Source organism: Physcomitrium patens, chromosome 25, assembly GCF_059467195.1.
Source record: "Physcomitrium patens ecotype Gransden chromosome 25, ASM5946719v1, whole genome shotgun sequence".
Lineage (NCBI taxonomy): Eukaryota > Viridiplantae > Streptophyta > Bryopsida > Funariales > Funariaceae > Physcomitrium > Physcomitrium patens.
Window position 1 is genome coordinate 9486717 of NC_143434.1, and position 72089 is coordinate 9558805.

At 33.8% G+C, this 72089-nt stretch overlaps 2 protein-coding genes across 8 annotated transcripts; one reads left to right on the plus strand and one right to left on the minus strand.

The window, feature by feature from the left end:
* Positions 1–1365: 1365 nt before the first annotated feature.
* LOC112277472 (BEACH domain-containing protein C2) lies at positions 1366–20089 on the minus strand. Of its 4 annotated transcripts, none has more exons than XM_024509851.2 (32): positions 19948–20089; positions 16016–18282; positions 15050–15852; positions 14026–14823; positions 13673–13807; positions 13380–13484; positions 13093–13209; positions 12825–12901; positions 12625–12706; positions 11986–12354; positions 11057–11709; positions 10730–10814; positions 10209–10403; positions 9439–9951; positions 9065–9208; positions 8304–8756; positions 7899–8107; positions 7695–7764; positions 7457–7540; positions 7210–7266; positions 6800–6868; positions 6485–6571; positions 6138–6254; positions 5824–5973; positions 5533–5617; positions 4979–5099; positions 4730–4826; positions 4355–4468; positions 3810–4173; positions 2302–3395; positions 2055–2177; positions 1366–1783 (listed from the first exon to the last, which is right to left on the minus strand). In XM_024509851.2, the coding sequence occupies exons 2-32, from the start codon at positions 18246–18248 to the stop codon at positions 1712–1714; spliced, it is 9675 nt and encodes a 3224-aa protein (XP_024365619.1). In that variant the 5' UTR covers positions 18249–18282; positions 19948–20089; the 3' UTR covers positions 1366–1711. The 4 variants fall into 4 exon arrangements, with proteins under 4 accessions (XP_024365619.1, XP_024365616.1, XP_073387349.1 ...); XM_024509848.2 differs by lacking the exon at positions 19948–20089 and adding an exon at positions 18982–19122; XM_073531248.1 differs by lacking the exon at positions 19948–20089 and adding an exon at positions 18920–18938.
* Positions 20090–63250: 43161 nt separating this feature from the next.
* On the plus strand, positions 63251–69614 carry LOC112277597 (P-loop NTPase domain-containing protein LPA1 homolog 2). 4 transcript variants are annotated; one of them, XM_024510128.3, is made up of 9 exons: positions 63251–63991; positions 65375–65462; positions 65746–65979; positions 66260–66534; positions 66795–66876; positions 67058–67603; positions 67786–68517; positions 68680–68793; positions 69097–69614. In XM_024510128.3, the coding sequence occupies exons 2-9, from the start codon at positions 65460–65462 to the stop codon at positions 69418–69420; spliced, it is 2310 nt and encodes a 769-aa protein (XP_024365896.1). In that variant the 5' UTR covers positions 63251–63991; positions 65375–65459; the 3' UTR covers positions 69421–69614. The 4 variants fall into 4 exon arrangements, with proteins under 4 accessions (XP_024365896.1, XP_024365895.1, XP_024365897.1 ...); XM_024510127.3 differs by having other exon boundaries at positions 63251–63686; XM_024510129.3 differs by having other exon boundaries at positions 63251–63408.
* Positions 69615–72089: the final 2475 nt, after the last annotated feature.

The following is a 72089-nucleotide window of genomic DNA, read 5'->3' on the forward strand; positions in this document are numbered from 1 at the left end:
ATTGTGGATTGGAAAGATCCATATCATGTGTAGTCTCTACTCACCCAAATCAATTGAAGACTGTAATCTCTGTTTTGCAGAATTACGCGATTGTCACATGCTGTTGCAGGTCAGACAGGTCAGCATTGTTTTTTTTACTGGTGCATAAGACAATGGATCTCCTCGTTGCGGATTTCGGCCTGGCCTACGCATTAAACTTCTAGAACAAGATTCGGACTGCTCTGATTTAAGGAGACAACTGCTACAGGTTGGAGAAGATGAAACGTCTCATCTTTTGTTGAACAAAATTCAGTTTCGATTTGACTCATGCTGTACTACTGAGCAGGAAAGTGTGAATTTGCTGATTTCCTTAAGAAGGTAAACTTGAGCGATTTCATTCTTTGGTTACACTTCTACACATCACTCTCTTGATCTATACAAAATGTCTATCACCTTGGCTTGTTTCATGCCTTATTAGCTTAGCGTAAAAAGGAAAATGCGTGTTCAGCGAAGAACGTTCACATCAATACCGCAGTCGGCATAGTCTTTAATTACAGCTTAAAGCTCTATTGTATCTCTACCACTGCCAAATTGGACTTCGGTCTTATCCTTCATGCCGATGCCAGGTGTGACGCAGACTACCTATCATATCATGCTGCTATTTGCTCTCCATATCTTGCATTGCTATTGTTTGTAAGATTCACAAGATGTAGAGTTCTGCTGAGTTGGGTTATCCTGAAAAGCAACCACCAAACGAGGTTTTTGTGTTAAGTTCTACGAGTAGTATCCACAGGACACCGTCTTCAACTCGACACTTGACGAGCATGACATGACTTGGCAAAACTTTCGAATCACATTTCAACCTCACCATCATACAAAGCAATTGATTTCTTCAGGATATTCATGTTGATGTACGAACAGGTAGAGAATCTCGAAGCAGTCTACAAATGCAATTTGGGAGCAGGCAGGCTGCCGCCGCCACACTAGCACCTGCTAAACTAGAGTATAAAGCGGTAGACGTTCTAATCTGCAATCTTGCAATCACAAATTTTACACTGCCACTATGTCTAGAAACCGGAAGTTACTCAGGCCGTTGGTACATCTGAGATTACCTTGATGTGACGTCCGTAGTTTTAGTACAGAACCAAATATATTATCATTATCCCAACATTCGGAAACGAAAGACTTATTGCTGCACTTTGTTGACACAATTCAGAATAAAATCTAAAGGAGAACGTAAGCTTGAAAGTTAACTAAGAAATCAATTCAGAAAAGTGGAAAATATAGGTCATCAAGGAAGAGACGTGTACAATGATCAGAGTGGAAATAAAAAAAAGAAGCTACGCAGTAACATTGAATTCATCTCTTCAGTCAACAAGGAACAGATACAAATAATGCCCAGTGGCTTTAGTGGCAATTGGGAGTACAATAGGAGCGGATCTATAAACAAATCCATTGCAACTCGACTAGCGATAGAAACCAGGCCACACAACTCAAACGGTAGTCGTTTGAGTCCTTTATGTGGGACGGAAGAGAAAAAAATTAAAATACTCAGTAACAATCAACTCTTTACTAATCTGCCGTACTGCAAAACTGAGATAAGTTCCAACGAGAAAACAGTGCTCAATCCATAATTGGGACTGGAAAAAATCTATGAACCATTTTGGATGTGATTAAAGTTTCATTAACACAAAGCACTAAACAGCAAAAGGGAGGAATGACTTCATAAATTTCAAATGTATCCTGCAAGTCCTCCACCCTCCCAGCCTAGGCGCAGCATCTGGTCCACAACCTTAATGCTCAACTGCAACAATCAAGCAGTGCCCAAAGAATTTTAGTGCGAGAGTTGCAAATGAAGAGAACCGCATGAGTTAAACCACCAAGCGAAAATACGAGGGAACTGCCATCAAAATACATGCAAATTGACACTTAAGCATTGCAGAAGAATATTGGTCATCCTTTCAAAACGCACACTAAAAACATAGCAGAAGATTTCAATTTCTACAATAACCAGACGAAAGTGAATTCATTAAACAGGAAAAATGAAGAACTTAAGACAGTGAAGCGGAATTAACTGAAGGGTCTGTGAAAACAAGAAGCTGTTTGTCAGCAGTAGACACTAAAAGGTTGGTATTGTCGCTGTTCAGAGCCATGGCTGTAATATCTTGTCCTCTCCTGAGCATAAACTTTTGAATGACCTGCCAAACCAGAGATCAACAAGCACTCTGTTAACCATCTAAAAAAATTCTTATTCTTTCCCAAGCGGACAATAAATCAGAGAGGAAATGAGGCCGAGAACATAGAATGTGCAGGTAGCTTCACCTCTAGCGTGTGAAGTTCCAGAAGAATGACAGCTGGTTGAGGTTCAACATGCAGTTTCTGTTGAAATTCTGTTGAGCCCCCTGCATCTCCACTTCCCAACCCACCTGACTCCTTGAACCGGCGCATGTTGCTTGAAGTGTATCTTATCAAACCTGATTCAGATCTTCGCATAACAATGGATGCATCAGATCGCGGATATCCCGAGGGACTCCGAGGGAGAACATCAGAGCCTGGATGCTGGGTACCCTGGGGAAGCGGGGGTTGATTCCCTCTTGAAATCTTACAATTAGCGGAGTGCATTTTGGACTTCCCCCCACAAGAAGGACATGAACCAACTATGGACCACTGAGGGGAGTGCTGACCGCCGTAGCGTTCCGCGTCAGAGTCTACGGTGGTTTTGCGAGGAGGCGGCCTGCTGCCATCGGGTAGTAAGCAGCTTGTGCCTACTACAGCATGTAGCCCGTCTTTCGAGATAACAATAGAAGAAATGTTACCTTCCCAAGAAGGCAACAGCTTGGCTGTCACTAATACACCATTAATTGTGAAGCTCTGAAGTACTCTAGTAGCTTTATCAAAAACAACTATAATACCTTCTGGTGACAATGCAACAAGATCGGCTCTATCAACACCAAGACGTCGCAAAAACCTTCCCCTGGTAATTGAATGCAGAAGTACTCCTTTCGTTAAAGAAGATGTAACTACCAAATCAAGGTCTGCATTCACGCAGCATGAGACTAGTTCATCTACATGTCCTCTCAACACATGCAGTGGTCCTTCCAAACGCCGTCTCCTCAAGTCAGCAATTGTATTTCCTTCTCCTTCATGATTTGATGTACCTCCAGCAGCAGATACAGATGCAGCTGCAGCTACAAGTGAAGGATCTGACATACCCATGGGCCCGGCACCAGTGGATGTTGCAGAGCTTCCATGAAATCGCCAAAGTAAAGCTGTGGAATCTCGTGACCCTGTCACTAGAACACTTCCATCAGGAGAAAGTGCTAAGCATGTAACAGGAGCACAATGGCTTAACGCACTCTCAACTGCGTAAGCAGTGTCTGTCGCCACCAACTTAACAGAATGGTCTGCGTGTCCACCTGCACAGTATGTGAATACAAGGTTAGGGTGATCAAAACAGAGGCAATATGCCCTGGAAATCCTTACTGCCGATATCGATGCGAGTAAGGATCTTCTTCGACAGACTCAACTGGAAGCAGATTGCAATCAGCCGATTTTTGTTTCGGGAAGTAGCAGGATTCTATGCAACAATTTCACATTGAAGCAGAGTTCATTGCAAAATAAAAATAGCTAGGACGCGCTCACTCCACGCTGATAGAAGGCAAATCCTACATAGTACTTCATAAATATGGAAACTTGTCGGAACATCAATATTTTGAAAATTGAGGTCTGCAAACTATTTGATTTGCAACATCCAGATATGAGTGGTTCGAAACAGTTCAATTCAATTTTCAGAACCCAGTCACATTAACAGATCAGAAAATGGTGCAGACCTGTTAGTAAGAAACGGCCGTCTGGAGTAATTGCAACAATAGAACCCAGTTTTACACCCGCAGGAGAAAGAGCCACTGCCCTTGGGAAACGATTCTCCTCATCATCAGTTGGCCGTGAAAACATTCGCATCAAACCACTACTTGATCCAATATTTGAACGACCATGCTGAAACAAAAATGGCATGCCTCTACCATCTGGTGTATTAGGTTGCCACTTCTGCACGGCTATATGGCAGGCAGGAGCTTTCATGTCAACAGTCACGACTGAGTCGTGTGTGGTCCGTAGCTCTTTAGCAGGTAGATTTAGTCGGTCAGGACTAGGAACTGCATAAGCTTTGGTAGTGTTGGGGTTCCGGAAAATAGTCTGCACAAGTAACTCGTGTCAATGCGCATTTTTTATTAACCCTCTGAAGACATTGGTGTGATACTCACTTCAGCAAATGGAGCCCATTCAGGTTCCAATGTCCTCGTAGGTTGTCCTCGTAGGGTTAAATGAACATCAAAATAAGAGAGATATGTTCATATAAAATAAAACCTAATGTTACCTGCAAATGTAGGACTTCAGCAAGAGGCAGTCGCTTAATATGAGGCACAGTCAGCAGTTGGGACGGTGTTTGCCCAAAGTATGTAATCTGATCCTGGGTTGCCTTCCGTAGCACCTATGCAATATTCGAACCAATTTTGAAATCAAGAAACAGTTGAAGCCAATGTAGATTTATTCTCAAAACCCGGAAGAAACCATTAGAGAAAGGAGATTAGACAGAGTAGGAAATTGGAAAGATTGTAGGATTAGAAGAACAGTAAAAGACAGCCAACTACTCAACAACTAACTAGAAAGTAGATGAAGGGTAGAAAGTTATAACAGTTCTAGGCTATTGGAAAAATACAAACTCTATCATAACTGGATAGCTAAACCTTACCGGATCTGTAATTTTATCAATATCCACTGAACCTTCGTAGGTCATGTAGAAGAACACGTTCTTTGCAGATATAGCAGCTGGACCCCTCTGCTTATACCTGCATAGGGAAATTGAGCGTAATAAATGAGGCATAACTAGAAAGATTACAAACTTCATACTGGGGTAGCAACCGGATTTACAACAAATTTCAGGGTCCTTAAACTAGTTCTACGGTTGACACAGCAAATAAGGTACTTAAAAGGTCAGTACCCAAAAATAAGGTCGATCCACTCATTCAGATGTTCTGATACATATTCACTCTCTAGTGCAGAGCGATGCTTATATATAAAGTCCTCTGGGCTTGAGGCCCACGGTGGAAGCTTTACGTCCTCTGCAGATCAACAAAAAAGTGATCAATAATGTTTTACTCAGGCGAGGACGTGGAAGCAATTGTTTTAGCAGAACATCCTAGCAGCACCTTGGGTCAAAAATCCCATCCTCACCATGCTCTTTGAACTTTTCGCATTCATAATACGCACACCAGTGCACCATACTGTCTACGACAAACAATAGATCGCTAGTGAATACCACGTGTGAACCTGTCTTTTGAATCTATTTGAAAATTAAAAAGACACAATTAAAAAAAAGTGCTTATGCGAGGTTCTGTAACGAGTTAAGTGAAAAATATACTATCACTTCTGTTGGACGATCATAATTCCTCAAGTATATCACAGAGAATAGGTATAAAGAACGAGGTTATATACCCAGTGCACTTAAACCACAATCTTTCAAATGTCAAAGAATCATAGACAATGTAGACATACCGAGCTTGTCACCCTTCTGAGTTCGTCCCAAATCTATGCGGTTCCCATTTTTTAGAGCTTCTGGCAAGTAGAATAGCTCAGGAACCTACAACACGTGAACGAATATAGAATACACAAGTTTAGTCCTTCCGTGTTCGTGCAACTGTCAGAATATCCTGCAATATGAACTCCTAATTCAATAAAATATCAAACGGCCCACCTCACTCTAAACCAGAAAAAGAAATGGTGTCACAATTCCAAATGGCAGCTCCATAATATCGCGAAGTACTCCTTTCGAGTAAAATTACTTACCAGTTCTTTGACATCACTCATATCCTCCAAGACACCATTCCAAGTCGAGCCAATATCAGAAAACATACGATCTGCATGATCAAATTTCCCTCCTTGCAATTGAATAGCTAATGATGAATAAGGCTCAACGCGTACAAGATAATAGAGTACCTGCTCCACAACCAGGCCATGATAATCAGAATGGTTGGTAATAGGTATTCACGATAGAACAGCACAACACATCCAAAATGAAGTGAAGTAAGCACAGAAAACGATGTCAGCCACCGGAACTGGGCACATCACAAATTTGAAAAGAAAGGATAAAGGTTGCCTACCGTGCCAGCACTTGAGTAATGAGAGCCATAGTGAAACTTAGGAATGACAGGGTCGTCAAAGTTGTCATATCGTTCCAGAAACTTTTCTAATCGAGTGGGATTCAAGGCACCAATAGGCTACATGCATGACAGCCATTGAGGTCAGGGTAGAACACCATATCATAATCAGACTACACTTCATATTGAAGGGATCTTCGCCACTCGCATTCAATGTTGATTGTTACAATTGAAGAAGACAAATTACCACAAGCTGAAACTAGTCCAAGCGACGAAGCAGACAGCTCCAGCAATTAAGATACAAATTGAATTTGCAAGTTCTTTAGGAACATAGTCAGAACAAGAAATACCTTTGATAGGTCTCTATATACATTTGGGTCGTTCAATTTCAGTTCCTCTGAAGTGTAATCGGCAAGAACCCACGGAAACACTGGATACTGCACATCAGCAATTCACGAGATGAAGTCAATCAGAGCAAGCGTTCACAAAAAAAAAAAAAAAAAAAAAAAAAAAAAAAAAAGCCTACGATTTTACATCAAACAATAATTTTGTCCATTCATGAATTGATAAACATTCTTTAGTGGCGCTTAAAAGCCGAGCAACATCTCTACTGACCGTAGGTATGGTGGAATCAAACATCAGGAAGTACATGTGGTCAAAAATACCTGTGTCATGTCATTATAAGTTCTGCCCGCTAGCGTATTGAGCTGCATCAAGTACGAGAAATTCGTGATCTGCGCAGGCAATGTAGCAAATCAATGTCCATAACATGTAGCATATGACTAAATTGGTCGATCACTAATGAATGAAGTAAGCAGGCATCTGATGCCATATTTTGAAAAAACTTGATCACAAACTCGAAAAAGCACTAATTATTCATTGCATTTCTCTGTTGTATGATCCACCAGTAAACCACATTTCATCAAACTGATATATGATGGCTCTAATAATTTCAGGGTATATATTTCTCAAAAAACTTTCGAACTAATCGTTGAGACAAGGTTTCCAGTTTGATAAAAACAGCAGCAAATGGGAAGACGAACTCATTGTTTGATACGGTAATTAATCAGTCTACCTCCCGACGAGCCCAACGCTCTGTCAGTCGAGTCCTCTTCAAGAGCTGCTCTGGTCTCTGTAGATGAAAGAAAAATAAAGAGCACAGGTTAATTGCTGGTAAAATAATACTGAAAACAGCAAAATCCCTGTATTATCATTTCATACTAATCAGAAAGATAGTAGAATCTAGTGAGCTTATGGATCTGGATTCGACGACATGGACAATTCATGTTGTGCGGCAGCTCATTTTGCAAAAAGTTGTCAACCTGTGTCCCTGCATATACTGTGTTGAAATAAGGGGGCTTTGCTTGCACAATTGCCTTGTAGACTCTTTGTCTAGCATCCACAGTCTGCAGATACATAATTCAGTTAGAATCAAGGAAAACATGACCTCCCGCACATATATTACCCAGGTAAGCTCTTTTTCCAATTTCAAAACAAAGAAAAATACTCCAAGTACTACATGAGACATAGCATATTCAATATCTTGAGTGTACAAATTACCCCAAAATTGAAGAAGAAGTTTGATCTGTCCACCATGAAGAGCTCTAACGCACTTCTTCTTAATGAGAACCTGAAGTACACCACAATAAAAATCAATGGAAATTAACAATGCAGACCTCAAAGTTAATTGGCAAAAATAAGGTAGTGAACACTGATCAACAAACATGAACTCATCGATAGCACTAGAGACTAAAATGTACAAACCTGCGGCTATGCACTTCTCGTAAACTCGAAAGTGGCCACAACCTATCTTTAGCACCAGCTTTACGCTGTTGACCCCTGTCATTGAAGTTTTCATTTTCTACCCCATCTACCATTTCCCAATCATCCTCCTTCTCAAGCATGCTCGCAATTCCAGATTCGTTGATGTAGACTCGATCATCGATCATGAAGCAGACCCTCTTAGTTGTCACCTATATAAGGTAAAAAATTGCTTTAAGGATCATCACCTCCTTGATTAATTTGTGAATTCAAAATAGACACTTCTTTTGAATGAAGCAAACATTGACCGAATGAATAGCAATATGGTTTCGCAATAATGATAAACCAAGCGATGAGAATCAGACCCCATGCAGATTTAAGAAGGCAACACTCAAACAGCTCACTGACCTGAAATCTTCCTCTCCAGACGTTCAAAGGAAGAATCATCGCAGCAGGAATCTCGAGAATCAACTTTTCCTTGAGTTCTGTGGACATGGCTGCTGCAACTGCTGCAACAGTAGTAGCATTAGAGGCTTGTGAAGGGACTGACACGCTCGACCTTGATTCTTCAACCACAGTCTCAGGGGAAGCGTCCTTGTCCATCTCCTCGGTTCCCTCTTCCCGCTCTTGAGTCTTCTCTTTCAAGTCATCTTCATTAGATTCTTCAAGCGCATCCTCTTCCGGTGCAAGTTTGGGAGCTCCTTCAGGTAATGGAGTGCTTCCTAAAGATTGAGAGATGGTTGACTTCTCAGGTTCCTTGTAATCAGCTGCTGCTCCATGATGATCTGTGCCTTTGTAGCTTTGTTTCAAGCGCCGCCGCATGCGAAGAGAGTTTTCCATAGAGTCTAATTTCCAAAAGATCTGCAATAAAGCGGCATATGATCCAGATTTAAAGTAAATAAATTATCTAGTCTTAACACTGCCACTTGACTAGACCAGGTCCCTATCAAAAAAAAATACGGCACGTAGATGCACGTTTTTACCATACTATTTTTAAAGAAGCTGGACAAAAAAAACTCACAGCAGGCGTGGACATCAAAGGGAAGTCATCAGCACAATGACTTCTGAAGTATGGTTTTCTTTAGTTACATTTAGCCATAAAGAAAGCCGATGGACGTAACGGATGTTAATCAAGCAAAACTGTAGTAGAGAGAGCATAGCAAACTTACACGTGGAACCGGTCCCATCGGATAAGAAAATGTTCCAAAGTGAGATTCCATCTCCTGCAGCCGGCGTAAAAGAGATCTCCAGGCACGAACGCCCATTGTTGATCCAAATTCCTCTGTAGCAGCTATCATTCCACGTCTATCCACCTGGAATGATGATCAAAAACGAAAAAATGAAATAGGCAGAAATGCTGAAGGATCAACACAATTTATTAGAAAGACAATCACAAACCCAAGGAGTAGGACTTTTAGCATCCTTAACTAAAAGTTATGATCTTGCAAAACTTCAGGCGCTGCTCTCTCATTCGGAAATCTCAAACAAGAAGAAAATGAACAATCTGAAAATGTAAGATCTCAAAACGTGCTCAAACTAGTACCTCCGCTGATTGCATTTTTTGAGCCTTTTCCAACATATTTGAAATCATTCCAAACATCCGATGGGGATGACTGGTTGCACCCTTTGCAGTCGAATCACCCAAGCCGCCGCAGTCCAACCACATGTTGCCCATTGTCTCCCATATGTTCCAGCGTTTAGCTCTCTCTTTATCAGTAAGGCTTCTACGTTGCCCAGCTGTTGCCATGGCGACAGCACCTAAACCACGACCTGAGCCAACTCTAGCAGCACGTTCCTGATCCCTTGCAGCCGCAAGGGCAGCAGCTTTACTTGCTGCTTTATCCGCTGGAGTCTGGGGCGCTTCAACATGTTCTGGAGCTTTATTAAATGTTGGAAAGCTCAATAACCTTGGAGATCGACGATCTGACTCTGAGTCACGTTTTCTGTGGGACCCTTCACTACCACCCACCCCAGCAGCTGCCATTGCCAGCGCCATTGACGCAGGTGGAGAAGCAAATGCAGCAGCCCAAGCTGGTGAGATCATGGCCAGAGCTGCCTGAAGAGAGATATTCTTCATTAGTATAAGGTCTTGCGGTGAATCACAAAAGAGCTTGCACCACTACTGTCTTCAAATGAGACGGGTACATGATGAACAGGTGCACTCTAATTTCAGATCTCGGATTTGCAATGAAGCCCTAACTTTAGAAATAGAACCAAAACATTCAGGACATATACATATCAACTACTCTACTCCCAGCAGAGAGGTTCAGAATTGGTCTAGCGTGAAATCGTGAAACTTAATGGGTAAATTACCTCCAGTGGATGCACATCAGTGGCAAGAGGACGATCTTCCACAGCAAGTGGACTTTGACCCTGTGAATCCGTCAGTTCATGAATGCCTGATAACAAAGGTCGCCAGCGTCTCAACAAAGCAGCAAAAGGAGGTATAACAGTCTCCATGTATCGCTGGCGTAGCACATCTCTGTCCTCACTCACTGAATGCCACACCTATACAAATGAACAAATCATATGAAAGTATCCTCGCATAAACAAGACAAAGAATATACTCCGCTGTCCATGCAATTTGTAAAGATTCAGCGAGACCCCTGAAATGTAAGGATCACGGAAAAGCCAAAGCACAAATCCTCTCATATTCGCAAAAGAGCAGATACATGCAATATTGATGTCCAAAACGAGTAATGTTATTAATTTCTCTTGACTTCAGGCGAAATTAGAACATAGGTATTCAAAATATTTTTTAAGCTTGAAAATTCATCGCTCACGCTATTATTGACTGAAAGATAATATGTTGTATCTCGAGTAAAAGGGCTTACCTCAGAGTACAAGATGCAGCAAGCAACCAAAACTCGTTGCCTCCTTGACTCGGAAAGTTGCATTGTTAGTAGTGGTGCGAGCACACTGCAAAATCCAGCGATCAGATAATTTCATACAAACTTAATTCAAAGATCTAATCATTATCAGGAAAAGTCCCCCGGAGTCAAAACCCCAGTAGTTCATCCGTGCGAACGCTGTTGTGACAAACTAATTCTATTAGGCATGCGGATTCATTTCTTAACATCAAAAGCAGTGCGACAATGAAAATACTACTGCAAAAATAATTTGATGAATCATTTCAATTAAATGGTTGTACGAACAATTACCACCACAGTAGTGAACCTTTCGCCTTTGACGCGGATAACTCCTGGAAATAGTCGGATCCGAAACTCCACTGTCCACTTGAAGTTGTAGACCTCCGATGCGCACTAGGAGGCACAGTTTCAATTCTGTTATCGTTTTCCGCTGAAACACCTTCAAAGATAGGTTCCCCTAGGTCCTCCTCTCTCAATGCCAGTAGCGTGATCCGAAGCATGGCGAAAAAAGGCTGGTCGCTGTCCAATAGTTGCTGAAGCTGCAAACACCCAGAGCCAGAACCTGCAGTACCAGATATGAAAACACCTCCACCGCCAGCTCCAGGACCGTATTGATCAAGCAACAGAGCTTTCAACATAGTAACGGCTTTCTTCACCAGTGGAAGTTCAATCCATTGCCCATCGGCATCTTTATGAAATGCAGAAGACCAAGCCTTAAAGCCACCTCCACCTCCACCCAGAAGACTTTCTTTTGGAGGAAGACCAACACCGTACCACATGCGGCTTCGGCACTTCCAACTCTGGGCTAATTCAAGGCCATAACTACCATAACATGCAAATGCACACCGAACGGATTCATAGGGCTCAGCTGCTGCAGATGCAGTCAGGCGTTCCATAGCTGTGGCAGAAATCTGCCCGTTTTCATCAGCCAATGTGGCCAAAATCTGTCACAGAAATGAAACAATGTTACGGTTCTTAGTCATAACAAGAGCAATGTTTCAATGAGATGCATACTTAGTTGCAACGCTAAACCATCCATTCAAGTCTTGAAACTATTATCGGCATTGAAAGTTCAAATGCGTCCACCCAAATAAGAGCAGCTAACCCTAAACCTGCAGGTGTACATCAACATAGATACAAGGAGGGTGGAACTTGAGAATTGACTATACAATCAACAACATTCAAATGTCAAGGGAGAGCAACGGGAGTCAGAAAGATGCCTCAAGGGACAAGCTGCCTGTTTCAGAGTCGGATGGTTTTTGAGATAGAGACTTCTCTAGAGAAGGTCCAAGTGCATCAAAACCACTGAGAGCAAATCTCCGTGATCCAAGACACTCCAAACTACCATCGAGACCCTGGGAAAATGTAGAAGAAGTAGACCACCCAGGAGCTCCAGACTTGGTCAAAAGAGTCATTTGATAGGCCTGTGTTTCCAGGCGCAAGTGATCCTCGACCAACATCAAAAGGACAAGTGCATTCTCAGACAGAGACATAGATAGAGAAGCAACAGCCTCAGCTTCAGCCTTAGCTGTCCGAGGAGACAAACCTTCTGCCGCCACACCGGCAGCGGCGGCCGCCACAACTTGGGTCTGACATAAAATATAAACAGCAGTAATGTTACTCAAATATACACCACTGTAAACTTCATCTATGGTTATGCAAGTCAACTCCCATATATGCATGCAAAAATTCAATCATATGGAGCCACCAGATTCTGAATTCTCAATGCCAGAAATAAGGGAAAGTTAGGCTGGAAGAGAATCAAACGATTCAGTGACAGTTGTGAGGGCACAAAAAAAGTGCAGTAAACCAGTCCTGGTATATTCCAATAGAGGCATAAAGGCCACACTCTTACATACCTGCAGTTGTAACTCGCTAGAAGCAAAAGACAGCAAGCTGCAGAAGATTTTGCGCTTTATAACTGGAATACACACTTCCCTTCTGCATCAATACCAACACCGCATGATAAATGAATTAGAATTAGTATTGTCAATTAAAAGTTATTAGATTACCCTCAAGAAGGCTAAGTACTGCAGTAAGAAGAGTCAAAAGTGCATACTTTAGGCGCTTTTCCCCTGTACTTAATCCTCCACTCAATGCCAGCCACTCTGCACAGTGGATAGTTGCTTCCACATCCTAATGGGAAAAGTTTTTCTGGTTAGCGAAATCGACTTTTGTTATCAATATCACAGCAGCAAGAATATAATAATATCCTCGGCATCAGATCACCTAACACACTAGGAAAAAACCCAACGATTAAAAAAATATAATGGAGAAAAAAAAGGGTCGTCAAAGCGAAATTAGAAAATTTCGAAGTTAAGGCTTACCTTCCAACCATCCTTCAGACGCATGGAGTGCTCCAACATGATAGTCAAGAAACTATAAACAAGATCCTCAATCTCCTCGGATTTGTCGTTTCCTTCGCTGGAATCGTTATTTCTCGCCTGAGGATACACATGGCCGCATTATAACTACCGAATGGGATAATCCAATAGTTACATCCCCGTAGCACATGTACCACACTAGTGCTTCATCACACCCTTCTTCTAATCAACATAAAACATAATATCTTCGGCCAAGTTGCAAATCAAACCTAAGATCCCAAATAGCTCACCTCATAATTTGATATCAGAATCTCAAGAAGCCACTCTGGCCATTCAGGCATTGCTGTCAGCAATGTTCTGTTTTCAGGATGAGTACATGCTAACAACAGCACGTCCTGCAATAAGGATCCTCGAAATTTTAGTGATGACAAAGAGTATGTCAGTACCGACGAAACATACATCAGATGATTGAACTAACAGTGGAAATCTGCACGTGGCTTCATCAATGCGGATTCACTTCAAATTGCCACGGAAGATTTTGTAGGTCACAAAGCTATTTGTACTGAAGAGTATATTCTCTCACCTGAAGAACTCGAAGCTGCAGTTGAATAGGAGCATAAGGAAGTGTACGCAAAAGTACAACAAGTAAGGGGATATTCTCAAATCGATGTCCAACGTCATAAAGGGCAAGTCGGTCGTCTGCTAGCAATGGTCCATTCTGCAAATTCGAAGACAGCACGTGCATTAGCAGCCTCGCACCATCATCTGAAGATCCTTTACTGAACAGGATGAAGTGCAGTTCCTGTAACCTAACTTAAAGATAAGACTACGTCTTATGTGAATAAAAAACTAATGTAGAAACTAGTGCCCAGCAATCGCTGAGAGACACTTTTAAAATTGGTCTTAAAATTCAATTCAAGTTGGACAAAACCTCACCTCAGACCTCACAAAGGCAGGCAATAGTGCAGTATAAACATTGACAGTCATAAGCTTTCTTGGAGCAGATTGAAAAGCCTTTTCCAAGGCAAACAGAAGCCATACGACAGCAGTTGCTGCTACTCCAGTTGTACTTTCTCCGGAGGAGCTTACCCCAGAACCAGCGGACGAAGTGGGTGGCTGAGAAACTGCCATTCCAAAGCTCATAACTTTTAAGTGACCTCCAGAAACCAGAGCACCAAGCAAGGTTACAATACCAACGATGATTCCATCAGAGTGATCTACATTTCGAAATTTATTGCGTACACTGTCAGCACTTATTGATGAGCTAATGCCACCCAATGTTCCGGCAGCGGGTGCCTTATGCGCGGCTGAGCGTGATCGTGCAACAGACACAACCGTCTTCGTCGGAAGAGGCAACTGAAGATCATCCTCGTTAACACCCCTGGATCCGTCGGAGACTCCAGAAAACCCTGAGCTAACAAGTTTCCCAGTTTCCTCTGTCTCTTCGGTCAATCTACTTCCCTCACTGTCCACCTTAACATCACTTGAAACTTCACCATCGTCCTGCTCACTTGTGATTTGATCACCGACATTATTGATGAGATCCTCTAGTCCTAGGTCCGTAGCTTTGGTGGACGTGTTACTTAGACCATCGTCCGACTCTGCTTCTCTTCGTAATAGACTAACAAGCATTTCAACACCCCCATTCGCAAGGAAACTCTCAGCAAAAGTAGCTGCTTTCGTGGTGTTGGGTTGAACCACCAGTCTATAAATAAGATGCAAAACTCGCGAAACCTGCCATAAATAAATTACTAGTTAGCAACCACCACCAAAAATGGAGGTTGAACCCCATCAATTCATGATAAGAAAATTACTTGGGCCACATCTAAAAGCTTCAGACCAAAAAAATGAAAAGGCTATTCTGGAATTTCTGCAGCGCGCACACAGTGCAAAACCAAGCACAGTATTCCAACAACCAATGTCATCGCATCAGGTGGGACGCAAATAAGGATAAACCAACCTGATTAGGTTGAGGGCAGTCAAGTACAAACTGAACCAGGGAGCACACATCACCACTTAATGCCGGGCCGTGGGTGGATCCAACTAACAGCTCCACTACCACCAGCAGCTCATCCACCAAGGCATTCAGCTCTCCGCCGTGCCGAGATGATTTATCATCAGCAAATGTAAATATAGAGTTAGGTTCTGGATTCAACCAGTAGCAACGGCGGCAACAGTCCAATAGCACCTGAACAGCATTTGCACCCCTCATCGTGGCGGCTTCGGTGTAGACCATGTCAGCAAGTGTAGATAGAAGTTTCTTCTGTAATCCATAAGAACATGAACTCCATAATTTGAGGTCAAGTAGCAGACTACTGAACAACTGGACCTTGAGAGTGACGTGACTTTGAGGCGCTTGGGCAAGAGAAACAACAGCTGCCACGAGTTCTTCATCTCTTTCCTCTGTCTTTGCTTGCTCATTAATTTTCTTCTCCAGGCCTACAACAACAGGTACACGGACAAGGTAACCCAATAGGTTCGCCAACAACCGAGGTGCATGGTTCCTTACAAATTCTTCTGCATTTCCAGGGTGCTTAAGTGCCAAAGATAACATCCTGAAAATTGGGGCTGCCAGCAATGCAGTTGAAGATGACACTTCTCCCTTAATAACAGGTTGAATAGAATCCTTGTCGACTGCTCCTACAGCCAACGGTAGTAAGGCCAATGGCCCTCCCTCTCCCACAGCCCAGATAGCCTCTGAGGGCCTAATCCTTGCAGCAACATGGACATGTCCCAAGACTTCTGCAGGTTTCCTATGGGCACCTGAAAAACAATCAAACATATCATAATTGGAACGATCTGTAAAAACTGCCTACAATACAGTGACTTGTATGTGACACAAATTACGCATTTCAACAGAATGATATGCTTTGGTACTGGTACGTGTAGAAGACAACACTACGAGTCTCCATTAGGAAAAGCAAACCTGATGCTCCCGTGGGAGATGCATCCGGGCAAGATCGGCCGTTCAATAACTTTGGATGATAAAGAAGGTGAAGCCTTGGACCCAGCTCCAAATCTAGAGCTGCACTCTCCTCAGCAGCGGTAGCTGCTTGTTCGTTGTTTGCAAGCCAAGGAGATCCAGACCCTGCTCCGAATGAAGACAGGGCGTCACCTCCTCTTGAAGCCAACTGTAACATCCTCTCCTGCCCAAGTGGCTCTTTAAAGATATAGATTGGTCCCATCTCTGCAAACAATGGACACTGTCGACGACGTCTCTGCAATCCAGCCATGACAGGGGGTGGATTGGTGCCAATGCAGCAGAAACTAAGACCCCTAGAGAGGCGCGGGAACACCAGAGGGCGAGATTCATACAGACGCCCATCAATATATAATCTCATCTCATCCTCTGCTTTACCAAGTAGACTATGCTTGTGTGTATGCTCTAAACCCACAAAATACCAACGTTTACGCTTGAAGGCATGTGTAAAATGTAGCGAAGCTTTCCTACCTTTTCCATTGACACTCTCTACTACTAAAAACTGACCATGAAAATATGCTTCAACTCCCAGATTGTCTACAGAAAGGAAACTGAAGAGCCTGGGCATGTGAGCTGTTCCTTCCCCAGCAAGAGCGCTGGCCGCGGCAGCAGCTGACATAGCAGAAGATTTACCAGTCTTCGCAGCTGCGGCTGATGCAATAGCAGCGGCGGCGGCGGCTGTATTCACTGTATCCGCGAAAGACTCAATGTACAGCCATGTTGCAAATGCATAACCATTCAAAAATGGCCATTTACTCTCCCCAGGACCAAGTAATCCAGAGCTTTCACCATCAAACTCAAAGCTATGAGTAGGTCCACGGGTTTCTTCTGCAGACATTGCTCTCTCAAGAGTGTGCAAGAGATCCAAAGACTTTCCAGTTACAGATATTTTAGCAACAGCATTGAGCCATTCTCGAAGATGTTTCACAGAGAGGCAGTGGGACCCAAGAGCTTCAATCGCATCTAAAAGGAACCCTGTGTCCCAGCTATCTGCACCTTTCTGTCGTCCGACTGTTCCCAGAACAATTCGCTGGTATGCCACAAGGAGAATTCGCAAAAGTCCAGCTGCGGAACACATAGCTCGGTTTCTGGTGCAGGCTTGTAAAACCAATGCCAACGCTTTAGCCATCATTGTTCTAGGCGGCATGCTAGTCCCACTGTCGCCCTCACATGGAAGCCACGGAAGAATTTCCCCAGCCACTATTGCTGCCCCCGTACTGAGCATCATCCCAGGTGCAGATTCGTCATCCACATTATCCAAGTCATCCATACCCCCCATCTTTGCGATTAATGCTTCCACTACATACTTTGCCGGGTTTTCACCATCACCAGCATCTCTTGTACCGAAAACCTCCTCTCCTCCAACCACCCTTTTCAGTTTGGCTAAAGTGGTTCTATCAGTACCCTGGATCACAGAATCGATGAGATTCAAAAGCTCGGGAGAGAGCTTGGGCATAGTTTTTATTTCCTTCTGCAAATGTAAAGCGCGTTCCGATGCTAAGGAAAACTGTGAGCTGTCAACAGAGTGCGCCGGCCTGATGGCAACTGCCACTTCTGGCTCAGTCGGACCCAAATCTAGTGACCTGAAAGATACTAAGCCTCCACTAAGCTCATCGGACTGATTAAATGCCATCTCCGCCATGGTAGGCCCATCTGAAACCGCAGTCTGCTTTACTGAACTCATAGGTGGTTTCTCTGGAGTCGTAGTCGGCACCTCTGATATCGCAGGAGGTTCTTCTGGAATCGATTCTTTAGGAAATGAGGGCGGCTTTTTTGAGGTCAAAAGTGGCTCTTCTAAAACCGGCTTTCCTAGAACTATAGTCGGCACCTCTGACATCGCAGGTGGCTCTTCTAGAATCGAATCTTCAGAAAACGAAGGTTGCTTTTCTGAGGTAAAAGATGACTCTTCTGACACCGGCTCGTCTGGAATCGATTCTTCAGAAAAAGGAGGAGGCTTCTCTGTGATCAAAGATGATTCTTCTAAAACCGACTTTTCTGGAATCGATTCTTCAGAAAACGGAGGAGGCTTTTCTGAGATCAAAGATGATTCTTCTAAAACCGGATCTTGTGGTATTGAAGACGGCTTTTCACTTATCCCAAAACCATTGACCGGGGTCACTTCAGAATCATGGTGATCCGGACCCGATTCCATTTCAGGATTCTGAACGTTGTTCTCCATAATCACATTGGCATGAACGTCAAATGTCTATTGCCTGCACAATTACATCGTAGCGCAGAATATCAGTACTATGATTGTATACGAACATGAGATCGTCCAAGTGATCCTTGTTACTAAGCAATTGCTGCCTTACTGAGTGGCTGGTACATCCTCTGGTTACATCATTACACTGGTTTATCAAAGAGTGCTAGCTTCTCGACGAATAGTCTCTAATCAACACGGTATTACTTCGAGCTGCACGGAAAACTGTTTGCTTGGTCCGAAACTTACTGGACCGTGATTGACAGAACGACCACCATTACATAACCCTGTTCGTACAAACTGCACCCAGAGGGCTAGAGACGAAGGATGCAGGATAAACCCTACTGTCAGAGCGCAAATAGAATCACTTCTTCGGTCATCTAACTTACGACGTGAATTTTTTTAGAGAGAATCGAAGGGGGAAAAAAAAAAACTCACGGACTCCTGCGAGCGCGTATTGAGAAAACGGATGTGATTGGATGTTTAAACCCTTTACGAAAATCAGGTAAAAACCCATATATAATCCTTTCAGCTTTCTGTGTTGGTTGTCACTCGAGTAATCCTCAAATACATGAATGCACCGTATTCGTTCAGTACTTGCTAGTCCAGAATACTACAGTTCCATGCTTAGGCAACGCTGAGTCACGTACTAAATATTTATTTCCACATTCTACTCCGCCTGGATTGAGTAGCAGTAAGAAAAAGAGCACACCCAAGAAGATATTGGCGATTAAAATTGGACCCGTCGATAGTTTCCGCATAAATGACATTGAGGTGACGAAAAATCCAGATCCTTCAGGAGCTCAAATCCAACACCAGCAAACTCCAATCCCCAGCACTAGTAAACCATTCTGCAACGACCAAAGCAGATACAAGTTTCCCAAACTAATTAGATCCAGCTAATAAGAAATCTGAAAATAAACAAATACGTCAATGAACACGTAAGAGGGTCTGAGTAGAATAATCTCTAACCTAGTGATAAGCTAGAATCTTCCTAGTTCTCGACAGACAGTATAATGTGCGCACTGTCACCCACTACTTCTAGCACGGAGAACATGAAAAAATTCTACCCAATATGTGTCTTGAAATTGGGAAACCTAAAAGTCCTATGCCTGATTCTAAATCATGGATGCACGATGACTAGTGATCAAACCACTAGTACATTAGTTACGCAATCACTGAAATTGCTAGAATTGTACCCCAAAAAAATATTCTCAAGCTCCAAATGAGAGACAAAAATCGCAGGCAGGAGGGAAAAGAATGACCAAAAATTCTCACCTATCCTCAGCTCACTCAACCCTGTTAATGCTAGCTCATGGGTAGGTCAGAAACCATAACCCGGCTACGTCTCCACCCCATTACACTAGCTCATGAACTACAAGTGTCGGTACAATCTCATAACCCTAAATGCGACTTCGATCTGTAGAAACAGAACGTCACATTCCCAGTCCGCTTTCAACCCCACCTCCCCCCACTCAAAAATGCGAACCGATCGAACAAACCCGAAACTGATCCATCATCGCGCTCGATCATTACTGACATGCAATATCAGGATGGAGCACGAATGAACTCTATCCTCACACTCTCCACACGCCCAACATAGCGACATTCACCTGAAAGAAAGAAAGGAAAAAAAAAAAAAAAAAAAAAAAAAAATCCTTGGAGGTGGAGTAACGACCTGAAATAAAAAAAACAAATCCAAGGAGCGCGAGATCCTCCGTGGGCAGACAAACGCGCACCACAATCAGGCTCTAGTTCCTCCTCACTCACTCCCCCGTGTAGGGTGTGCAAGGCGGTAGCAAAACGGCAGATAGTCGGCGACGATGTCCGACACCAAGCACGCACCCACACAAACGCACGATCACTAGCCTCTCCCTCCCTCGTCCTGGTCCTGGTCCCACGTTGCAGACTGGGCAAGCCACGAAACTCGACGTGAGTCCCCAGAGGAGTGTCCCGCAGTGGACAGAAATCATAGCTCCAAACCCTCACAGAAGTAGAAGAAGGAGAAGAAGAAACGGTACTTCTTCCTCCTCCTCGTGCTGCTGCTGCTACTTCTTCTCCATCCCGCCATCGCCACCATCATTGTCGTCGTCATCCTCATTCCTCGTTCGTGGCCTCCTCGTTCGTTCGTTCGTCGAGTTCCACTTCTTCGTCGCACTTCTTCTTTCATGGTGCCCGCTCTTTCCCTTCTTCCTCCCCCGCCCTTCTTCCTCGTCTTCTTCGTTCAAACTTCGCCTCCTCCCCCTCCTCCTTTTCGTGACTGCACCCAACTTTAGACACACAATTACTTGATTTTACTATTCTATGTAGTGACCTTGGTTGATGACACAATTACTTGATTTTACTATTCTATGTGGTGACCTTGGTTGATGTGTTGCGGTTCTATCATGTTGAGAGTGAGTTGTTGAGCATGTCTGTTTTATTTTTGTGGAAGTTTGTGTCGTGATTTCATGTGTCTTTGTAAGTCTTGTTTTCGTTTTTGAGGTGTTTTGTTTCAGTTACAACATGGTTTCATGTAGCTTTTGGAAAAGATGGAGTTGCTTGTGACATTAAGGACTCAATTTTTTTTATTGTTAGAATTTTTTATTCTGAAATTTATAATGTTTTTTTAAAAAATATATATATATTTAAATTTAAAAAAAAAAAAAAAAAAAAAAAAAAAAAAAACTTGTATTGTTGTATTATGAATCATGTATATAAAATAAAATTGTCGATGTCTCACATCCAAGGCCTTTGATTGGTTGCTTTTTTTTTGTCTTAGTGTTGATCTTGGACCTCTTCCCTCTCTTCATTGTCCCAATGCAAGTCTAGTTTCTTCATCCCCTTCTTCCTTGTCCTAGCACATAGGTCTCAATTCCCTCTTCCTTGTCCTAGCATAGATTCCAATCATCTCTTCCTTGTCTTGATGCTGATTTGAATCTCCCTTTCATCTCTTTCTTGTCTACTCACACTTGTACCAAGATAAAAAAGAGATAAAAGAGAAAATTGGAACTTGTGCCAAGACAAGGAAGAAAGAGATGAAGGAACTAGGACTTACACCAAGTCAAAAAAGAAAGGGACAAAATTTGAGATCCATACCAAGAAAAAGAAAGGCAATCAATTTGTGAGGAAAAATTTCCCCCTCACCCCAAATTACAAGATGGCCTCAATTGAAAGTTGCTTGTAATTGGTGGTGAGAACTAGAAGTAGCAATAAACAAGAACAAAAGAAGGACAACATCAAACAAGTGAAACATGTGCAATCAAGCAATTGTACACTATAAAACTAGTCACAGTTTGTTCACTAGATTTTTACCTAGTAAAAGATAAAAGTAAAAAATAAAAAATATATTTTAGATAGATAACTTTTTTATCTTTCCAATGACATAAAAATCATGTAATTCCAAATTACTATGAGTAAGTTATGATAGATTAAAGATAGAATGTAAATAATAGAAAAGTTAAGTGAATAATTTTTTACCTCAAGGATAACTTACTTAAGGAATCAAGTGTTCGAACCTCACCAAGGCTCACAAGTAGTATATATTGGTTTTCTAAAGAGACCTTGAGGCCTTATTCTTATCGTCCTACCTATACCCAAGGTGCTACAACCCATATGGGAATTATGCACCTTTATTCCTACAAGGACTATACTATCTACTGGTCCTCCTATTTCTACTAGTAAAACTACTTTTTTGAATTTTTGACTTCAGTACGGTGTTCAAAAACACTCAATTAGCCTAGAAACCTTGTGTAGTCTTCAAATCTAGTTTCATTTCTTCATAGTGGCTCTCAAGGTGGTAAAACTTAATTTTACCAAAGTCTTGAAATTTTCTCTAAAATTCATAAAAAATCCTAAATAAATTCTAAAATATCCTATAATCTTTATATAATACTAAAATCTACAAAAGACTTTATTTTTTTATTTTGGTGATTTTTTAAAGTAATAAAATCAATTTAAATCCACTAAAAATCCTATTTTCTACATACATAACTTAAAAGACATGAAGTTCTTTTTCGTGCTTCTTTTAACTATTAACTAATCATTGATAGGATTTTTGTAAGTAATACATGTAGATATGAGGCCAATGTAGAAATTGGTCTCAATTACTAATCATTAATACTCAATGGTGAGTGAAAATACTAAATCAACTAAGATAATTGCCTCTAAGTCTTATTAAGACTCCATTTTTGTAACTTTTCTTCTAATAAGACTTTTATACTTATAAATACTTCTAAATTCTAATAACTATGTAAATAGTCAAAAAGACTCTTTAACCTTAGTATTTATTTCATTAAATGACTCAATACTATATTTTAAACTAATCCACCAATTAAGATCCATTGGTGGAACTCATACAATCAAATGTCTTAGATCTATGTATAGTCATAATGGGTGTGTGTATAACAATGTAGGTTGTGCTTGTAGACTAAGCTTATTCCTAATATATTTAATCTGCTACTTTTGATTATACATGAAATACAACAAATAATTTCATAACTATAGTTAATAATTGGATTATGAATTTAAGTCATTAATGATGTTTTTGATATATTAAATGCTTTAATTATAGTGGCATAAAATAAAATAAAATAAGTATCATATAATATTTATTTGATAATTAGGTTCTAATAAAATAACTTATTAATAAAAAAAATATGTATTAAAATATTTTTTTAATAAGAATCAGTCCAAAATTATTCAATTTTAAAATTTTTGATATTTTAAAAAAATTATTAATTTTTTAATAAAAAATAAAAAATATTTTAATATATAGTCAAGAATACTTAAAGAATTTAGTGGATGTAGGACATTAGCTACGAATTATGTCAAAATAATGACTAGAATTTTATTTAATTTTTTTAAATATAGGTCTCAATTCCCTCTTCCTTACCCTAGCATGGATTCTAATGATAGAATTTTATTTTAAAAAGATAAATAAATAAATATTTTAAAATAAAACATTTCAAATATATATATATATATATATATATATATATATAATTCTTCTCACATATATTATATAAGTGCATTATGCAACTTTGTAGATAGTTTATACTTATTATTTATTGATATTAATTTTCATTCAACTATTAGAGATTGTTTTAAATTTTAGTGATTATTAGAAAAGATTTATTTCAAATTTTAAATTTTTTATTCTAAGAAAAATTTACTAATTAAAATTTATTTTATAATATTTATAAATTTTTTTAATCTTTGATGTCTTCTTTCTTTCATATAATAATTTTTAAATTTACTATAATTTTTATTTATTAATTCTTTGAATAAAAATTATCATGATAAATAAATTTATAAATAAATGAATACCAATTTTTATCTTATAAATATATCAAATAATGTTTATATATTTCAAATTAATGTGATTATGTATCAAATCTTTAGTTAAAATCTTGTTCATATAAATAATTTAATGCAATAAAAAATAAAAAGGCTATATTCTAAATAAATTTTATATATAAAATTAGAATTGTGTAATTTATTTAATGTCTAAAATTTTTATTTTTAAAATTTTGATACGTATTCTAATTTATTATTATTTTTTAAAAAACTTATCTAATTTGATAAAGTTGGTTTACAAAATTTATTTATTTTTTAATAGAATTTTATATTAATTTCTCATAGCAATATTTTAATAAAGATTTTTTTTCTATTCTAAATAGAAGTTATCGTCAAGTATATTCATAATTTCTTGAGAAAATAAATAATTTAAGTTATAATAAGTAAATGATGGTTAGTTAATGCATTTATTTTTATTTTTTTTGTTTCTTCTTTTTGTTTTTTGTTCAGCTTTGCTTTAAAGCAGAAATCTTCATTTTATAGAATCAAACTAAGGAGTTATAATCATTTAATTATTTTATTTTATGATAATGTAAGATATATATTTTTTATTTATTAATATATGTTAATTTAATTTTTTTTATTTCAATCATCAAAAAAAAAATTCACTCTTCTTCTTTGATATATAGGTTGAGAATAATCTAGTGTTAATATAAAGTTGGATCATATATAAAAATATATTTATATGATTAATATAATAATAATAATAAAATGTCAAAATGTTACAAATGTTTTAAACATCTAAATCTTATAAACGTTGTATTCTTATAAAGGTCTTAAATTCTTATTTCTAATCTCTCATTCCAATCTCCATAAAAATAAAAATGAACACCTATTTTTATTTTCCAGTTGCCTTTCTTTTGCACCTAGAAATCTTATTTCAATCATGTCTTATAAATGATCCTCTTCAAGTATCAATCTAATACTTTTCATTCTAATTTTACTAAAAACCTAATATTTATTTTAATTTGAAGATAATTGCATTAATGTTTTTATATATATCATCTGATTTTGCCCTAGTTATGACCCTAAAAAGTAGATAGAAGCTCTTGTTATAAAAAGGTTAATTTAAAATTTTACGATGCATAATCTATTAGCTAGTAATTTCAAAAAATTCTTCATTAATCTTCAAATGAGTCATTTGTACTTATTACCATCTTTATCCATCTTTAAACTTTATTCTTGTATTACAAAATTGACTTTATGGCCATAGTCATTACCAAAATTTAATAAAAATTTAAAAATCCTTTTGAAAGAATATAATTTCAAAAACGAAATACCAAATAAGTAAAATATATATATATATATATATATATATATATATATAATAAATATCTTATTGATCTATAAATTATAAATTAAAAATATATCATAAATAATATATAAAATATGAAATTATTTTTAATGACTAAAATTTTAATTAGAAAGTTTTACTTGATTCAAAATAGTCAGAGATTCATTAGTTTTTTTTAACAATAGTATTAACTACTACATTCTTGACAACAACAAAACAACCTTTGACTAAAGTTGCAATTATATTGACAAATAGTATTATTGAAGAAATAAAACTAATGATTAAATTTAATTATTTATTTTACCAGTAATTTTTTTTATAAATATATTACAAAAAAATAAAAAATTTGTAATCATCCATATCATTTGATTAATTATTAAAACTTTATTCATAAAATTTACAAAAAAATATTTATTACAACTTGTTAATAAAATTCTTGACAAAGAAAAACATTATTGTTAATATTTACTATATATTGTAAAAAAATACAATTAAATCTCAGTATATTCTTTTATCATTATAAAAATATATTACAAAATATATGTGGTTGTTTAAAGTTGGCTGAATAGTAATTATTATTTTACATTTTTACTCATAACCAAGGAAAACAATGAAAGCAAGTATGTACCTAAGTCTCCTTCAATACATAACGCTTTAGCAAAGTCTTCTTCTTTTTAGAAGTTGCCATCTTATGTTCACTTAATCAATCAGTTTTTTGCCATCAATTGCTTGAAGCATGCAATTCTCTTCTTCAATCTTCTAAAATAATTATAAAAAATATTAAAAATAAAAATACTAGAAAAATACTAAAGAAATCCTACAAAAATACCAAAACAAAAACTTAATATCATCTCAAGAAAATTATAAATAATCTCCAATAAAAATAAAAATATATTTTAAATAAATCTTAATCAAAATCTAATGCATTCTTAATAAATCCTAAATAAATCCTAAATAAATTTTATATAAATCATAATTTATTCAAATCAAATTTCTATAGCAATTTTAAAATTTAAATCACTAGTAGTTGAACCATTGATTTTGACTAATTGTTTTTACACTTTAAACAAAGAACAAGCACAAAAATTGTTTAAAAAATAAATCTTAGTAATTGAAAGAAATTGCTCCTAATACTCTCAAGTATCAACCATCTTCCTTCTTCAACTTTGGTGTTGAATTTCTAGTAGTAATTACTTCTTGTTGAGCTATTTAATTTTTTTCAAATTAGAAAAAGTATAGATAATCAAGCACACTATGCTGTCATAATACATTGCTTTAATTGAAATAGTAATTTTTTTACAATCACAAAATATCTTATTAATCCTAAATTTCAAATATTTAAGACCTTAATCCAATTAAACTTCTATATCTTTCAATTTAATTGTGCAATTGATTTAGAATTTATAAAAAAAAATAAAACAAGTGAATTTACAAACCTTCAAGTTTTACATGTACATTTATTACAATACTCAAAAATTCTTTAAATATGTAAGCTACTTTACATTCTTTCAAAACTCAAAATTATTAAAAACATATTTTATTTTGAAAAGCTCTCAAAAACTCAATATCCATCCAAATCACTTAAAATGAATGCTAAAACAACTCTCCTAAAGTTTGCTCTTTAATTTTACTCTATAATCAACAAACGAATTCCATATTTGCCATAGGTATCTGGTTTTGTGCTTTGAGATCTGATTTCACTCTTAATTCATAACCAATTCTTTTAGATATCAATTTCTAGGTTTTAAAGACAAATTTTGCTACAAACTACTTTTAACTTTTTTCTTAAGATTTCTATATGGTTGATTTTTGTAATTCACTTTTTTTTTGTCTTATTTTGTGACTATGCAAATTAAATAGAAGTCCATTTTTAAAAATATAGAATTTGTACTTATTAATTTTTCTACCATCTTGATTATTATTTGAATTTATTAGGTAATTTTTATAATATTTTTAATTAAGCTCTTATATAATATAAACATTTTTTTCTTTGATTTAATAGCCATGTTACAATATGACGACATGTACAACTTGTGAAAAATTGTTTAACCTATAATACAAGTTTTACATGTCTATTACATGGCTAGCTTGTACAACAAGTGGTCAACATGTTCTACACATGGCCAACTTATTGGTCAAGTTTTTAACCTATCAATTATCTACAAATACTTATTAAGTCAAATCTACATCTATGAAGCTTCTAAGGTGATTTTCCACAAGATGTTATATCATTTATTTGATAGCATTTTTTATATAACATATAAAAAAATATTATAAGTAAAGAAATAATTAGATTTTTTCTTAACAAAATTTATTCATATCATGGATTATCAAGGGATATTATATCAAATATGGAAATTTAATTTTTATCCAAATTTTATAATTTTTTTTTAAGATACTAAATATGGATTTAAAATTATAAATAATCTTATATCTTCAAACTAGTATGCAAAAAAAACAAGTGAATCAAATTTTCATGCAATATTTATAATATACTATCAACTAGCTTTAGAATCATTATGAAATTTTTTTACTATTAGTATTGTGTGTTTACAATAATACAACATATTTTCTACTCAATAATCACCATTATATACTAACTATAGATAAATTCTTTAATTTGATACTTATGAATTTTTAGAAGTTGATATTTTTGCAAAAAAGTATTTGATAAATTATTTATCAAAGCTACATGCAACAATAAATGTATAACTAAAAAAAATTCAAAATATTTATAAAAATATATATTGAAATAAACAACCTCAATTCCAAGTTGATAGTAATGGATGATTACTTAATATAATATCTAAATTAATTATCTTTCTAATAAGATTGATAATTTTAGACTGAATATTTTCTACTTGTGAATAAATTAATCCTAGTGCATATTGATTGTACCTACCACAATCAATGAAGATTTAATATCTTTTCTATATATCTCTTTTTGAACCATTCAAGATAATGGATATATCAAAAAGAAGACAATTGCTACTTTTACTTGTAGAAGTAAAAAATAATCAATAGTTTGAAATAAAAGAAGACTTAGACTCAAGAGAGTATTGAAATTAGTTGGAATATCTTATACGTTTGTATAGATATGATATTATATATTTTATAAACATTATATATTATTCAAGAATCTTACAAACACAATAAAAAAATCAATGGTTTTTATTTGTAACATCAATCAAAACTAAGATAAAAAGTTGAAAGATCTTTTGAAATAGAACAAAAAATATTTAATCTTGAATCTATCTTCTCTTTTCTTTTCATTTTTCTTCACAATTTTTATTGTAAGATTTTTGCTTTTCAAAAATAAAAACTTAACAAACTTAAATGATAGTTTAAAAATTATTATTTAAAGATTTATTAGAGGATCCTTTTAAATTATTTCAACTATCACAATAAGACAATCAAAATAAAGATCTTCAAGATTTTTTTATTTTATTTTATTTTATTTTATTTTTCAAATAGATGATGAAATATAATATTTTTGTGATATTATAAAAATAAATCTAAAAATGTATAAGTAATTTTATTATAGAAGGATTTGACTTTATCTTAAAGTTGGATTTATAATCCAAAATTAATATGTGAAGTATTCAAAAGAACGTTTTTGAAGGTTTTAAAGAATCTAAGTAAACTTCCAATTATATTCATTATTTCTTATTAATCATAAAAAAATCCTATAAAAGCCGTATTGAACTACTATTAACTATAAATAAAACTTATATAATATTTAACAACTCTAATTTAACTCTAAAGAAACCATTATTAATCCTATATATATTTCTAAAAAATTATAAAAAAAAAATAAAAAAATTACAAAGATATCTTATAAGAATTATAAATGAATCATATAAAAACTTTAAAGAAGTCATAATAAAAGCTTAGCCACCATAAAAAAAATTCCTAAATAATTTATAATTTCTTCTTAATTAAATCTTATTAGAATTTTAAGTAAATCTTTTAAAATCGTAATTAAATTTTCATCAAATCTGAAGTACATTTTGTATCAAATTTAAAATTCTAATAATATTTTATTTGAATATTGATCTTAATTCAAGATTTTTACAATTTTCAATATACTAGTTTAAAAAAAAGCATAGATAATTTAAAAAGAATGAAAGTAATAAATTAGAAGAAAAAATGCTTAATTCACTTAGATGTTGGATATTTTCATTTTTAACACTAATGTCTATATTCCATTTTTTTATCTTCTTCTTTTTAATTTTTATTTTATTAAAATTTTTTATGAATATTAAAATCAAATTCTACTATCAATTCACAAAAATATCATTTTATTCTAACTTATAAGTTTATCAAAATTACAAAAATTAATTTTGACTGTCAAAATCTAAATTTTTAAACTCTAAATCACTTTAATTTTAATACTAAATTTAAATATTCATCTATAGATTTGCTACAAAATTCATAATATTTATCAAAATATAATCTATTCTTTTAATTTCGAAAACAAAATCACCTAAAAAAATAAAATCTTTACAAAGGTCTCATAAAATTATAATTGACTCAAATCCCTCAAAATCAATGCTCAAAAAATTCTATCTAATTTTCTTTCTAATCTAACTCTTTGATTAAATTAAAAAAAAATCTTATATTTGTCATAAGTACATATTTTTTGTCTTTAGATCTAAATTCAACCATAATTTATGACTTGTCTATTTTAAATATCAATCTAAAAATATTCTAGATAATTTTTATTAAAAATAATTATTTATTTTTAATTAAATATAATTATATTATATTTTTATATTATTAATTTATTTCAAAGATAGTAATTAAAAGAAGCAAAGGATTATTATACTCATTTTTTACTAAAAAAGACGAAATAAGTTTTTAAAGATAATATAATGTTAAAACTAGAATAGCTATTGCTAAAAATAAAAATATTGAAAAGTCTTAAAATAACATAAAGAATAAGAAAAACATTATCAAGAGTGAAGAAGACTTCATTCTTATCCCTCATAAATTATTTAACTACAAATTATGATGCAATATTATTTAGGATCTCTAGTAAGTGTCCAACTCGCAAGAAATGTATATAACTTGTAACACAAGTTTCCAAAATATTCACTAAGTTGCATATAAGTATCAAAAATTACTAATATGTGCAATACATGATAAACTTATTGATTAAGTTTTCAACCTATTAATCACCTACAAACACATCTATAGTAAAATCCATGTCTATAAAGCTTCTAAATAACTTTGTCATAAGATATTAATACATATATTTATTTTTACTTATTTCTATCAAATTCTTTTGTTTTAAATTAATATATATGTCAATAAAACTTTTTTTTATTTATATTCCTATAAATTGATTCAAAGTATTTTTGATAATTTTTTTTATTAAATTCAATTATTTCTTTTTATCTTATTCATTTATTTTTTTTAAAGGATATTTTTATTATCTTTTAAATTATACTATCTAAAAATATAATTTTTAATCTTCTCTTTTATCTAATAAAAATGTTATAATATGTAAACATATTTGAAATTACAACCTAACAAAAGAATCTTTAAGTTTGATGATATTATTAAAGATATGTTGACATAAAGCTCAAAGAAAGAAAATCTTAATATACTCTTATGTCACTCAAAAAGACTACAAAATTACTCAAAGATAGTAATATATTTAACAAGAATGGCTATTGCCAAAGGCAACAAGACTAGAAAGTCTTGAAATAAGATTAAGGACTAAAAAGACATTGATAATAGTGAAAAATACTTCACTCTTGTTTCCATATATACTTTCTAATTAAGAGCTATAAGGTAATATTCTATAGGATCTTTAATACATATTGACTTTGATAGAGATATGTCTTAACTTCTGAGGCAAATTACTTATATATATGCCACATAATTAGCTTGTTCTACAAGCTATTAACATATGTGATATGTGGTTAATTTATTGACCAAGTTTCTAATCTATCAATCAACTAAAAATACATCTAAAGTTAAAACTGTATATATAAAGCTTTTAGAAAGTTTTTTAAAAATATATCATGAAGTTAACTTATATTTTCTTACTTCTATCAAATCATATAGATAATTATTAGAATAAATACATATATCTATGACATTCTCTCGTTTTGGAGATAAATTTGATAAGGAGTAGTCATCATCTTTCATACATCTTACTTTTTTTTATCTTGATTTTGATAGATGTCATTGATGAAAAACCTCAATCTTCTTTGCTGTATTTGCAAGATTCATTGTTGGCTCCCATGTGTATTCAATAATATCATATACATATCAATAAACAAGATATTTTAATCTATTTTGGTGCCACTTTGAATCTAAGACTTCTTCCACTTTAAATTCTTGATTATTATCTGCTTTTATATGAAGAAGTAGTATTTGTCTTCTTCTTGAGATATTCATTGTCTAACATGGTTTAAAAAGAAACATGTGGAATACATAATAGATCTTCATAGACTCTGATAGATATAATTGATAAGCAAAAAAATTGACTAATTGACAAATAGAAAAATGTCCAAGCATATAGTAGTCCAATTTGTGACAAGAATGAATAGTCTTGATATTGTAATGAAGTAATCATACTTTGTCACTTATGTTGAATTGTCGTTTCTTGCAATAGTTATCCATATTGATCTTTTGTTGTTTTTGAGCTTCTTTTAACTATGCCTTTATTATTGCATGTAGCTTTGACAATTCTTGTGATTTATATATACAATGAACGCATCTTCTAAATAATGATGCTATTCTTGAAATGAATCCAAGATTATAAGAAGCTCTTTGTCATGAATCTCATAATTAAACTTGGCAGCAAAAAAATTCTTAAAATAAAAAGCTATTAAATGGAACTTATTATTTTCTTCCATTTATAATAAAACAACACCTATAACAAAGTTTAATGCATTTGTTTCTATGAAGAATACCTTCAAAAATTTAACGCAATATAAAATTGGTGTAAAAATAAATGTTGTCTTTAAGACTTCAAAAAATGCTTCAATTTCTTTACTCTACTTAAGTTTATCTTTACATATCAAATGTGTATGAAGAGCTAGAACTTGAGAAAAGTTCTTGATGAAGACTTTGTAATAAGTGGCAATTTTCAAAAAATATTTTACATCTTTGACTATTTTTGAGATCTTCTAATGCATGATAGTCTAGACCTTTTTTGGATCCATCAATAATATAGATTAAGTTGTATGTTTCTTCTAAATCTATTATTTTATAGAACTTTTCTTGATTAAATTAGTCAAAAAGTCTTGAAATCAAAAGTAGGAGATATCAATTTTTAATGGTGATCTTATTAAGTCTTTAATAGTCTATGCATATTTGTAGAGATCTAGCCTTTTTCTTCACAAATAAGATAGAAGTTCTTGCCAGAGATTTTGAAAAGCATATAAAGTTTTTATTCAACTTCTCATCAATATACTCCTTTACTGTAGTCAATTTATTTTATGATAAGCTATAGATTGGTGCAAATGGTAGTTGAACTCTTTTTTGTAGATCAATTGAACAATCATAAGATTGATGCTTTAAAAGAATATTTGTATTTTTCTTTTTAAAAATGTCTTATAAATCTTCATACTAACTAGAAATATCACTTGATGTCTTTTCACCATCAAAAATAGGCATAGTATATATAGCAAAAGATGATCCTTGTTTTGCAGCATGCATAAAAGTTCTTGAATCTACTAATAAGAATTTGGATGTATTAGACTTATATATTTTTACTTAATTAAGAATATTTTAGATTAAACTATCAAAAAAATTAAGATTATAAGAAATCTAATTTATTGAAGATTCTATTTTTTTTAACCACAATAATCTTAAAATAATTAGATTGGAGGAAAATCTTATCACATTAAATATTACTATGCTATTAAGATCTTTAATTGATATATCTAAAAGAAAAAATTTATTTATAATATCTCCAAAAGACAACAAATAATCATCTACAACTTCTACATGTATGAATTTAGTTTTCTTCATTGACAATATTTTGTTGTTTTTGAGAAAGTCTTTGTCTATAAAACAAGTTGAGGCTCTTGAATCTAATAATGCAAACACTTTGTGATTTTTAGATCCTAAACACTTATCTATTATAAAACAAGGTGTGAGATTTGAAGAGAGAATATAAACTTTACTAAGTATTGCACATGATTCTTGTTGTACAATCATCATTGTATGTAGAAGAACTTATTTTTTGATACATTGTCTTCTTTGGCAATTGTGCTCTTTATTTTGTGATTGCAATTGCTTCTTTGAACAATGTTGAGTAGTGTGCTTAGCTTCTCTACAATATAAGGATAAAACACTTAAGAATGTTAAGTTATTTTTCTCTTCCGTGAGGAATTTAGGATGTACCATATTAATTTGCATTGATTTCGGTCTAGATGAATAACCTTCTAAAAACTTAGGAACTACCATCATTACTTGACTTGTTCTTCTTTAACCAAGTCTTTATTTTTGATGCCTTTCAAATAATTGATTATTACATCTAATAGCTTGAATAATAAATTATTTCAAAGATTTTACTTTTGATATTATCAATAACAAATCTTTGATATTATCCCTCAATCCATATTGAAATCGATTAATAACGACTTTTTCATTCTAGCCCACATTGCAAACAAGGTTCTGGAATTTGTCAATATATATAGCGGTTGATGGTGATCCTTATTATAAAGATAAGAACTTGGTCTTTGCTATTCTTTTTCAATAACTTTCTTCAAATGTCTCCATAAACACTTCTAACAATGAATACAAATCATAAAAGAGTCATAAATCCTTTTCTATCAAAGGTGCAAATAAAAAAAGAGCACTTCTAAATAGAAGTATGCTTATGAATCCAACTTGAGTAAATCCATTATAATATTAAAAGAGATGTAATTTTAAATAAATCTTGACTTATTACAAAAATTCTCAAAATTTTGATTTTGTTCCATCAAACTTCTAGGACATACTAATCTTTATCCTCATTGTACTTGTAAAAACAAAACATATTAGATTTGGTTGTGAAGTTGATTTACTTGCTTCTTTCAACAACACAATCTCTTAGCGTAGACTCTAAAATTCTTCTATATGCATAGGATTAGTATTTCCATAGCTGGTGCTAATGATACCTGAAATTTCCACTCTAAGAGTATTGACATGTTTGTGAAGTTTTGCAATATTTGCAAATTTATTCATACTTCTGTCAAGTGTAACATCCATGATTTTTTTCTCTCATTTTAAATAACTTAATAAATCCATAAGTTAAATTAAATGAAGATAATTTATAATCTCTAATATTAAATAAAAATTTCTACAAAAAAAGATAATTTCTTCTATTTAAGAAAAAAATCAATGTTAGAAAATTAAACAATTTGTTTAAAGATAGAGAATCTACAACCTTCAAAATACAACAATAGAAGTCGGATAATCCACTTACTTCTAAAATAAGACAAGAATAATGAATTAGCACTCTTATCAAATTGTCAAGGATATGAATTTCAAAGAAAGAAAATCTCAATACTTTCTTCTGTTACTTAAAAAGACTAGGAAATTATTCAAAAATGGTAATATATTATACTAGAATGGCTATTGCCAAAGAAAAAAAGACTAAGAAGTCTTGAAACAAGATTAAAGACTAAAAAGGCATTGATAAGAGTAAAAAAGACTTCACTCTTGCTTCCATATATACTTTCTAATTAAGAGCTATATGACAATATTCTATAGGACATATAATACGTGTTGACTTTGATAGACACATGTCTTAACTTACAAGATAAGTTATTTATATGTGTGCCACATAGTTAGCTTCTTTTATAAGCTACCAATACATGTGATACGTGGTTCATTTGTTGATCAAGTTTCAAATCTATTAATCAACAAAAAATAATTATAAAATGAGAATTGTGTCTATAAAGCTTCTAAAAAGTTTTTTTAAAAGATATTATGAAATTAATCTTTATTTATCTATATCTATTTAATCATATATGTAATTATTAGAATAAATATATATGACAAGATAGAAATTACTTTGGATAATGTCTCAAGTATATTATTTCAAAGAAATAATAAAGGTCTCAACAATAATCAAATAACATGGTGATGTTAATAAAATAAATTATAAAAAATCTAAAAGTCAATATTTTCTCTTATTAATAAAATAATATAGATTATTATTTAAATATAATATAATTTTAAAATTAGAATTATTATTATTAAAAATAAAAAACATAAATTCTTAAGATAAGACTAAAAACAAAAAAGATATTGACAATAGAAAAAAAGACCTTATTCTTGCTTCAATATATACTATCTAATTAAGAATTTTGTGACAATATTTTATAGGACCTTTAATACAACTCCAACTTGCAATACATGTATTTAACTTAGAAGACAAGTTTTCTATATGTCTATTAGATAGCCAATGTGTACCATTGGTCATCAATGTGGTCAACCTGTTATTCAAGTTTTCAAGCAATCTATCACATACAAACATGTATAAAGTCAAATCAACATCTATAGAGCTTCTAAGTAACTACTCTATAAGATATTATAAAATTTATTTGCTTCTACTTAATTCAATCTAACTCTATCAATCTAACTAAAGATATATATATATATATATATATGTGTGTGTGTGTGTGTATGTATTTATTTATTTATTTAACGAAATGATAAAGCAACATAAATTTTTACTAAAGCAACCTATCAATCATCACAAACATGTAATAATAATTACATCTAGATTCATTTTTCTACCACTAAATCCGCAACTAATGAAAATGAAGCACATTCATTCACAATTATGATAATCTAATCTTCATTACCATTGTCCACAATGATAGCCACCTTAGTCTTTAATTATAGAACCCTAATTATTTGTTTAAAAGAAGGGGGACCAACCACAGATGTATCTAGCTGCCTTGCTTGCAATTAGAATGAAGGGGGTGGCCTTCCCTTCCTTTACAAGAGGAGCGGCTTAGATCTCTTGGCCCTTGCATTCTATCACTCCCCTGCCATCTTCCTCTCTCCGCATCGCTACCCTCTCCGTTGTTTCCTGCATTGTGTGAATAGCTAGTCTGAGTTCCATTAGTACGATCCATCCCCTAATCATTCTTTTAATGATATCGTTGGGAAAATGTGCAGTCAATATACAACCCGAAGACGAGTAACTACACTTCAGCTTTCCGTGGGGTAGATGCCCATCAATTGTACCCCCCATATGTTCCACCAAATACAACGAGCAAGTATTCTGTGAATGTTGGCCTTGTGGCACCTCCATTGCTATTATCATCTCAGGAGGTGGGACTTAGGTTCTGGAACGGGAACGATGTGGTTATGATGATGCTGAGGGATAGTTGTTGTGCGAGGAATGTCTGATGCTCCGCAGCTCCCAGCGTGAGTGCTGCACTGACTTTGCTACCAGGAAACAACGTGCAGACTACACAGGAGATGCTACAGGCTTTGCCGATGCATTACTCACAGCCACCTTCTGGACACTTTGGGAGCTACATGAGTTATCAGTACATGCCGGCCAATTATCCTTATTTATAGCCTCCATATCCACACCACATTTACAACTCAAACACCGCCTCATCTGCCCAGCTTCCGACAGGTTCCACGTACACTCCTCCAGCTACATCTTCTTATCCAGCGGGTGGAGCGGCAGGCGTTAAGTTTCTGATGCCCCAATACAAACCTGGAGTAGCGGTTGGAAGTGGTTCTAATCTAGCACTGGGCATGGAGTACGGTGGATACACAACGACGCTTTCAGGATATGCGTCAAGTCCCGCGGTGACAGCCGGGAATATTTCTGGTTACGAGGATGTGTATACATCCCACTACAAGGATAGTGCTTTGTACATTCCGAGGCAGCATGTAAGGACTATGTGTCTTTAGGATTATGGGAATTTGGAGAGCGAGTGTGGGATGCCACTGAAGATTTTGTGACCAAGTGTGTTCAATATCCTTGAGTACTCTCAACGTTGTGGTGCAGTTGGTAAGGTAGCGAGGTGCGGTACAACAAAGCTTATAGTGTTGATGCTGTTGGTTTCCAGCAGGGAGATAGTGTCACAGTGTGGATCGAGGCTGCGATGCTCCGGGGGATGGAGCTGTTAGGGACCATTCAGACGAGCTATTACTACAACCTAGCCGGACAAGGTCAACATAGCGGATACGCACATTCTCAGCAACCAGTGCATGGCATGCGCACCCAAATGCAGTTTATGCTAACTTGTACCATCCGTCACAGATCGGGCTAGCACCGAGCCATCAGATCCTTCAACAGCCCTAGAACATGGGAGGTGGAGGTGGGAACAGCCATGTGAGACTGGCAAACCCAAAGGGTATGGATTCTACGAGTTCAGCGTCGAGAAAACTGCTCTGAGTGCCCGTCGAAATCTTCCAGGTCATGAGATCAATGGGCATCAGCTTTGAGTGGATTTTGCGGAGAATGAAAAAGGCGGTGGCAGTGATAGGAACTAAGAGCAGGTCCTTGCCGTTCTTTCAATGCATCTATAAATTTATACATTTTGTGTAACTGCTTCTCATGATAGTTGCTGTAATAGAGAATGACCAAACTCTTGATGGTATATTTGCCAATTTCAAGTCATCCCTAACTGCTACGCTGGGTCTTTGTCAATAGCTAAAGATATGGCGGTGTATGAGATTCAGTGGTGTGTGATGGGGAGCGATGGCGGCTTTTCTGCAGATGCGAAGGTGAGCTCTGCAGTCGAGAGTGTGTTGGATGACGCCTTGTCTTCCTTTTACAAGAAGAGCCTTTCTTTGTAAGACCTTGTGATTATTAGTTTCTATTATAGTTACCAATTTAGTAGAATAAAATCAATTTATTTCATAACTCATGATTTTATATCAATTTATCAATTTATTTCATAACTAATCAATTTCTTTCATAACTAATCAATTTCTTTCATAACTCTTAGGTTTTGTTAATTTCTATGTAGCTAAATTTATTTTAATTTTTTTTAAAACAAAATTTGAGTATCACTTAAACAAAATTTATATGTATACATTGTCTTGAAATGTTAATAAATGTTAATTAGAGAATGACGTTAGATACATCATTTTTACTATATTAATATAAAATAAATTGATAATTAATATTACTTGAAGTAATAACTATCTACAATTTTTCAAATGACTATATGTACTACTTTTCCAAAACAATTTTGCTATTATATTGTTGAATTCTATTCTATTTCTAAATTACTAGTAGACAATTGTGAAGAAAAAGTTGTTCTTGTAAAATATGTGCAGATATTATGTTCTATTGATTTGCAATTGCTACTAAAGTACCTCCTTATTCATGCTTCTATAGTTTCAAACTATGATACAAATCATTGTATTGATGTTTTTGTATGCATGCCACTTTTACTTCTATTTCTTGCTCCTTGTGGCCTTTCTTTTGAGCAATTTGCATGTAGATTTTCCAATAGCTAAATTATTGTTGAAAGTACAATCTATCTTTTACATAGATTTTTTTATTGGGAAAGACGTAAAACATCAAAAATATAACTAATAACAACATAAAGTGGACATAAATTTTTAGAAGATAATGAAGCTATAGGTACTATTTGAAATAACTAGTCAAAAATATTTAATAAGTGGTTTAATGATGAAAATCATTAATTGACAAAACATTTCCTCTCCTTAATAAAATTTATATTAGATACTTACATGGTAGACCTAATGTGTTTGTCATTATCTTTGTGCAAGAAAAATTGTGTTCATAAACTTCATCTCTTGCTTGTTTATATTGCTTAAAGACAAGATTAAGAGCATGTAAAGATACATGTTTTACAATATTGGTGAAGAAATCAATATTGTGTTGATAAGTAATATGAGTTTGTTCTAAACTTTCTTGAGCCTTCAATTCTCTTGTTGTATTCTCAAAAAAGTGAAAGAGAGAAATTTTAACTTTTCTGAGGTCTTTGGTGGAGACTTTTATATAGGATTTTAATACTAAATATTGAGCCTTTACTCATGATGTAGTAATACTTTCAAGGTGAAGTAGAATATTTTTCCAAGCTTTAATAAATCTCTTCTTATATGGTATCCAAGTATTCTTTAAGTACTCAATAGCTATATGAGCAACAATAGGAGTATACTTGTTGCAAAGATTAGTACACTTCAAATCAAAAAGCTTTACAAAACATGCACCAATCACAATAGTTCAATTTGCAAGGAATAAAGACTATTCTAATTTTAATTCGTTTGAAAAGTATTTTTTACTATTCACTTACATATTTTTTTATATATGCCAAATGTAGAGTAATATGTTTGAAGTGAAAAATATTAATTCAATGGAACTTATTAATACTAAATCTCTATCAACATCTATGCAAATGGGACAAATTTCTCCATATACTTACTGAAATTGGATTAGTACCTAATAAAAGAAAGGTTTTGTTCTCTCTTGGAAAAAATAATACCAATCATAAATGAGGTATTGAAACTTATCATTCCTATAACATATAATATTGGTATTTTAAATCTATTTGTTTTGTACGTACAATCTATGATAATGGAAAAATGGTATCTTTTTGCAAGTTGAACACAATCAAAATGTGCAATAAAGAGACTAGTAAATTTATCCTCCTTATCACAATGATAAATAAAATAAAAATTAGCACTTTGTAAAGTTTCAATAAAACATATAATAGGTGATCATTTAGCATGTGCAATTCAACATAGTTTTTTCCATTCATTATAGATAATTTGAGCAATGACTTTGCTATGAGCATCACTCTTACGTAAGGCAACAACAACATTTTTTGGTGGGATGCTTGTGGCTAACAATTATGAAGTTAGTTCTTTTTTGGCTAACTCCATAGTTATGAAGAGCATTTTAAACAATCAAATATTATTAAGTATTATTATACAAATGACAAATATGCAATGCAAATAGACATCTTGTTAAATGACTTGAATTATTTTATTTGTAAATATGACAATTTTGATTACAATAAACTTCTCCTTTGTCACACTTGTCATCAATGCAATCTTTATTAGAGTGTTGTTTACATATGACATACCATTGATTGTGTGCAAATGCATTAATACTACATTTTATTTCTTCTATATACTCAAAATATCCCTTTGGTAGTGCACACATATATCCCTCACTGTCCATTGCAAAATACAAAAAAATTATAGAATATATAATTTCTTTTCTTCTATCTACTATATACAATCTAAAAAAGAATAAATACTAGAATAAGATGAAGAAGTAAATTAAGTGCACAGATACTTATAGCATTAGTAAGAGAAGAAGAATAGAAAGATAATATTACCACCCATTGCAAATTGTTAAAAATTGTTGGAAATTATATCTAGAATGATGATTTTGTTTATCCAAATATAGATTATAGTCTTAATGGTGAAGAAGATTTGTACTATCCATTTATAAAATTATGATGATAGGTGGGTTGCTTTGGTAAAAATTTGGATTTCTTTATATATATATAATTACTCTATTTTTTGGATATGGATTCTATAAAGAGTGGTAATCACAAGTAAAACAAGTTGAATTTGCAACAAATCTTATTATAACATATTATAATTTTTATTTTCTTCCAAGATAGTTATTAAGTCCTCTGAGTATTTAATAATGTCTTATATCAAGGCAAGAAGATCATCTACATTTATTATTATGATTATTATTATCAAGGTCTTTATAACTACTATTAAATATAATATTTGGAACACCATAAAGAATAGTTCTTATCTTCAATAATATCATCAAATATTAAGAGTTTTTTTTTAAATTATGATATCAATTACGTTGTATCTTACCATCTATTTAAAAAAGAATATGTTATTTTTGATAGTCTTTATTTTTATTTTATCTTCAAAGCTATGATAATTTTAAAATCTTATTTGATATTTCAATCAATAATAGCTCTTGATTTAAATTTGATAGTTGTTAATTTTTATTTCTTTAACCTTGTTTGTTTTATTGGAAGAAATTGCTTCATTCTTTATCTTGTTTTTGATGGATGTCATCAATGAAAAGTATTAAACTTCTTTGTTGTATTTGCAAAATTTATAATTAGTTCCTATGTATGTTTACTAATATCTTATTTGCACCAAAGTACAATATATTTCAACCTAATTAAGAGCCTTCTTGAATTTAAGACTTCTTTAACTTCAAACTCTTAATTATTTTTTTACTTTTACAATAAAAAAGATATTTGTCTTCTTTTTAAAATATCCACTATCTTATATGGCTTATTAAAAAATACATAGAAAATATTATGTATCTTTATAGACTCAAATAGGTATAATCAATAAGTAATTATATTGATTTTTTTTACAAATAAAAAATGGTCTAAGTCAATGATAATTTAATTTGTCAAAAGAGCAGTTAGTCTTAATATCACTACAAAGTAATTATATCTTATTTCCAATATAAAATTATGATTATTCTTTATAATAGTATTTATATTGATCATTTATTGTTTTTGAACTTCCTTTAATTTTGCCTTCATTTTTACATATAGCTCTAATAAGTAATTTTTAAAATCTTATACCATGGATTATTAATTTTTAAAAGTCAAGAATAATAAGTTATAGATAATAATTATAATTAACATAAAAATATCTTTATTAATTAAAAGAATATATTATGTTAATATGGGCAAATTTTACTAATAATAAAAAAGTAGTTCAATCATTTTGGTAGAAGTTAATAGTACATCACAAGTACTACTTCAAAACTTTACTTATTTATTTTGTTTGTCCATTAGGTTTAAGATGAAAAGTTTAAAATAATTTTATATCTACTTTTAATATCTTAAAAAAGATTTTTAAAACTTTAATATAAATTAGGTCTCTATATTTAATACAACATCTTTTTGTAATCCATAATAGTAATAAATATTATTAAAAAAAATAATTATTTCTTTACCAATGATAGTTTTTTATATATAATAAAATATCTGTTATCTTATTGAAACAATCCATTATCACAAATTTATAGTCATATCAGCTTGAGATTAGAAGATTTGTAATAAAATTCATAAAAACAAAAGACCATGATTGTTTTAATATATGTAGTGGTTAAAAAAGTTGATAGGTCTATTAATTAGAAATTTTTTATTTTAAACAAACATCACATTATTTTACAAATTTTACTACTCACCTCCACATTTGAGACCAAAAAAAATATCTTAATATTAATTCTATGGTTTTATTGTATCTAAAATATCTTGTAGCTAAAAAATCATAACAAGCTTGAAAAACATGTAATTTTCTTCCATCATCACAAACATATAAGTATCCATTAAAATAGAGTAGATTTTTTTTTTACTTAAATTTACAAGTATCATAAAATTTAGATAGATTATTCTTAATATTATAAATAAGACTATCTTAAAATATACTTTATTAAACTTTATTATATAAAGTTGAATCAATTATTCATGTTGATTTTATAACTTAAAGATGAAATAGTTCTAACTTCAAAAGAATTATTTATTATTGATTAAAAGCTACATCACCTTCTTTTGATATAAGATAAAAACATCTTCAAAGGACATTTAATAAGCCTTATTTTTTTACTACTCAATAAGTGAATTTAAACTCAAATCTTAACAATGGCATGCTTAAATGGTCTTAGCAATAATTCAAAATATATACTAATATAAATTTCTTGAGGTTCTTGTAATTTATACAAACAATCACTAGAATAAAAGCACCTTTTAAATATTGGTGCTATTCTTAAAAAGAATCTTCAATTATAAGAAGCTCTTCATTGTAGATCTTATAATTGATCTCAATCACTAAAAAAAAATTAAAATAAAAAGCTACTTGATGAAGTTTGTCATCCATTTTTATTTCTAATAATATCACATTTAAGGCAAAATCTAATGTCTTTGTTTCTAAAAATAAAAAATATATTTTAATAAAACTAATTTAATATAAGATTGATGTAAAAATAAAAGATATCTTTGAAACTAAAAATATTACTTTAGCTTCTTCATTACATGTAATTTTGTCTATATAAATCAAATATATAAATTAAATTAAAAAAAATTCAAAAAATTAATAAAAAATCAATTATAATTTATAAATCTCAAAAAATATAATATTTTGTCAAAAGGGCGAACCTCTTTAGGAGAATATGGGGTCCTTGATTGCAAGTAGGTTGTAAGAAGCACAATATAGTCCAAATGAACTCAAATATAAAAAAGTAGCCCAAAAGCTGAATAAAAATTTTAGATTAATTTCTTTCTTATACCAACATGCATCCAATCCTTAACTCTAATGTCAAATCCAATCCTCTTCTTACTAAAATACTTATAAATCACTTATTACTAATCCAATCTAGGAAAAGTTTAACTCATTGAACTTAACTCAAGCTACAAACTTCAAAATATCAAAGTTGACAAATAAATTTCAAAAAAATTGAGAGCCAAACTAAGGAAAATATTGGCCACTTGTTGTAGATACAACCCTCAAAATTCTCATCCACAAATAAGCTTAGATCTCCTTCATCACAACTTATTTTTCTTACATATAATGGCTTATTGGAAAGCTAACAATAAGATCTAGTTTCTTTCAAAATCTTAAAAAAAAAAAAAAAAAAAAAAAAAAAAAAAAAAAAATCTAATAAATAGCATGGAAAAGTCCAAACAAGTCTTGAAGCTTGTCCCTCAAAAATTCTAGCAACCCTCTTTTCACAAGTTCGCATGAATCTCCCTCATCATAGTTCTTCTTCAAGATTTTGAATGGCCTATGAAATTTTTGGCCATATTCTTGCTAATGTATTCTTTGGTTTTAATCAACTTATTTTTATCCTAAACTATAGATTGGTTCAAATAATAGTTGAATTCTTTCTTGAAGATCCATTGAGTAATTATAAACACAATATTCTAGAAAATTATTTGTATTTGATATTCTAAAAAAGTCTTAATAATCTTGATACATGCTTAAAATATTACTTGAAATAATTCTATTATTAGAAATAAATATGGCATAAATAATAAAACATGATTTTTTTTAGGCATATATGAAAGAATTTCTATATAAAAATAAGGATTTGATTGCATTAGATTTATGATTTTTTACTTAGTTACCAAAATTCTTAATTATGCTTTGGAAAAAATTAAAACTATAAGAAATCTAAGCTATTTGAGCATTATATTTTTTAAGCTATAATAAACTTAAAATAATTGGGTTAGAATTTTTTTAATTAATTTAAATATCACAAAGCCATTATAATCATTTGTTGTTATTTTTAAAGAAAAGATTACATAGGTAATATCTCTAAAAGATAAAAAATAACCATTTATGAGTTCTACATGTATAAATTTAGTATTATATTTCAAAAAAAATTTATAACTTTTATGAAATTCTTATCTAAAAAATCAACTAAGATTCTTACACTTAGCAAGATAGATTCTTTGTATTTTTTAGGTCCTAAAAAAATATCTTTTTTAAAACAAAAAGAGGTTATATATATATATATATATATATATATATATATATATATATAATCTTTACTAAGTATTGTATAAGCTTCCATCCGCACGATTCCTATTGTAGCTAGGCAAACTCATTTTATGATATATTGTCTTATTTGATAGTCATAATCATCATTTTATGATTGCATTGCTTCTATGAGCAATGTTAATTAGATTATTTAGGTTTTCCATAATATAAGCATAATCACTTTGATAATAATAAGTCTTTTCTTGTTCAATAAGAAATTTAAAACATATTGCATCAATTTGCATGTCTTTGATTTTCAAATGTACGTAGAGGATAGACATTGGTATTACCATTTAATTATAAAAATGTTGTGCCTTACTTCTGCAATTTTCATATCAAAATTTGAAAAGTTGATTGTTATATTTTATAACAAAGTCAATTTTTCAACACAATATCTAAGAGTTAAACAAGTTTAGCATTACTTTTTTACCTTACATTATAATTTATAGAAAAATTGGTTAATAAATATTACAACATCTCACTAAATATTAATTAAAATTTGTCAAAATTATGAAGCATATAACATTGTCATATAATGTAGAGTGTTGCTTTAAAATGTATAGATATGCAAATTATAGAAAATAGTTAATCTCAACATCATTAACTTCTTCATCAATTGAAACAAGTAGATTCTAATTTTTCTTCAAATCAAAAGAATAGTATGATAACTTAACATACTTTTAGAAAGCCACAACAAATAGGTCAATTTTGAATGAAAATAGAATTATTTGTTCTCATCCTATAGATTATTATAAGATCTCATCCTACGAATTATTGTAGCATATTCAAGCAAATTATTCTTTCAACCTCTTTTTCAAATGATAATAATAACTCAATTGGAGGAAATGTGTAGAGAGTTAGATTTGTAGATTCTATTGTTTATAAATGGTCTATCAAATATATATTATGATTTTTCAAAAAATGATTAAAATTATTATTTTTCAATAATAATTCAAATCAAACAAGGAACAATGCAAAGACTTTTAACATATAATCAATACTAAAATCAAAATCAATAGCCATAAACTTCTCAAAATAGTAGATATATAATAGCTCAACTTAATGTATCTTTTACATCAAATTCATCATAGCTTCAATCTAATTTGATACAATTGGATGGTAAGGGGATCTTTGTAGATAATGCGTATTTATCTTCTTTTGTTGTAATCAGAAGTATAAGTACCAAAGGACCAATAGACTTAGTATTATTATGAAATAACATTAATATTATGCTTGAATTCATCATGAAAAAAATAAAATTAGAAATCAGTTAGAATGCAGTTATAAAGGTGAAATTAATTGATCAAAGACTTTTTCAACTTTTAGCTTAAATTTAAGACTTTTGCATGCAAGTTGGAGTTATAGATTATGTTTTATCATTTTATAAAATACATTTATATAAAGAATTGGATAGCTATCTTCTTTTATTAAGAAGAGATAATTGAAGCAATCTAAAAGAATGATCCATTAGAGAGCATCTAAGTCCTATTTTGATTTTAGACCTTTGAACAATTGCACAACAACCATAGTATCTAACTATATTAGACTTAAAATCTTCATTCAATTAGATAAAACACCAATAAAATAGAATCTAATCAAATAATTTTTATCCAATTCAATGTAATTTCAATCAAAATTATATAAATACAAAGATGAAGATGATTTTGCCAAGTCATTAATAAAAAAAACTTATAAGAAAGAAGACATCTACATTCAATTTGTACATTTTGAAGTCTCATTCTTACATATTGTCATTGACCAAAGATTTTATATTTTTTAATATTTATAATAATAATTAAATTATTTAAAATAATCAATTATAATTTAAATATTTTTAATCCAATGAATGAAAATTACTTAGAAGAGAAGAAAATAGATCTTTGATAATAGATTTAAAAAACATCTTCTTACTCTAGAGATATGGATGATGGTTCAAGATGCTATGAAATTAAAGTTTCTAACTAAATTTGATGCTTTTTTGATAAGATCATATATTTTTAAAGAGGTCTTTAATAAAAATTTATTCCAATCTAAAATATTAAATAGAACAGTTTCTTATATATGAATGAATAGAAGTTATTATAAAGAATATAAGGTATAAATATTGAATCCAATACCAATGTATTCAATCATTTTTATAATAATTCTAACTTACTTTTATTCTTAGTATATTATGAAATTAGATTGAAGGCAAAGGCATCAAGTATTTTTAAATACATATTTCTTTAAATCATGGTTGACTTATATGTAGCTAATAGAACTAAATTAAGTTGTTATAGATTACAATCAAATAATTTCCAATTCAAATCATGATAGAAATATAGGTGCTATCTAATATTAAACTAGTGACTAAATACCAAATTATTATATGTAAAAACATGCTAGGTCTACGACAAATAACTATTCTATTTTTTTTTCTAGGTCAAAATCTTAGTATGTTTTTTCTTATACTATATTTATTCTAATAGATTGTAGTATTTATTTTGATAAAAATATCATTCTAATCTTTATAAACTATGTCAAAGGTAAAAATAAGGTTCTTTCTAATCTAACAAATATTCTTAGATGATGACAATATTTGAGTCCCACTAATGAATCTTATTTGGTGGATTGGTTAAATACATAATTTTAAATCATTTACTTATGATAATATTAAAATAATATTTTTTATTGATATTTAGATATTTATTAAAATTATGTAGTAATTATAAATTACAAAATGCTTAATAAGTCTTAAAAGTAATTATCTTAATTGATTTAGTAATTTTTTTTATTAAATATTAATATTTAATTATAAATACCAATATCTATATTGGCCTTTTAATTTATATATATTATTTATAAAATAATTGATACCTTAATTAAATAAAATAATAATTAAAAATAATTCTACTAGTAGAAAATAGAATGATTTGCAACTAGTGTAATCTTTGTGAAAAGAGAAGGGCACAAATATCAAATAAATTGTAGCACCTTGGATTTAGGTAGGAGGATAAGACTAAGGCCTCAAGATATTTCTAAGACATCTACATACACTACATATAAGCCTTGATGAGACTTGAATTCTTGATATATGAGCAAGTTATCCTTAAGATAAAATGTTTTTACTTAAAATTATAATTATTAATTTTCTACCTTTAAATCTTAATTACTTATTTATATTAAATTAAAATTTTATATATCTTATATCATTGGAAAAATATAAAAGTTACAAATTTTAAAAAATATTTTTTTTATTTTTTAATTTTATTTTTTATGAACTAAAAACTTAATGAATAGACTATGATTAAGTTTTAGAGTGTGTATTTGTTTGATTACATTTATTTCACTTGTTTTGTGGTTATTATTATTATTTACTCGTCTCAATTTATACCACCAATTATAAGAAACTCTTAAATAAGGCCATCTTGTAATTTGGGTTGGGAGATGAACTTTACCCTTACAACCATCTTGTACCATAAGTCACCAACATGTGCAACATAAAGCCAACTTATTAGCTACATTTTCAACCTATCAATCAACTACAAACATACATAGAATCAAATTTGTATTTGTAAAGCTTCTAAGAAGCTAATCCATAAGATATTATTAAATTTACTTACTTCTTCTTATTTATGTTTAATATTTTTAATATAAGTAATTATGTATATCATTATCAAGCTATTATCTTATCATAGTATAAAATATTATTATATATTAAAAAATATATTAATTATCATTAAATAAAATAAAAATAAAAATATGTAAAAAATATAATTTGCTACATTTTAGATTTTTTTAACATATAATTATACTATTTTTAGTAGAATTCTTTTATAAAAAGAAGAAAAATATTATAAATATTTATATCTATAAATATATTTATTTGAATAAGTAATATTAAATAGAATTAATTAAAATTATATAAAATAAGATAAAATTTATGATATCTTATTTAAAAGCTTCTAATTTTTTTGCAAATATGGATTTGAATTTACAAGAGGTTGTATGTGATTGATAGATTATATACTTAAGTAATAAGTTGTTCATTTATATTATAAGTTTGTCATATGGTGCATATATTAGTAACTTACCTAAGAATCATATATATATATATATATATATATATATATATATATATATATTACAAGTTATTATGTAGCTTGTTGATTAAATAGTATATATACAAATAAAATTAAATCCTTGTTAATTATTATAAATATTTTTTGTGCTTCTATTCTAGTTTTAAGAATCTTTAGTCTTTTTATCTTTGAATATAGTTATTCTAATTTTTTTCTTTTTTCCACCTCTATTCTATATATATATATATATATATATATATATATTTGTTTGTTTCTTTATATTCTTAGGATTCTTGTTCTTGACTCTTTATACATAATTAAATATTTTAAAATTATTTTTTTAATTCCATACAAGTATTATTTATTAAAATTTTATTTAAAATCATATTATTGACAAAAGGTTTTAAAAAAATTATCATTGTATATTTTTAGAAATTATGTATTAGTAGATTTTTTGAATATTAGATTGTTTTTTATTTTTTTGGATTTTTTGTTTAAAATATTATTTATGAATAAAAATATGAAGATATTTCATTAATAGAAAAATATTTTATATAAATACCTTACTATTATGGTTTCTAATTATTAAAATAGAAATAAAAATACTTGATTTATACATTAAGATTGCTCAAGGAAAGAAGTAGTGGTTCTCGATAGTTGCATAGATTGGTCTTTGTTTTTATCAAAAAAGTTTATGTTATCTAAAGATAGGTTCACAAGACGTTTTACCATTGATCGCAAGGGATTCACAAAGATTACAGGGCGTCTTACATCGGAACGGCAGTAAGGGCATGCATCAAAAGATTTTGTGTATATGTACGCAGGTGGACTCTATTTTGGTCTCAGCGAGGGTGATGTTCTTGCGGTCTTTGCTCAGTCAGTGTTCTTTTCGGACCCATGTTGTTGCAGTAACTCATGAGGAATTGCAGTAACTAATGGCTGTGTAATAATTGCCTTCATATCTCTAGGTTGTGGATAGTGCAGAAGCGTAGTGTGAAGTGGGGTCATTTTCTTTGGATGGATGTAGAGGTGTGAAAGTCTTTGCTCAATATCATATATATTTTGCTTGATATTCAAGAATGTGGATTTGAATGGCGTCTCAAGTTAATGTTAGAGTGCGCACATAGTAGGATCCTTGCAACACAACTGATTGACTACTTTCGCAAATCAAAGCATATGAATTCTCTTACCTATCTGAACAGCACTGGTCAAGCCAAGAAAGCTTGGAAGAGACGATCCTGCAGATAATTGAGGCGGTGGTGGGTATTTTAACCCCCATTAGTATGCTATTTTCAACTATACTTGTAACTATTCTTATTGTTTCTCTTTTATCTGTTGCAACTAGATACGAGAATCAATAAACATTTCGTTGAACAAAGAATGTAGTTTTGTTATGTTCGTGTTCATGTCAATGTTTTTTCTTTATCTCACAGATTATGTTTTTAGTTTATATGATTATCATTTTTAAGAGATGTACTTGGACATTTGGGACAAACATTGATATATTGATGATAATGACAATTCAAGACAAAATGGCCTCCAGTGGTCAAGGAGAAATTCTTACAGTGAGATTTTAAGAATAATATTTGTATGACAATATTCTTCTCACTAGAGGGGTGTACTGAAACATACACCACACTTGGTATTTCAACAGACAAAACAGAGAGAATCAGTGATAGAAGAACAAAACTCCCTTCTACCACTTCCAACTCTTTGAAAATTGAGATTCTCAACAGATCACACACAGTTGTGCTCTGATAATGTAGTTGATAGAAATGGCGTTCTTACTGTAGTGAATATGAGTTTCCTGATCCCCCTTTGGACCAGTTTTTAGTGTATCTATGAATTATACCATGGTAACACCCTGGGTTTATATGCTCATTGGTTTCATCAGTGTATTAACATGGGTAATAGTGTTTATTAGTGAGGACAAGCTTGCTCAATGATGTAATTTTGAGGTGTTATGAAGAACATGTACAGATTGAATTTACATTTGTGTGTTTATGTGAATTCAATTAAAGATGTCATTTATTTGCAAACAAATTAAGTAAATAAATCCATTTCGAAAAATAAAAATTAAACATATGATAATAAATAAAAATTATGAAAATTCAAAATTCATCTATGTTTGACATAAAGTTCAAGTTCTTTTCCTGAAGTCATGTGAATTTTTCATTGATACATAAAAATTGGGAAACATTTATCATACATTATGTGGTTGGTATCCTATGTAATTGATAAAACTAATTCTCAAATATCAAATAATTAAATTTATGAAATGATGAAAATTCTTTGCAAGAATTATATATGTATATAATGTATTGAATATACAAAATTAAATATTTGTGATGTTCCTAAAATACCAAACAATATTTTCATATATATATATATAGGTTTGAAAACCTGTTGTAAAATTAATAGGTATCTATATCATTTTGATATGCTTAAAAAAATTCATTCCTAAATTTTAATTTAGATGTGTTTTTATTTTTACAAAGTAATATAATTGTGAATTCTTCCATGTTTCTCATAGAAGAAATCTATCTTATTGACACCAACAATAAAAGAAATAAAAATAAGTTGTTATTCATTACCATTTTTTTAGATCATGAATAATAACATGTTATTTATTGACAATATGTGAATAGATAAATAAAGTAGATTGGATTTTTTTACATGTGTGGTTAATTGTACATTAAGCCCATGACTTGATTTGTAAAAGGTAAATTATCCCCTGTAATATTTGCTTAGTTTACCAGTTTTTTTTATTTCTAGACTTTGTTGTTATATTGATATAGAATCAATTTTAAAGAACTTGATTCCAAATTTTTTTCTACTAATGAGCAAGGTGAAATCCTGATATCAACAAATTAAACTTTCTGGAAATTCATTTCAAAAATCCATGACAACAGCACGGATTCATCCCATGGATTGGTCTTCATTTTAATTAAGAAACTTAAGGCTGTTTGGAATTTGAAAGGAAGAAAAAGCTTGACCAAAACTCAAGCGGAGTTCATAGGGAGTTTTAAATAAATAAATAAATAAATAAAAATTTAAATATTAAAAATGGATTAAATAAAATTCTAGAAATTTAAATAAATAATTTATTCTTCCCTTAATAGATAAATAAATATTTGAATCATTGCCCAAATTTTTTCATTAGATAAATATTAGTAATTACTTTTTTGTATTTCTTATTTTTATTTATTTATTTATTTATTTATTGACTTTAGTACATCTTTGAATGACTTAACATACTTTTATGATTTTTTAATATAATTTAATATTTTTATTTTATTTTCATAAGTAATTCTTTGAACAAAATTAAGTACTTTTTTTGCATATTATTCATGACAATGGCACAACTTTACCTATCCTACTTTGTAGTTGAAACCTCCATTGTGTATTTTATTTCTTTCTATTTGTATTGTATTTGAAAAATATTCTTTGGCTCAAAAAATACTTCATTTGAGTTATACTTTCTGTGACAACAACATGGGTTCATCTAGTTTCAAAGTAAAAAGTGATTTTTTTGTGTAATAATATAATTGTGCTTAACCTTTTTCTATATAATATAATAGTAAATTATTAATTTTAGGTAAAATACATTATTGTAAAATGATTTTGTACTTTTAAGCTTTAAATTTCTATATGTTTAAGTAATAGTTTGCAACATAATTTTATATGACTTATAGAAAAACCATCCTCTATCTGTTTGTTTTTTTGTTGATAAACTTTGCTCAATTAAAATACAATAAAATATTATGCATAAAAACTTAGAACAATCATATTTATTACTAGATCTCTTTTTACTATATTTTATACTTGGTTTTAAATTTGTACATGAAGGATATGTTTCATATTAAGTTGATTTGCAAAGAATTGAGTTTCACAATTAATCTATATTCATGATTGTAATAATTTTGAAATTTTGAAAAACAAAAATAAGTCTATTTTCAACTTTATACATATGATGTAAAATTTAGTAGCGGAATCACACCGTTGACATTGCTTATGTATAATAAGTATCTAGATTGCACTTTGACCTTTCTACTTCATCAATAAGTTATCTATGTGTGTCTACAAACATGGGTGTTGCATGGCTGCCTCAAATTTTGTGAGCTACTCACGAACACACAACCAATTATTGGAAGTTTCTATAATATTAGTAAAAGGAGTGCAAGATTTTTGATTTGAAATTTAAGAAAAATAACTCATGTCCACAAAAAATTTATGAGCAATTATGGTCAAGGGGGTTTATTAAAATTGTCTGGTGTGGGGAGCCATTTGGAATTTTTTGTTCATGAAGTACCAGGTACCACCAGCTGGGTAGCTATGCCGCTACGGCTTATCTGATGCAAAGCCTGTGTTCTATTTGAGTCAAAGGAAAAAGAAATCACGAGGAATGGAGGACGAAGATTGAAGCAGACAACGACGACGGAGATGGTGGTGATGACGATAAGTACATTCTTAAAGAAGAAGGACCGGATAAAGCAAATCGGTGCATCGTCGATCACCGTAACGAAAAGCCCAAGTCACGATCATCGCAGCTCGTGGAGTTGAATCGGGGGCAGCAAGCGAGAACCTCAAGGGGTCCTTCCAGTACGGCTTTGCGAAGGGCATTGAAACATTCACATTGAATGACCGCCAGACGACAACGCCGGAGCTACGCCAGCAATAAGTTGGTACTAAATAAGAGATGGAATCCCTGGGGAGCGATCGTCGCCGTCGAATGCACCTCACCGTTGCTTGGTCCTCGAAACAATTCGAAGCGCAGGAAATAACTCATCGATCACACGCATGCGACTCGCTTTTGCGAAACATATCCCTGCCCCTCAATAGAAGAAAAGTTCGATGGGGGAACGGCTTGCGTGGGCGAGAAAGAAAGACAGGAATCGTCAACAGTCCGGGAGCTCGGATCCATATTGCAAAAGATCCGAAGCTCCAGGTGGAGTAGGTTAGCAACCAGCTGCGGAAACTTGAATTCTCACAGCCGTGCCGGTAGGAAGGCAAGATGAGGTAACGTTAAAAGCATGCGACAGTGAAGGGGTGCGCACAGGAATCGATCCAGCACGAGTGCAGCAGAGCTTTGAGAAGCGACTGACTATAAAAGGCATTCATCCACTGTCGTGATCGAGAACGGGTAGGAGAGTCATTCGCTACCAGGTAAAAATTGAATGGATCGCTGCGAAACCGCCTCCTGAGTGGTGGCCCACTGCTGGATTCTTCCGGAATTGGGTGAGCCAGGGAGGGCACTGAGCGGTCTCGAGACCGTGCAGTCAACGACCATGGTGGGTCACGAAGTGGAGGTGGAGTTTGAAATTCTTGTGCACCATCGGAAACATCGCTCTGTAGGCAAGTCGCTAAGCGACGAGGCCAATGCAATTTGTTCTCATCCGTCCCACGATATCGAATTTCGACGGCGTGGTGGGCTTCGCATGCTAACTCCGACCCGTTTCCATGCCAAAACCTAACTCCTTACACTTTTTAACTTTGAAGAAAAAATTATGATGCTTATTCTTAGCATAGTTCTCTTGTTGGCTGGTATTGAGGAATGGGTTGTAATTTACAATTGTTAACCTGAGATAGCAAATGGTGATAGAATATGGGATAAGTTGAGCCATGGGACTGTTTATAGAAAACTGTACAGACACACATTGCTTACTCACAAGCAGAAAATTATTTGTTTGTGTATAATCACATATTGTTTGATATGCATGGTGCAGTCTAGACCCATTCCATAGACAAACCCAACAATTCATTGAGTGATCATAGAAAGCAAAGCAACATGCCATTTAAGGTGGGTAGATAAATACATGACCTTGCCATCATGCAACACAGACTTGCCCTGCCCAATAACAACTGAACTCACAGTTATTTGTTTGAAATTCAGCTTTTTATCCCTTTTTTCTCTCCTTTAATACATTCTTTAGTGAAACTCAGTGGAAATCTATCAAAGAGAGTAAGCTTCCTTGTCAATTTCCAGGGCACTATTTACCACCAAAGCAACACCCACAAGCCCCCAAATATAGGGAAGATGAAGGAGAATGAGAATGGCACAAAGAATGCAAGGATATTGACAAAGCCTGGATCTTGTAGAATCTGGCCCACGTGAAGCCAAAGCATAGATTCAAAGTTGAGGGTCTTAAACAACTCCTGTATTTATTTTTTTGGAGTCAATGCATGCATTTTGTTTCTCCATGGAATCCAACATTATAGATCCCCCTTTCATCATAGATTCATTGTGGATGAATTTAGCAAGTGTGATGTAAGTGGGAGGATGCATTTGGGTGAGCTTTGGAGCATTTGAACAATAAGTGGAGACATTGGAAGTGCTTTCTTCTTTAATTCACAAAGTGTTTCTATGCTAGCTGCTCTTGGCAGCTTTCATAAGTGCATTCCATTATGGACTGGTATTAACAAGTATATCTCATGTAGAGGTAGCATAAGTATCATACAGCCTGGATGTCCAGGAATGGGTGTGGGATGTATAGAAGAGTGATGGAAGGAAAGAAGAAATAGAAATATTAAAGAATACAGAAACTTGTTGCGAAGTTTTATGAACCAAACAAACAAAAGCATTGTGTTTGTTGAGAATGTTTAGAAAGACACAAGAGTAATAGTAAGTCATACACACACACAAGAGTAGTAGTAAGTCATATATACAAGAGGGTTTCTAAGGAAAGAGAGCTTCACACCCAAAAATCTATTGATCTGATTGTGTCTTGTATAAAAGAAGAAAAAAGAGGAGAGGATAAACAATACTTCTCCACTAGACTCTAAATACTCTGGCTATGGTATTAACTGTAGTCTACAATAAATATTATGGAAAGCGCCGGCTACATTAAATGATCTCAACACTCCTCCTCACTCATCATAATATTTACATAATATGAAATTTGTATAGAATCATGATCTATACTTTTCTGTGATCTTGCAAGATCAACAATTATTGCCTCATTAAAACCTTATCTAAGAAAACCTTATTTTATTTAAGGACAAAACCATAGATGAAGGAAAAAGAGTACAACATCATTTTCTTTAATTATTTAAAGAGCTCATTAACTTTCTTATTCAAGAAAAGTAAGTCGCCACATATCAATGCCATAAGTAAGTCCACGATGGTTGCTTAATTGGAGAGTTTTGGTGAAAAAATTAGCAAGGTTATTTGTAGATTCAATTTTCTTAATTATAAGTGCTTAATCAGTAATCAAGTCATGACTATAACTAAAATACTTTGGATCAATATGCTTTATCTTGTTACCTTTAATGAAACCAACTTGCATCTGTGCAATACAAGCACTATTATCTTCATGCAAGATAGTTGGAGAATCATCATATGAAAATCCACAGGTTGTTTGAATGAATTTATCAATTGATCGCAACCAAATACATTCTCGAGATACTTCATGTAAGGCAATAATTTCTGCATGGTTGGATGAAGTTGCAGTTATTGTTTGTTTCACTAATTTCTATGATATTGTAGCTCCATGTCTTAAGAATATATATCCTATTTGAGATTTAGCTATTGCAATATCAAATTTATATCATGCATCACAATATCCAACCAGTTTTGGATGTGCAGATTGTATATAGTATAATCTCAAGTCTTTCGTATCCTTTAAATAATGTAATAAATATTTGATGCCATTTCAATGTCATAGTGTTGGACGTGCACTATGTCTTGCAAGAACACTAACTACAAATGTAATATCTGGTCTTATAGATGTAGCTAAATACAAAAGTGCTCCAACTATTGCAAGGTATGGATGTTAGTCTCCCAATATTTCCTCCTCTTCCTCGCATGGAGGGTATGAATCATGACCATCACGACCACATCCAACCATTAGTGTGGACAATGGATAAGCATCAATTATATTGAATCTTTGTAAGATTCGTCTAATATACGTTAGTTGGTAGAAAAAAATGCTACCATTTGTTAGATGCATAATTTGAAGAGCAATGCAGAAAGTTATTTTTCCTAACATTTTCATCTCAAATTCACATATAAGTAGATTTGTAGTTGTAACACATGCAGATGTAGTGCCCACTAGGTTAAGATCATCAACATATACAGCGATGATCACAAAACCAGTTTTATCTCATTTGATAAAGAAACAAGGGATTAGTGGATCACTTATAAAATTATTTGTAATTAAATAATTTCAAAGACGTTGATACCACATTTTTCTGGATTGTTTTAAATCATACAAGACCTTATATAATTTAATACCATGATATTTGTCTGGAGCGGGTTGATTTGGAATTCCTATTTCTAAGCCAGGTATAACTTTCATATAAATATTTGCATCAAGAGAACCATATAGATATGCAGTTACTACATCCATCATATGCATCTCAAGGGTGGCATGAACTGTCATTCTAATAATATATCGAAATGTAATTGAATCCATGACTCGAGAATATGTGGATTCATAATCAATGCCAAATCATTGAGTAAATCCTTGAGCAACAAGACAAGCTTTATAGCGGATTATTTGGCCTTGAGCATCTCGCTTGCATATTAATACCATTTTATATCCCACATGGCAAGATGTAAGAGTGTCTATAATTGGACCAAAGACTTTTCTCTTATAGAAAGAGGCATACTCCTCCTCAATAATAGTTTTCCATTTTGACCAATCTGAGCGACGCATCGCCTCTTCGATGGTTTGAGGTTCAAGATCATCTTCCTCATAAGAAAGGGCTTCTATAATCATATATGCAAATGATTCATCTACCATAATAGATGGTCTGTCCCAAATATCATCTGTAGCACAATACAGAATAGATAATTCTTTACTCAACTTGTTCTTATTCTTTTCAATTCCAAGATTGTTTTTCATAGGAATTGAAGGTACATTATGCATGGATATATCATCATGAATTGGTAGTCCTACAAGATGAGTGGTAATTTCTTCAAAAATAATACCAAGATTAGTTAATTTTATAGCTTTCTTCTTACATGGTTGCTTATCTAGTTCAGGAGTTCTTTTAGTTGTTGTTGTTATAGCTTGAGGTATTGTAGTCAATGGCACTGCAATCTGGCAGGTGCATTTCTGAGCCTCATTAATAGGAACTCTTGTAATTCTAGGTGCATTCTTGAAGCCATTGGGTGTTTCATCGATGATTCGTTTTAAATGCAAAATCTTAGCAACTTCAGTTTCTGCCATAGATGTCCTAGGATTGGGATTCATTGTAAACATTTTTGGTGCTTCAAATATGAATACTTTGTTTCTTTGTTGATTGGATACTCCTCCTTGAAGAGATGGGAATACAGTTTCTTTAAAATGACAATTTTGCAAACTTGCACGTAATAATGTGCTAGTTGATAGATCAACAATACGAATAATGCTTGGTGAATCAAAACCAACATATATGCCTTCTTGTCAATGAGCTCTAATGGTACGTCGTTGAGGTTCTGGTATTTGAATCCAAGCACGGCAACCAAATATTCATAAGTGAGATATATTTGGAATACGATCCGAAATGAGTTCATGTGGTGAAACAATTTCAAGAGAAGAAGGGCAGAGGCGTATTAATGCTGCAACATGTAAAACTGCATGATCCCACATAAATGCATGTAGATTTGTGTGAAGGAGGAGTGGCTGGGTAATGAGTTGTATACACTTTATAAATAACTTTGCAAGTCCATTTTGAGCATGTTCATATGGAACACAATATGTCAATTCGATTCTTGTTGCAGTACAATAGTCTTCAAAAGACTTTGATGTGAATTCTTTTGCATTATCCATACGCAATGTTTTTATAGGATAATTAGGAAAATGTGCTTGGAAGCGAATAAGCATAGATATAAGATTGGCAAACACCATGTTTCGAGTTGATAATAATGAAACATGTGATTGTTTACGAGATGCATCAGTAAGGACCAAAAAATAATGAAATGGTCCTGATATTGGATTAATAGGACCACAAATATCACCATGCAATCTTTCAAGCATTGGTGGTAATTCTTACGGAAGTTTTCAAATTGAAGGCCGAAAAATCATTTTACCTTGCACACATGCACGACATAATTTCATAGAGTCTACATCTACAAGCTTTAAATTGTGCCCAGTTATACATGGAATGATCTTCCTAAATAATGTGGAACTTAGATGTCCCAATCATCCATGCCAAAGAGAAACACGACTCTCTGAGATAGATGATGCAAAATTAAATATAATGGGAGGCCGAATGACAATTCGATATAAACCATTTTCTGTATTAAAAAGCTTTTTCAACAACTATATGGTTCTTCGCAAGAACCAAAACCTCTTTTCTATTTAAAATGGCAGTCGAGAGGTGATAACCATTAATATGCACATCTTGATAGCTTATCAGACTCTGAGGTGTTGAGGGTGCAAACATCGCATGTTTATATTTTATGATGGAATCCACTGGTAATTTTACCATCGCTGTGCCTTCTTGGAAACAAAACACATTTGCTCCAGCCATGGTCATCATATTTTTAGTTTTCCAAGTTGAAGATTTTTTAATAAAAAATCGTCTATCTCGCAAGATAGTATGTATTGTTGCAGAATCAATGAGCACATCATTTGATTCATCATCAGAGGTTCTATCATTCATATAAGCCTCTAAGTCATCAACACCAATTGAATCCATGGACGCATCTATGGTATGAACTTCACGAGCCTCAGCTTGTAATTTCTTATTTTTTTGGAACATTTTAATAAAATATTCTAAATTATGGCACGCATGTGCTAAATATCCAATCATTCCACACTTATAGCATGAACGCATCTCTGATTTTTATTTTCTACTATAATTAATAGTAGAACGTTTATTCTTTCCATATAAATAGAAATGGTCTTGACTATGACTACCTTGATACTTATGAGCACGTTTTCCATGTTTATATAATTTCTTCTCAGACTTTGAAGTATTAAGTGCATGAGATTCTAGAAATGTAGTTCCAATAGGACGAGCTTTCGCATTACGCAAGAGTAGCTAATTTTGCTTCTCCGCAAGAAGTAGATAGGACATGAAATCAGAATGACTCTGAAATTTCATGTTCCTGTATTGTTGTGCAAGTACAGCAGATACATGAAGAAATGTAGAGAAAGTTTTCTCAATCATTTCTTCTTCAAAAATACTTTGTCCACATAATCGTAATTGTGAGACAATATTATACATTTCACCATTGAAAGCATTTAAATTTGGAAAATCCAAGATACGTAAATGTATCCAATTATGACGTGCACGTGGAAGAAAAATGGTCTTTTGATGATCAAACCTAGATTTAAGATTCTTCCAAAGTTTTGCAGGATCTTTCATTTCCAAATATTGATGTTGTAATGCAGGTACAAGATGACCACGAAGGAGAAGAAGTGCTTTCCAACGAATAGCATGAGGTATAGAAATGCTTATTATAAGAGATTCTTCAAACATAATAGCATCTGAGAATTGTTCTGCAAATAAATTTGCTTTTGCCATTTTTGCCCATAATAAATAATTGTTTCCATCCACAGTCAATTGGTGGAAATAAAAGAGCTTGAAAATGTTGGAATGCAGTGGTAATAGTTGGAACCATAGTAGAAGCAGTTGAAGATGTTGAAGCACTCATTATAAATAAATCTGTAAAGAAAATATAAGATCAAGTAGAAAAGTTGAGTAAAGCGTACCTTAAAATATAAAGTCAACTAAAATGATAAACTTGAACTTGAAAAAAATATATATATATATATATATATATATATAGGAGATTGTAGATTAAGGCAACAGAACAATAATGAGATGGCGCAGCAAGCAGCAGTAGGGTGGCAGGGTGGCAGTGGTGGATAGCGACGGCGAGCAGCAACGGCAGCGGTGTTAGGGCGGCCATGGCAGCGTCAACAGCAACATGGTGGCAGCGACGGTAGTGGTGGGTTTGGCGGCAGCAAGGAGCAAGGGCGGGGCACTGCAGGGAGCAAGCTGAGATGGAGTTGGGCTGGATCAAGTATTCTAAGCAAGCAGGGCAGAGAGTGGAACAAGTATTCTAAACAAGCTAATGTGTGAGGGGCCAGTAAGAAGAACAAGATCATGAGGCAGACACTAAGCAAGGGTAGCAACAGGTTTGAAGAGTCAAAGACTAGAGCAAAAAATTGTGATAGTGTGTAGAAGAGAGTCGTGCCGATAATGTGTTGAGAATGTTTAGAAAGACACAAGAGTAATAGTAAATCATACACACACACAAGAATAGTAGTAAGTCATATACACAAGAGGGTTTCTAAGGAGAGAGAGAGCTTCACATCCAAAAATCTATTGATCTGGTTGTGTCTCATCTACAAAAAGAGAAAAGATGAGAGGATAAATAATACTTCTCCACTAGACTCTAAATACTGTAGTTACAATATTTACTGTAGTCTACAATAAATATTATGGAGAGCGCGGGCTACATTTAATGATCTCAACAATGTTAATACAATTTAGGGTTTGCAGGATGGTAGATACAAATCTTCTTGGCTAGTATACTCTATGATACTTTGGTAGTTGGTACTTAGAAATTTTTGCAAACTTGAATGATTTGACATTTTTGTTCCAGTTTTATTTTTGAACATTATATTTTATATAATGTTGACTGAAACTGGTTTGGGTATTTGGCACAGTAGTCATTGTTCAGTTTGTGAATGGAAAAATATTTTCATAAAAAAAAAAAAAAAAAAAATGGAAAACTCACACCAAACTCTATGCCAAACAAAAATTTAATCTTAAAATTTTAAATGATAACTGCAGACTCTAAAAACATTGTTTAAATAATGTCCATTCATATGTATTCAAGTCATAATAAAAACCAAAAAGTATAAATTTATTTATATTGATTGTACCAAAATAAAAATATGTATACATGCACCAAAAAGATGTTGCTTAATACAGGTGAGATGGGAAACATGCATGAGTGCATTAACAGATACAGTTACAATAATTATAGATCCCTTCAAATTTTTTGCAAGTAAGTTGAAGTAAATATCAGTTATTTGTTGAACACACACACACAATTATATATATATATATATATATATATTCATATTACCTAGTCATAATTAGTTCAGTTGAAATATCTTCTTGTAAAAGAATAAATATGTAAGAACACCTCTTCATAAATCCAATATAACATTGTTGGTTTTAAGCAAAGGGAAGAAACCTGTATTACATCACTTCATGTGGAAACATTTATTGAAGCCATCTAAAATTCATTGCTGTTCCCATGAAATGCACACTCTTAAAGAGCTGTCCAGGATGGTGCCACACAGTTTGATTGGTGACATGGAAGAGTTCTAGCATTGGTTCCCATCTCTCATGGAAAGTTGTGAGAACATTGAGCACAAGTCCACACCATGGAGCTGGACCCGACCCCCCCACACAGAAGACCTATAGAATGGGTGCATTAGGGTTAGGGATTGGGTCCCACTGGGGCTTTCCAATTTCACTGGTAATTTCTGCCAGAAATAGTGCCACTGCCCATATCCATGCCCATGCATCTTTCCAGCTTCACATGGAGGAACTGAATGCTCTCCAGCACACAGGGATGTGTCTCATTGGCTGCCCTCTTGCAGAGTTGGCAAAGATGGGCACTGTCGTTCAGTTTGCAAATCCCAACCTTTGCACTTTGGGGTGAAACATACTTTGATACTTGTTTATTGTACATCCATTGATATGGTTCCCCTTATTTATTTGACATTAACTAGTGTGAATGCATATTATAAGTTTATTACATTCGATCCTTCAGAATCATGCTTGTATTTGGTTTAAATATTCAAATTTTAAAAAAAAAAACGTTATTCTAAATCTTAATCTAACATTTATAAAATCCGATTAAAGATTTTGAATACATGGAAAAGCAGAGTTTTTTGTAATTTGTTTATGTAAAATGAATACCCAGAAATTTTTTTGCTGTAAAGCCATCACAAAAGTGAAAAAAAGAAAAATATTAAGAAGTGTGAAAAGCATGTTACTGTTACCTTGGACAATGAGTAACTGGAATACTAAAGTAACAATCTTGCAATTGAAACAATTGTTATTGGAGGACAGCATTTTGAAGTGTGCCACTATGTACACTGTTGATTTGTTGAATACAGCGTATGTATAAAAAATGTTATAAAGCCCTATTTTCAAAGTTTTTAACGTTGTAACCTACAGATCTCCATCTCGTATATTTTATCAACAAAGTTAAAAAAGAAACCACATTTATTTAACACATGCTTCTGATTATACTTTGGAACTTAAGTGCTTTTGAAACCCCTTCTGCTTTGGGCACTTGCTACTCTTATATTAACACAGCTTTATATTTTCTAACATATTATGTTTTGTAACGGTGTACGTGCAAAGATGTAATCAATTGACATCAGCATTTGCAGAACCCTAAAACTAATTATTCCTTGATGGAGATGAACGTATATAATACATCATCTAAATGATGAACTACATCCAACGAACCGTATATCTCATCCACGACGGTATCAAGCCCTGGAAGGCGATACGTGAAATCCAAACTAACGTTGAAAGGGGGGAACAGTGACTTAATGGAAAAGAAACAGAAGGTTCCAGATCTACCACACTAGTGTGGACCAAGCGAGAGAGGGGAGAAAGTCATCCGACTCAGCCCCACCATGTGGCTCGGTCATTGGTCGCAACGCCATACCCCGCATATCTTATGCAACTAAAAATACACGAAAATCGAGTTACGCGATTCCGAAGCTTGAAAACCGAATCTGAACGGGCTCCGCAACGTGCATCAGCTATAAAAGACTGACTTGCCCCTGGAGCAGGCCATTGCGTCGGCGGCGAGCTGCTGCTGGGCTGGCCCGCGTTCCTGCGCTCCGTTCCCTCAAACCATCGGAGTCCACGCCGAACAAGGCAATGTTACTTGAAAATCAATCGAGGGTCAGCATCAGCTCCTGAGTCCACAACACAGCGCGTGGTGAAATTATGTTTTTATCAGGTGCCTACTCAGAGTTTTAGAGATAGTCGACGACGTCATCTCCGTGGTGGCATCGTTTTGTCATTCTGTCGGTCGAGTTTGGTTGCTTGCATTTGGAGCGCAGAGTGCTGTACCCTGATTCTGGAGTAAGGGACAACGAGGGGAGTTGCAAAGCTGTTGCACGAATTGGCATGCTCATCGCTTGTCTGGCGGCGATTGGGTTCATGCGATTGGCTCTGTGGGGGCGGAGTGGACAAGAGCGGAAGAGGAATCAATAGGGAAATCGTAAAGATTTTTCGGTGCGTAGCTCCATCTCCGCGGGGAGCAGGTTTGAGGGGAAGAGGAAGGATAATGTGTAGGTGAATAGGTTGTCTTGTCGATTAGTGCGGCGTCGCTGCGAGTTCCGAGGTTTTTTGAGGTTGGAAGTCGGTGCCGATTTCTTTCCGTAAGGGCGGTTGTCAGCACTGGAGGGTTTACCCCTCAGTGTAGTTAGATTAGTTGCGATAGGTGTCAGTTCGGAAGGAACGCGAGGATCTGAAAGCGACGAGGATTGTGGATTCGTGGCATTGCTTACAAATGTTAGTATGATGAGTACCCCCCAATGGTGAGTGAACAGAGAGCGCGTATAGTACGCTTGTTTGTTTGTTTTTGTTTTTTTTCTTCTCTCTCTCTCTCTCTCTCTCTCTCTCTCTCTCTCTGTCTTCCTGTGCGTATGTGCGTGAAACGTTTCTGAGTTGATTTGTAAGGAGTTAAGAAGAGGGGTGAGAGTTGATGTTGAAGCATAGCTGGGTGAGTGGTGCAGCCGAGGGCAGTGGGAGGTCTTCGCACGTGTTCGACACTGGGAGTGTCTTGCTGATTAGAGGCGACATACTCCCTTGCGCGGAGCGCTGACACGTCGCGGACAGCGGACGTTGTCGTGGCCAGGGTTTAGTTCATGTGCGTGCTCATTTTTCGATCCGCATGAACGAAATCAACTCAGAAATGAAACTTAGTATTTGGTTTGTTCAGTGCAATTACGTTGTCGAGTCCGCATGATGTAGGGGATTGTAATCTTCAGTTCATTGTACCTGTTTCTCACTATATTCGATAAGAAGTCTTTTTTCTGGCACACGACGTGCGTCCGAAAATAGTGACGATTTTTCTTTTGTCTGCATAGGGGTTCACATGTTTCATCAGTCGTGTCTTACATTTTTAACTCGCCTCTACGGCAAGGTGTGTTTCGTGATTTGTGGTGATTTCCTTCCGCTGTGAGGATTTAACTTGGAACCTGTCGATGAAGCCAAAGATGTCTGCATGCATTGAGACATGTAGTCCTCGATGGAGAGGAATTTGTATTGTTTAAGAGCATTTCTTGGTCTGTAATTGTCTTGCAACTGTTGGAACTGGTATCTCTGGTTACTTTCACTCGCCTTGGTTTCGCAAACACTTAAAAAATGCTTTATACTTAGGCGTTTCTCCGACTAGAAGTGATGTCTAAATAGCTTGAGCATGCTGAAGTCAATGTTTATCAGAGGACGGTTACATGTGCTTTGTGTATGTGAAACGCATGGTTTAGGTTTTACGTCAAGTTTAGATGCTTGCATCTGGAATGGAAAGAAGAGTTAACGGGTTCTCCCATATATTCTATTCTGGGATTTTATTCCGTAGATTTTGTAATTCGTGGGTGCCTTTCACGTGAAATTACCTGGAAAGTAGTTCTTGATGTGTGCTCTGCTTTGCATTTGGAGGCTTTACTTACATATGTTTAAACGCCCCTGAGCTATGAGGAATGAAGCTTACGTCTTCGCGTGGTTTTTCTTTGCCCACCTGAGTCTTTTCGCCTGAATTCTACATGTGTATCCACACAGTCTGTATTTGGCTTTGCTCCCTGTGGAAGATTGACAATGCTGTCCCCAGGTGGTACCAGTTATTTTCATGCCTCTCTGTGGGTGGTCCACGTTCACGAATACCACATTCGAGATTTTAACCAGTATGTTTTCTGATGCAGATGTCCTTTGTGAAGAATCTTTAAGATCTAGCCTGGATCAAACCGTGAATTAGACAGTGGATCTTGTTCATCTTCAGTCGTCACAATGGTACCTGTCGCCTTTTGGTTGTCTGTTGCTCTGGAATCATTACAGTTCTTGTATAGTCGGTCGTCGATTCATGCGTTAAGTTTCAGAGAGTATTCGTAACTCTAAGAGCCACTGTAAACGTGTTTGGTTTATCTTGCTTTTAAGTGACATGCTTTTTACTCACTGAGGTGGATTGGGTTTGAGGTTTAGGTTTAATGCAATGTCACTAAGAAATATTTTGTTTTTCATTTTTGTGTCTATTGATATCAAGTTGATTAGAACTTTCAAATGTATATATTTTCAGGTTAAGTCTCAGAAGGTCCTGGAGACTCAATTCCTGCATGCAAATGCGGATGAAAGCTCAGCATTGCATGTTTCGAAGTCTGTTGAGGGTACCAAATTATTGTACATTTTGGTTCAAGATGAGCCTGCACCGGGAGCAAAGGACGTGGAGCAGGCCCCATCTTACCGTTACACACGGCCAATGCTGGCGAGTACGCTTCAGCTTATGGGGTGCAAACCCCGACATTCCATCAAGGTATGTTCAGTAAGCCTCTGTTCAATACAATTCCAATAGATAGCTTTTACTTCGAATTACTTTCCATATTGTCCAATCGTCTCATGCCGTGAAACACCAAGATTTCATGGGTACTTCTGTCTCTGCGGATTGCAGCTGGAATGCAAACTATCTTTTTAAGGCATCGAGCCTTCTGTAAGAGTGAGTATTTTGGAGATCTTATGATGTGTAATTTCTCCAATGCAAAGAACTCATGTCTGGAGTTGTTGTTTTAAATTGCCATGATTGTGGAACTTGGCAGATAAGTGATCGCGTTTTCGAAGTGATCCGAAGCCAGATGCCACCTAAACAATCCAAGAGAGATCAATTCGTTGGGCTCGCGCCTCTAGCGGATATGGATAATAAAGAAACGGAAGAGCATATCACGAATGGACTTAAAGTGGATCCAAAACCACTGAAGAAGCGGTCGACATTTACCGTGAGCAGAGAGAAATTCCTCGATGTGGTGTGCGAGGGACTGGCACAGCACCAGTACTTGGGTCCCAAACAGCGGACTGATCTTATGGTCGCTTGCAGGTACGTTCCTCCTCATTGTCCTGTATTTGAACAGCATTTTGATTCCTATACACAAATTCGTTTCACTTGAGAGTATTTGCGAGATCTTTTGGAACTTGAAAAGTTTTTAGAGATGAATTACGGTCGAAGGAGTCGTAAACAACTGCCAAGTAGAGGGGGTCAACTTTCTCGACATTTTTTCAATTTTTTTTACTTACCGTCGACGAAATTCCTTCAATATGCTCTTTGAAAGAGGTGTACCTTGCATTTTCTGGAATCAGGATTCGAGAAAAGAGGACATCAGTGACTGTTCTACTTTGTGGAACGAGTGGCTGCGGGAAGTCCACGCTGGCTTCTTTACTGGTAATGTTTCCTAGCTCATGAGTTCTATTGATCTGTGATCTTGCTCAGTTCGCCTTATCATCGCTCAACCCATGAGTTGTCATATGAACGAATTAGGCTTTCTTAAATCGAGATTTGAATCCAGATCAGTTACTATTATTATGTAAAATCATGAGTTGACTCAGAATCGTGGGTTTCTCAGGGACACCGTCTTGGGGTCACCACAGTGGTGTCTACTGATTCTGTTCGGCATATGATGCGAGGATTTGTTAGCGAGGAGGAAAATCCTTTGCTTTGGTCATCTACCTACCATGCTGGGGAGTTTCTGGATCCAGAGGCAGTATCAGAAGCGATTCAAAAGAAAAAAGGACATATAGGCATTTCTTCAACAGGCTCCTCAACTCCTATTGACTCTGACAGTCTCACAGAACTGGACCCTAAACTTTTTGGTAGCAATGGAAATGGTACATGTAACTATGGCAGTCAATGTAGTACCAATGGAGATGGCTCTAATAGTGATAATAAGGGCAAAGGGGTCGTTACAGAAGATGGCCCTTGTTTGAGGCCTTCTGGGAGTGGGAAGATGGAGAATGCTGAGTGCCTAGTGAGCGCTAAGGTGATGGCAGTCCAAGGTTTCAAGGCTCAAAGCGAGATGGTGATGGACAGTCTCGACCGACTCATTACAGGGTGGGAGAAGAGGAGAGAGTCCGTTGTAATTGAGGGTGTCCATCTAAGTCTAAACTTTGTGGTAAGCATTTCTGACTCTAGCACTGTTATTTATTGACATGATCGTTGCTATGTCGTGCAATGGTATTCAAGGTTGTCCAACTCTATCATGGTTGTCTTACACACCTGAATGTCCAGCACTCGCAAAGAAATACTCCATAGTGAATAAATTCATTCATGTTTGATGGTGAATTGAATCTTCAGATGGGTCTCATGAAAAAGCATCCATCAATCATACCGTTCATGATGTACATCGCTAACGAAAGCAAACACATGGAGAGGTTTGCAGTTCGTGCAAAGTACATGACATTAGATCCTTCCAAGAACAAGTACGTGAAGTATATACGAAACATCAGAGCCATCCAAGACTATTTGTGCAAGCGTGCTGATAAGCATCTTGTACCGAAGATCAACAACACCAATGTAGATAAGAGCGTGGCTGCCATTCATGCAACGGTTTTCAACTGCCTGCGGCGAATGGAAGATGGAGATATGCTGCTTGATCTAAATACAAACACTGTCAAAGTCGTTCACCAAGAATACTCAAAACAGTATACTGCATCAGCCTTGGGGTCTAAAAGTATGTTCCGATTAATTCAACGTCAAGGGTCTTCCCGAAACCTGCTGGCTATTATGAATGATGATGGATCTGTGGATAAAGCATGGCCCGTGGAATGTGCAAAGAAGCCGGAGGCCAGTGTATTTGAACACAAAGTGGTTGGATCTACACTTTATGGGCCGCTGTCTGTTGGTTCTGCTGAACCTGTTCGTTTGCAGTTTGGTAATCTTGGTTTGAGTGCCTGGAAAAGTGATAATGGGACTTCTAGCGAAGATAGCGGCCCAGGAGTTACCTCCTACGGTGGTGAAGGTTCCTTCGATAATGGTGATCTCCGTCATGCAACAGCTGGCTTCTCCGGAATCGGGACAGATAAGGAGGTTGGTAATTGTTTTGTGGTTCAACATTGTTTAGCGACTTTAGATTAGGTAGAAACTTTCGTGATAATTGGTTACTTTGAAATATGCTTGCATTTTATGTTTATCCTCGTCTCAATTGGGTCATTTGCACAATACTAAAATTTTAGTCAACTTGTCTTGCAGCTCAAGGTGGACATCGAGGTTAATGGAAGTGATGAAGAGTTGGAGGAAGCTGGTGAAGGTGCTGTAAAAGGAGAAACGAGCGAGTCTGAGCTGGAACGTGTGGAAGAGGATGAAGTAAGCTGTTCATAATTTTCCTTGTCCATATTGTTGTAATTTGCCGGATGGAAGCATTTAGTACGTTCTTTAACTCCACCCAAGCTTGCTCTGTAAGTCGAGCGTACCATAATATACAAATGGGCAGGAATGCATAGTGTACACATCTGAAATCGAAGACGCCAAAGATCAGGTTGGCAGGTCAAGGAATCAAGGTCGTGAATCATATGTAGTCCTTTGTGATTTTGAAGATTTTACGTTACGTCATTTTCAAAATACATGTACTGCCTACCTGACCACTTGTGGATGTTAATGGAAAAGCAGATGGAAGGGTCTATGGATGATGACAGTGGCCGGTCCGAAGGTGAAGGTGACGATGACATTGTTGCAAGGGAAGAGGATGATGCATACTGGGAGGTCGAGGATTCTAGTCCTTTACAAAAAGCTTCGCCTGGAGTTCTTGTTAAAGATAAGAAATCGCACATGTTACGATTGCGATCTTTTGATAAAACAGCTGTAGGTCGTGCTGCGCCAGTACTTCGAAGATCAAACTCTCACAAGATTCGGTCATCTTCAATAAAAAACTCTCCGAAAAGACTTTCGCCAAAATCAGTAATCCAGGCAGCATTCGCCACTAAATTCCCGTAGCTTCGTTAAACTGCCGTGGTCTTGCACCTTGGAAGCGGGTTTGTAGCAGTTCCTCTCTTCGTTGTAGCAGTAGACATTGAAGTTTTGACGCACTATTTGTGTCATTCTGATTGTAACATCAATTGTACATATGGTTAGTGAAGTATCAGATTTCTGCCATCGTGCAGAAATCACCTCAACAGGTATTATCGGAATTTCCCCGTGTTATATCAACTCATATGTCCCACTGGCACTCCATTTTCAATTATTATTGTTGAAATCTTACACATCATATGCGATCATAATCTATTGCCATCATATGAAAATGGCATGGTAGTAAATGCTATAAGTCACTTTTTGAGATTGTGACGACACTTGTCGGTAGAGGGTGTGCCATCATAATCTATTGCCATCAGATATTTTTGCTTTGAATGTGCCATGCGTACGTGGGAGTACCAAGCAGAAGTCGACATTTGCACTGATATGACAGGATTGTTTCAGGGTTAGGTGTGATGACATACAGTCATTGTGACATTGCTGTTTTGAGTGAACAGGAATACTTCACTGCCTCATATCTGCTCACACTAAACTACTGAAATTGGCATCTTTGAGCAGTTCAAAATCTAAAACTAACGCCTTTTGAGCTCAGGGATATTCCACTCAATTCAACTTCGCAATCGTGTCCAAACGTGAATATTGTCGTTCTCAAAAAAGCTCCTAGAGCATGAGCACTATTTAATGGATTGAATTCTACAAAATTAACAGTATGATTGAATACATGTGATTCTAAGCAGAGTGAATCAGAAATGCAATAATGTTTTAAACACAAGCGTAAAATCTTATGCATACAATAATGATGTAAAACCATAATATGTGAAACAAGACTAGACTATTTCAAAAACCGAAGATCCTTCTAATCCACTTCAACATAAAGCCTCATCAAAATAGACAAAATAGACCAAAAAAAAATGAAATGAAACTAAACAGAATAGGACATGAAAGTCAAAACTAAGCAAATAGAAACAAAACAGAACAAATTTGAATAGAAAGATGCAGAACCAAACTTTATTAAGAGAAAGGGTCCAAAACCACACTTGACTAGATGCTCCAAAAGGCCATGGCTAATCCTATTTATACCGTATCCTATCACTTTGGACTTTCTAGAATGTTCCTAGGTAGTGGATCCTACCTAGATAACTACCTTAAATTCCTTTTCAAGAAGATTCTATAATAGGCCCTATGTAGATAACTGTCCTAAGTCTTTTCTAAAAGATTCCATGATAGACCCCACCTAAATAATCACCCTAAACTCTTTTTAGAATGTTCTACAATGGATCATATTTGATCTACTAACCTAATCTTAATTCTAGAAACTTCGATAGTTCTAATTATCTATATAATTATCTTATTTATACCTTGTTGTAGTTAATCTCCCTCCATTAATGTAGAACGTCTTCGTTTTGCTCCCAATGGTATCTTTGAATTGTCTCTTGGCAATATGTGAGGTTCTATGCAAGTTCCCATGTTGCATTGTGAATATAATAACCTTTCCAAAGAACTTTGCATTGAAGTTGTGGACGTCCACTACCACGACAAAGGTAGCAATGTTCCAAGATGTTGTCTACTTCATATTCTTGTTGGTCATCAATTACAACTCGTAGTAGTGGTAGTTGATGTCAATCTAAAAAGTGCTTTAGCTTGATATGAAATTCTTTCAGTTGCGAAACATGAAAGACTTGATGGATCCAAATATGTGGTGGAAGCTCAAGGTGATATGCGACATCAAAAATCACTATAGAAATGTGGAAAGGTCCAAGCCACCAAGGTGATAGTATATGAATTTAGGTTGATGTAGCAAGTGGCAAGTTGGCATTGGAGAATAACACTTGATCATCCTCTTGGAAGGTCTTGTGTTGCCGATCGTTATCTTCATACTACTTCTATCAATTCTATGCAATAAAAAGGCAGTGTCGTGCCTCTTATAAGGCCATTGTAAGCCATTATGTAAATTCTTCTCTTATCAAGTTGTTGGTGTCGATGGGACAATTGAGACTTGCTAGTGTAATTGGATGTTGATTGGTATTTAGGAAAAATAGTGAATGATTGGTACTTGCTTGAAAAACTATCATTGTAAGTAAATTCCAAAGGCATCAAGTATTCATCCCAATTATTATGATGAACCACTACAAATGCGCGCAACATATCTTGAAAGGTCCAATTTGCACGCTTTATTTGGCCATCTGTTTGGGCATGGAAGGCTATAGATATGTCAAGTCGTGTACCTAGTAGCTTGAATAAGGCTTGCCAAAAACTTCTTATAAAGCATAGATACTAATTTGAAACAATGACATGAGGTAATCAATGGTGACAAAAGATAGTATCAAAGAAGATTCATGCAAGCATTGGGGCATCAATATCCAAGCGCACTATGACTAAGTGAAGTTGCTTTGAGAGTCGATCCACAAAGACAACAACCATTATATGATTATGAGGTGTTTGCGGCAAACACGTAATGAGATCTATAGTCACCTACTTCCAATATGTTGTAGGTAGTTGAATTGGCTGTAATAATCTAGGAGATGCTGCTTTATGTGCTTTATTACGTTGACATGACTTGCAGGAGCATATAAAGGCTCAAATATCACAATCCAATTCTGCTCAAAACCATGTCCTTCAGATTTGGTTCAAAG

Coding starts and splice junctions, on each gene's coding strand:
- LOC112277472 (XM_024509851.2), bottom strand. CDS start 18,248: ATGGAGAACAACGTTCAGAATCCTGAAATGGAATCGGGTCCGGATCAC. Junction 10,404..10,729: donor GCTGCATCTTGTACTCTGAG/GTAAGCCCTTTT, acceptor TCATTTGTATAG/GTGTGGCATTCAGTGAGTGA. Junction 5,974..6,137: donor ATTACTCAAGTGCTGGCACG/GTAGGCAACCTT, acceptor GTTGTGGAGCAG/GTACTCTATTATCTTGTACG.
- LOC112277597 (XM_024510128.3), top strand. Junction 68,518..68,679: donor GAATCGGGACAGATAAGGAG/GTTGGTAATTGT, acceptor CTTGTCTTGCAG/CTCAAGGTGGACATCGAGGT. Junction 68,794..69,096: donor AACGTGTGGAAGAGGATGAA/GTAAGCTGTTCA, acceptor ATGGAAAAGCAG/ATGGAAGGGTCTATGGATGA.